The sequence below is a fragment of the Lygodium microphyllum genome, chromosome 16 (assembly GCF_053477565.2).
Source record: "Lygodium microphyllum isolate KBCC chromosome 16, Lygodium_microphyllum_v1.1.10, whole genome shotgun sequence".
Classification (NCBI taxonomy): domain Eukaryota; kingdom Viridiplantae; phylum Streptophyta; class Polypodiopsida; order Schizaeales; family Lygodiaceae; genus Lygodium; species Lygodium microphyllum.
In genome coordinates, this window is record NC_141150.1 from 108,828,106 (window position 1) to 108,900,194 (window position 72,089).

The 72,089-nt window shown below is 42.1% G+C and overlaps 1 protein-coding gene across 1 annotated transcript; it reads right to left on the reverse strand.

Moving 5' to 3' along the window:
* Nucleotides 1-4,190: 4,190 nt before the first annotated feature.
* On the reverse strand, nt 4,191-42,309 carry LOC148023223 (uncharacterized). Its single transcript, XM_087696238.1, has 8 exons — nt 41,415-42,309; nt 41,108-41,270; nt 40,366-40,449; nt 5,813-5,955; nt 4,872-4,970; nt 4,692-4,752; nt 4,521-4,596; nt 4,191-4,444 (listed from the first exon to the last, which is right to left on the reverse strand). Exons 1-8 carry the CDS (start codon nt 42,232-42,234, stop codon nt 4,340-4,342), a joined length of 1,551 nt encoding a protein of 516 aa, XP_087552364.1. The 5' UTR covers nt 42,235-42,309; the 3' UTR covers nt 4,191-4,339.
* Between the last annotated feature and the right edge of the window lie 29,780 nt (nt 42,310-72,089).

Genomic DNA, 72,089 nt, shown 5'->3' on the forward strand with positions numbered 1-72,089 from the left:
CTAGAAGACACACTTAAAGCATCAACAAGTGGCATGTTCAGAATTAGATTTTGACCAAAAAAAAGCATTTGATATCATGAATGTAATACAAACAGTCACATCCTTGTATAGTTTGCATTCTCCCGATCATAGTAATTGACTTTAAAAATAAAACACTAAACATAGCATCAATAGAAGGGTACTCACATTTAGGTTTATTTTCAAATACTTTCTCCAAAAAAATCTATGTTTCCTCATTATTATTTGGTTGCCCTTGAAAGTACCAACACTTCTCCTCAAAAAATTGCCCAAATACTACAAAATCAAAGCTAACTTGTGTAGACAAAAGATTTGCAACAAACATTGAACATCTTTTCTTCAAAACAACTAAAATGCTTAGCTATAGAGTAATTTCATCAACATGGGTACACACATGAAAATGACAACTTCAAAGTCATAAACTAATAGGAAAAGATGTAATGCATGATACTATCATAGAACAAATATTACACTCAAGAATTGGGTTAAAGAAACTTCCAAGCACTATGAAACTTTGTAGATTACAAGGCAAAATTATGAAAAAAATGCATTTTCTATAATTCAATAATTAGGAACACCCACTTTCTTTATCGCATTGTCTACCAATGCAAAGAAACTTTAGGAGCCATTAAATAATGCAATGCAAATACTAAACTCAACAATTAAACAAGAGTCAAATGAAACATTTGCAAAGTACTTAAGAATGCTTTTACTAATGGACCCTACCACAAGTGCTCACTACTATGTTCACAGATTCTAAGCAATTTGAATGGTTAGAAAAACTTAATCTAAGTGAATCTAAGTATATAGAGAGCCTTCAACATATGATTATAGAGAGAACAATTTTCTTAAAAAGAGAAGTGATATGTATACAAACAATTTCAACAAGCAACTACTACTACTATGGGGTGCCTACAATGATATTCAATACCTGCTAAATGTTCATGGTGCTACAAATTATTATATATCATATATGACAAAACAAGATAATAGTACGACAATGTCACTAAAAGAAGCTTTTAACTACTATATCGAAAATAAACAAGATAATAGTACAACAAAATCGCTAAAAGAAGCTTTTAACTACTATATCGAAAATAAACTGTGCAATTGACAAGCTAAAAAGAATTAGTGACACAATACTAAACACTCCACAACAAAGTGCACAAGTTACATATTTGGCATTGTCTTTACCTTTGATATCGTGCAACCACACATTCACATTTATAAATACAATTGATCCTAGCAAGAGAACAATACTATTAAAATGGAAGTTTGCACTACAACTACAAGGCGACAATACAAATATCTTCTTCCTAGACATAATTCAAAATTATATTGAACAAAATTTGTAATTAGAAAAGAAAAACTTAAGAAACTTTCTAAAGATAGAATAATAAGATTCATTAAGTTCGATCGACAAAAAGACCATGACAATCACTTCAAAGAACAATGTTTACTATATCTTCCTTTCATCAATTTAGAACCAAATAATTATAACAATTGGAACTCTTTATTCATAGAAAATAAATACACAGTAAAACAAAATGAACAAATATATATGAAAGAAAATATTTCAACACCAACATCATCAAAAAATACAAACAATACAAGCACGCTGACCTTCCATATTAATGAAAAAGTCATATATAACAAAAGACATGCAACCACATCGAAAACAAGCATCAACAAACACTAGAATATAGAGAATATTTAAAATGGAGTCTAACATTAAGTATTATAAAGCTATAAGCAAACTAAACAATGAACGACACATTGTTTGAGGATGTTATGCTTTAAAAACATGTAAACCTGAATTGCAAGATTCACTTGTTCATAACTAATGGTGCTAGAATAAGTAAGGCATTCCTATTAACACTAATTCAAGGCCTTTTGCATCACTACACTTGTATAGTACAAGAACATATAAAGCTTTCAACAGCACTACTTACAACATATACATGGAAAACTACATTCAATATGGGTGGTACAACACTACACTCCGCATTGCAACTTCCATTTATGATAAATGAAATGAACAATCTAATTGCAAAAAGATTAGATACAATGACATCAACTTCAAGAACCTTTTAACTATTTGTTATTGTAGTGGGAAGTAAAATATTTAAAAATGTAGACACTCAATTGTATTCAATAAAACATGATCACATTAATCCATTTGGCAACATTGACATGCTTTTTTATGGTGACTTATACCAAACAAGTCCTATAAAAGATAGTTAAATTTTTCAAATAAATAAACATGTGTCCCAAATTCTAGGCTATTCATTTTGGCAAAACAATTTAGAATCATTTGAACTCAAACAACTCATGCAACAAACACACAAAAAACTCATACATACTCATAAGAATTTAAGAAATTCACAAGTGAAGACGTTGAATACCTAAATCAAAATTATAATGCACAACCAAAAAACATACTTACAACAACTTTCTTATTCTACACAAATAAACAGCAAGACAAGAATAATAAACACATATTCAACCTTATAAATGAAAAACCCATCATTATACAAAGTAGAGATAGGCAATCAACATTGTGCTCTAAAACTACAAAAATACCAAACGATCCAAAGCTAAGTGAACTACACAAAACTGACTCCTAAAAAAACACATTCATTGAAATTTACACAAAGAACATAAATGTACTTGATGGATTGATAAATGGAACAAATGGTGTTTTCAAAAAATACATTACTAACAAAAATGATATAATAGGAATCTATTTTAACAACCCAAAAACAAGACACTAGATATGAACAACATCACCAACTTGAAACTAAAAACAGCTTAACCCCAATAAAATGAGTTACAAAAGAATTCCAAATACAAAAGAACCACCAAAACATAGTTTCTAATAGTCAATTTTGTATACATGTAGCCATAGCACATATAATACATCAAACACAAGAATTAACACTATCCACAGTAGCATTTGATTCATCAAATATTAAGAAATGCAACTTAGTCTACATGGTCCTTTCTAGAGTATTGAACCTTGAAAACTTACGCATTCTAGAGAGAGAGAGAGAGAGAACTTTGTGTGGTAGCTAGCATACACATTGAGATATGCGTACGCACGCGTGTAGAGAAATGGGAGAGGGAGAACATGTGTATAGTGCACAAGATAACAACATTAATATGCACTTGAAAAGAGAATGCACAACCTTTCACAAGAATAACAATTTATATTTACAAGTGACTTCAATATCAACTACAACAATACGTCACAAAAAAAGAGAGCTTGTCAACATGTTTATAAAATACAATGCAGCACAACTAATATTACAACCAACATCATATTAATCTATCATAGACCATAGATGGACAAATGTACCATCAACACAAATTAGCACAAGCACCACATATGGACAAATGTACCATCTACACAAATTAACACAAGCACTACATTTTCTCATTAGACGGACCACTCATCTACATATGTCCTCGTTAACATTCTTCATTACTAAAATCAAAATTCCAAACATTCCTTTCAACTTACACTTACAAAAAGCATGCAATAACATTTATTCAAAACACAGGCACACCTCTTGATATACTTTATTTTTAGTAAAAGCAATAGCAACGTTACCAAATGCGATGTGTTTTAATTTTACCCCCCCCCCCCCCCCCCCAAAAAAAAAAGAGATAAATACAAATTATTCAATAGTGCACATGTAGTAAGAACCTATGCAGTGATGTAACTCTCCAAAACAACATAATAGTCACTTTGACAAGAGCCTTCGCTACAAAGTACTTTGTTTGACACAGTAGTGTCAAGACTAGGCCACATTCTCTTTTCTACACATTGTACATAAGCCCACTATTTTTCCCAAGCTTGGACAAGGACCAAACACACAATGGACCAATAAACATGGTACACATGGATTTATTTTTTTCTCCTAAGGCAGTGGCAACAGCTTAAAAGCCATTTTTTTCAAAAATAAATTCAACCACACTCATTATGAGATTTAAAAACTTCATCTTTACCAAGAAGTTTGAGAGATTAAAAGTGGAATCAACCTCGTGCAAATGAAGTGGTGCCTCCCTCCAAAAGCCCATAAGCCATAATATTATGATACATCAGGGAATTTCCTCTCTAAAGTAGGGCACCATCATACACAGTTTGACATGGAGTATAAAAGATTGGGATGTGGTATGCCTCCCTATTGGGAAGGCCACCAAGGTTAGGTATCACCCAGGTGCAACCCAATAGAGTAGGGCACCATCATACACCAAGTCTCGCATGGAGTATAAGGTTGGGAGGAGGTATGCCTGCCTATTGGGAAGGCCACGGAGGTTAGGCATCACCTGGGTGCAACCCAATATGTTGGAGCTCGCGCTTTCCAGCTTCATAGTCTGTAATCTCTACATCAAACTTTAACGGCTCTGGAGGAGGGTCACCCTGCAAGGAAGTTCAAAGACATTGACTGCCATTCAACAGAGATAGCACTAAAAGAAGTCATTGCAGAAATCCTTACCAAGGCATAAGCATCATAAAGTAAAACATTGGGATCCAGACGCCACCCAAGAACCCCACCTTTGCTTATAAAACATCTAAATAAATAACACACGAAGACCATTTCTTGTCATGCATTAACCTCATTGGTTAAAAGAAATTCTGGCAAAAGAATGGCCATTCCAAAAGGTACCTGCTGAATCCTGCATCACTTGCAACCTGTGCAGCCCAAGCAGAGCGGTTATTTCCTCTGCCTGAAAAGAAGAACATCAAGCAATGTAAGACAACCTGTGCATATGATCATTCGGCATAGTATCTGGGAGAGCTGCCCCACAGTTAGCTAAGCCATGACCCCAGTTTCAACATTACATACAATACAAGATTATTAAATCTTCTTTGCCAAACTTCGAATGGCCATAGTTCCTCTCATAGTCTGATGGATCCATGACCAACACCTTAGGCCACTCGAACACTGCAGCACAAACAGAATTCACTCTTAGAGAGCATGCTGATATTGTAGTGAATGAGAATTTATCTGCAGAAATGTATGAGTAATCAGTACAAGTGGTAGTAGAACTCTACACTTCCAAAACTGCCCACATATAAATAGCACCCTCTTTGCATAGGTAAGGTAACTTACAAGCTGATATTTATTTCTTGCTGATATCAGCAGTTATAACATACATTCGTTTACAAATTTCCTTCAGATGATTATATCACTGCTAAGTAGTTAGGAATATGAATGTTTTAACTTGGAATCATTAAATTAGAGGCTGGAAAAGTGTTATGGTAATCATCAGGAAAACTGTAATTATACTACATGGATGTGACATAAAAAGCAAGTACTACTCAAGGCAATCAAAATGCTACTCTTACAAAAAGAGCAATTTACCCAAAGGAGTAGAAAGCAAACCCTTAATACTAGATGTTTATATTTAATTCTTAGATTAACCTGTGAAACTAAAGACACGAGATACAAACATTTCACAATACTAGATGCTTGTATTTGAATCTTAGATTAACCTGTGAAACTAAGGATACAGAAGTTTCTGGCAACACCTTGCTAAGAACCAAAACTAGCTTAGCCTGGATTAGTGTACTGGATTAAGTGTAACCCTACCATCCAATCCAGATGATCTAGATATATACCATCTAAAACCTTGTGGGTTTCACTATACGTAAATTCTCCCTATCACCTTCAAGGCCTATTTCAAAAACCCCTTATCTGTGAATTTTCCATGAACAGAACACACCCTTTTTCTATTCAATCTGTGACAGGACAAAAAAGAGGAGAGGGTCATAAAAACTCCCTACCTGGAACATGCACAGAGCCATATATATGACCATACAACGTCCTTTCATCATGCCTTCGAACATCAATGAGGTAAGGTTTTGGAAAACTAACACCATTTGGTGAGTTTTGCTTCTTACTTTGTGTTAAAAATGCCACAGCATCCCTGTGGAGCAGGACAATAATGACGTGAGAAACAATGTAAAATATTTGACAAGTGGATTCTGTAAACAGAAAAATAAGAAAAAAGCATGCAGTCAATCTATGTATGTTGATCTATGTATGTTGCTCCATGTGGTGATTCTGCAAATGTGGTTTGAAACTAAGTTGTCCACCAAGACGAATAGGATGGTCATAGGACTGGCAGTGGAAATCCATGACTACATGAGTAAATCCAAGGCATGTCATGATTCTATGACCAAGGGCCATCCTTTATTTGTTACATAACTTCAAGTACCCACCTGGATGCAGGAATATATGAAAGGGCACTCCCCTCTTCTTAGGGTGGAGGTGCAGCAGTGCAAGCATGGAGACCAGTATTGCAGAAGGTCTACTAGCATTGTGGAAAGCAAGGGATTTCCCCACCAAACATGGTAACAATTTTACCTTGTGGCTCAGTTTCTCCTCGTAAATCTCATTGCTGTCCAGACCTGGCAAGCCAATACATAAAATAAGGGGAACTTCCCCTCTTCTTCAGACCAATGTACAGTAGTGCAGACATGAAGATCCAGGAGTCTACCAGCACTGTGGAATTCAAAAGAGTCTTCCCGCCAAGCTTGATAGCAGGTGTACCTCTTAGTGGCTCTGTTTTTCCTTTTACATCTTATTCCTACTTCACGTTACAAAGTTTGAGAATATTCATACCGTTGAGAATCTCTTACCATCCTCTGAGTAATACATTTACAAGTTAGAGCCAACTCTTGACAATCAAGTGAAGAGGTAAGCTTGGATGACACCAAAATTTTGACCTCTCCCCTGAAGCTCTTAAGCATGGTTGCCTCCGTATGTTGTACGGATGGATCCATATTGTACGGATCGTACAGTATGGAATCGTATGAATCCATGTGTGATTTTGGCACCTTTTGACCACTCATCCTGCGAACGAAAACAAGCTATCCAAAATGATTTCTGCGCATTTTTGTAGGGCAGTGTTTGGTAAAGGGGGACGGTTGTTGGACTTGAGGCTCATTTGCACCCTCTCTCAAGTCTCACTCTCTCCTCAAGGCTCATCCCCTCCCTCTTGTCTCCAAGCATCAACCTCCCATCCCCTCCCTCTTCAAGCATCATCTCCTCTTCCCCCCATCCCCTGCCTCTTCAAGCATCATCTCCCCACCCCATCCCTCTTCAAGCCTCTAAAGCCCTCACTCTCTCCTCTTCCTCCCATCCCCTCCCTCTTCAAGTATCATCATGATCAGAGTGACAAGCCTCGACTCTCTCCTCTCCATCACGCCTCGCCTCAACATCACGACATGTGACAAGCATGAGGCCTTCAACTTGCATGCCATCTATATGGAGAAGGACACAAAGAAGTCCAACTCCCACCATTGGACATGCAAGTATTGTAGAAAGTGCTACACAAGTGGTGCGACTAGGCTTCTTCAACATCTTTCCAAGACAGGGTGGCAAGCTGCCGCATGCAAGGGGATCCCTCAACACATTGCGGATGAGATTCTCGCCAAGATGAGAAAGGGATCCACTAGAGGAGGAAGTGACGCATCAGCGACGGCATCCACACCTATGTCTACTCGTGAGGAAGCCTCGAATGTAGGCGTATCTTCAGCTGATGCAAGTGAGGCCTCCACCATTGGTGGTGCCAGCTCCACATCTGCTTCTAGCTTCGGCATTAACAAAAGGCAAAGATTGGAGGCTCATGCAACACCTAAGAGGCAATCCTCTCTCTCAAAAGCTCTCAGTCATATGCTTGCATCAGTTGCCTTTATTAGAGAAAGGCAATGACAAGCCGATGTTGAGATTGCACGCACGATGATGGAGTACAATCTTGCATTCAATGTCCTAAAGCATGAGCAATGAAGAAAGATGGTGAGACCCATCGCCAATGTGGATCCATGTGAAGAATAGAGCGGTGTTACATACAATGACATGAGGATGAAGAAGATTGATGAAGAGAAGGAGAGGATTGATAGAGCCCTTGATCCTATTCGATCCGCATGGACAAAATACGGTTGCTCCATTCTCACCGTGACAGATGGAGAGACCGTAGGAAACGGGGCATCATCAACACACTCGTTTCATGTCCTCTCAGCACATATTTTTTACAGGCCATAGACGCCGACAAAAGGGGAAGCAAAGCGACTAGCACATTCATCTACCGCCACATTCAACAAGCTATCATTGAGGTATACATTGTCTTTTTAAAGTTGTTGCTTTCATTATTATAATTTTGAATTCATGTCCCCCCAACGCTTTCCTTATCATAATTTTGAATTTGAACCATGTATGATGTGGCTGTAGGTGGGCCAATTGTCAAACGTGGTGCAAGTTGTTACTGACAATGCATCCAATTGTCGACGCATGGGCCATCTGCTTGAGGCCGAGTTTCCTTCAATAGTGTGGACTCCATGTGCAATTCATTGTTTGGACTTGCTCATGGAGGAAATCATGAAGCTCAAATGGGTGAAGAGGATGGTACATAACGCTACATCAGTTGTCACCTTCTTCACGGTAAAGGTGAAGGTGCTTGCAATGTATCACAAGCATAGCATGCTTGAGTTGAAAAAGCCTTCTTCAACTTGCTTTGCTTATATGTGGTTGCTATTGGAGCGCCTTTATGAGGTGCAGTCCACCAATGGTGGTGTCCACTCGATGGAATGAGTGGAATGAGCATGAGACAAAGGGAGTTAAAGCTATGCAACACTTGTGCCTTGATGATCAATTCTGACAAAGAGTCCGTGAAATCGTGATTGCCATGACTCCCTTTTATAGGTTGTTACATATGAGTAATTGTGAGGGGTCTACCATGGGCCTTTTTGTTCACTTCTTTAGAGAAGCATTGGTGGAGGCATAGGCTTGCACGATGATCACAGAGTCATAGCATGCACACATCATTGACATAGCAAAGAAGAGATGGGCATGGATGCATAAGCCCATCCATGGATTTACAGCACTATCACATCCGACCTACAAGTCTCCAACTATCATGGATGATAGAGAGCTGTATTCTGACCAACTTGCATATCTCACTCGTGTAGTCTCCGTGGATGACCACAATACAGTTCTAGAGGAGCTTGGATGCTATGTGAATCAAAGAGAGCATGTGGTTTTTACTTCTCCCACTTGTTGGAGAAGAGAGACACTTGTGAAGCCTCTTTTTTTGTGGCAAAATTTTGAATATGTGCTACAAGCTCTTCAACCCTTGGCCATGAGAGTCCTTGCTCAAGTTTGCTCTTCGGGTGCATGTGAGAGAAATTGGAGTGCCTATTCTCTCATTTATACAAAGATTTGAAATCGTCTTAGCACACAACAATTAGAGCAACTAGTCTTTAAATTTGTTATTTTCAATTTTATACTTAACAATTTAGTATTTATAATCTTATATGCATTGTGTAGGCGAATGTTGATCCATTTAAGTTGACGGACAACACTCTTCATTGTGTGCACCAAAAGGTCGATGAGGAGGAGTAGCATATCTTTGTGCAGCCTATAGAGAGCTCATAGCAGCAGACACTCCTGACACTTGTAGTCAGCGAACTCGTGGGCAAGAAGTTTAACCAGATCAAGGAGTTCAAGTTGTAGCAGTTGCTAGCAAGGGCGTGGTCATTCGACGCCCTTTGAGATCGACCAAGGATGATTTGAGTGGTTTGCAAACATATGTGAGGCAGGGCTCTAATAGCTCTCATCCCATGCCTGCTGATGACACTCCCCCTTGCCTACAATTACGCAATCATTGCCTAGGGAGCCATCATTTGATGATGATAGCAACCTCGTCAATGAAGGATGAGTATGCAAGTGTCTCATCATTCGATATAGAGAAGTCATCTTCAAACTCTCTTGATAAGCGCTCTAATGATGATGATGATGATGATGATGATGATGTATCATTGATGATTATATCCAGATTGGTATATTCCACTCCTGACTCTTGAGTCCGTCGTAACTCGTCCAACTCCTGACTCCTATAACAATTGTATCATGTATGATCATTGATATTATTTTGTAATGATATTACTATAGCCTATTTTCACTTCAAGCATGTGTCTTATCATTTATAGTTTTTTTTAAAATTAAGTTAATATTTTTTTGTACTAATATTATACAGTACCTTATGAAATCATAAGATACCATTTAGTATCGTATTTTATCGTATAGTATCATAGCCTACCTTTCATACCTAACAACCATGACTATTAAGATTGCAAATTCAATGGTCTCTCGTATAAGGTGGATGCCACCAAAGGCAGCAAGAATTTGAATCTATGATCGTGGCGAAGGCAATTGAGAAACATAGAGAAAAAAAAAAAGCAGAAACAAGGAAACTAACACATTAAACACCAAAGATCAATGTACCGCTAGAATGACTAATGTGATGGTACAAAGTTATCTATATGTAGACACAAGTAGGCCGCCATAAAAGACCATAAATGTGAGTGCTATACAAGGATCCGAATGAGAAGTGGGCTGACCATCCAAAGAAAAACAACTAGTTAACTGGTCTTTCCTTTTCATGAGCTTACAAGATTCTATCCTTGTCTATGTACAGACTTCAAACCGTAGCAAAAGTGTCAACAAAGTTAGCCTCTCTCTACCGTCAAAAGACATTGCCCAATGTATCACCCTAGAGAAGAAACTTCGGATGCTCTTAATTGATGATTCCCCTTCTATGCAAAAGCACATCAACCAAATGGAGGGCATGCATGATGAGCTTGCATCCCTAGGTCAAACAATATCTTCAAAGGATATGGCAATGATCCTTCTTACTCATGTACAATCTCCCAAGTATGATGTTTTCTACACCAATCTATTGACCTCCAAAGTTCGAGAGATTGTTCTCTAGGAGGAGTTAACACCGCTTGTTTTGAAGCATGAACAGTGCATTAAGGAAATTGGAGCCAGTGGATCCGGCTCTATGAAGGCTTTTACTGCAGGTTCAAGAGGGGGCAATTGAAAACATCTTTCCTTGAGTAGATGGGTGGTAATTTCCTGATTACAACTTAATTACAACACCAAGCATTTATTACAAAACTAAAAATACAAATTTACCTACTAATCTTTAGACAATGGACATCCAGTTGGCCCCAAAATAGATGCCGCTTTCGATATTTCTTTAGCTTTATTGAAGTAGAAGTTGATTTACAATGGGATTCTCCCAATCACCTTCACAATCCAAACTCCCCTTGCTGTCCAAAGTGACCAGCAATTCTTCATCTGGTTTGCCCCTTGATTTGGCAATCAATTAGCCTTCACCCACTTCGAGAAGAGTGGAAATGCCCCAAATTTGATAGTTGGCTGATTCTTCACCTGATTTCAGCTGAAAATCACCTTCAGCCCAGAATAATTCAGGTCTTGCAGTCTTCAATGTCTGGCATGCTTCCCAAGGCAACTGCTAAACCCTAATTTCTATTGCTGCTATGAATTAGAGTTTACAACAAAGAAAACTGAAATTCCTTAGCCTCCAAGGGACCAAATGCTAAGTTCTTTAAAGCAAGGTTGTGAAATGGCTGGGAAATGAGAGAGAATGCTAAGGAGAGAGAAAATTCAGAATTTATCACGAGAAATTACAAAAAAACCAATCAAATATAGCTATTGCCTTGACCCAACAGCAATAAATGCTATCGTTTGCACCTAGACACCCTAAATCTGCCAACACCTTCAGCCTGGGGTTGTTGCCCAGCTGCCTAAGATCTCATGTAGTTGTTGGCTGATCCAAATCTGCAAACACCTGTTGGTAATGGCTGAAACTCAGCTTGCAATGGTTGCTCCAGCTCCTCACAATGTGTTTCCAGCAAGAATGAATGATCCTCTCTGTCTCTAAACTTTCGTTTTTGCTCTTCCAACCTTCTGCTCATTTTTCCCAGTCTCGCTTTGGAAAATTTAACAAGTGGCAATCTTTTCAAATGAATTTACAGCATTATCCACATTAATATAATACTTATTTTTATTAGATGCCCAAAAAAATAGTCTGACAGTTGACCAACCAATAATTAAATTGGCTAGGCCACTTCATCTCTCAAGTGTCCTTGTGCCATTTTTCACCACCAAATTAGCATTAAGTACCATTAAATGCCAAATCTCTAATGTCACCGACACTTATGGCCAAATAAATGGCTTAGGCCAATAATTGGCACCAAATATCACCTAGTATTTGTGCGACATAATTAACTCTAATCCTTGCCTTTCACATCCATTCACTCTCTCCGATCTCAAGCTCATACATTTGCACTAACCTCAGTTGTACCTCACATGTGCAACATTTACTTAAACATGTGAATGTTAAGTGAAGCTTGAATAAATGCATGTTCTCATGATAGCCCTCCCCCTTAAAATCCTTTAAATCGTCCCCAATTGCACTGACAAATGCATCAAAAGCAAAGTACTACACTAGAATTTTCACAAGGCATCATAGTCAACACAACATTCGCATTGCTGTTCAATCATTCAACATGCCCAACACCTACTAGAAATTACCAACTGAAACCAACCTTCCTTCTTGAAAAGGTTGATAATTCCCTAAAATCTTGGACAATAGACACCCTATTGGCCCCAAAACTAGTGCGCTTTTCAATATTTATTTAAATCCAATTGCCAATGGATTGATTACAAGCTGAGATTCGACAATCTCCTTGGCTGATCCAAAAGCCCTTTGCTAGACCAACAATCAGCAAACAAATCAAGCAATTTGCCCCTTGAATTTTAGTCAGAACTTGCTCTAATTGGACCCTAAAAGGCCAAATGCTGTCCCAAAATTACAATGGATGAGCTGGCATCTGAATTCCCTGATAATTCCACAAATTTCAGGTGCTCAATATAGTGTACGATGCCTTTTTCTGATGGCACAGGTCCCAAGGTGACTGCCAAATCCTAATTTCTCTTGGGAATAAAGGGCCATCGTGCCTTTTATATGTGCACGGGTGTGAACACACCCTTAGCGCATTTATGCTTTCATGTATATCTATCTAAAACCCAAAAAGGTACACTCGTCATTGTACCGAACATCAAGTGTCATGCTTACCCTCCTCTCTACTCTGCACTCTCTCTCTCTCTCTCTCTCTCTCTCTCTCTCTCTCTCTCTCTCTCTCCGTGTGTGTGTGTGTGTGTGCTGTGAGAAAGCATTGCGTGTCTCGATCCTCGCTCTTTGTCATAACAAATTGCTATTAGAGCACGCAAGGAATGCACGCTTCTTGAGACATCAGGCATGAATTGGGTGAGCAGGCGACTGCCAAGGCAACAGTTGTTGTTGGAGAGCATGCAGGCAGGTACAGTGGTTGTGTGCAGGGAGCAACCAGGACGAGGCGACAAGGTAGGATTGCACACAAACGTAACAGGCAGCCGACGGGACCAATCAACAGGCAAGCGTGACCAGCAGGAGTGACGGGCAGGTTTGACGGACTGCGACATGTGACAGCAGGTGAAACAGGATGCGGGCCACGACGCACGACCGGTCGGGATGGGCTAGCGGGTTGTCACAAACCTAATGGGTCAACGGGCCCACGTCAGGTCACACAAATGTTTTTTTCCCTTTGATAAAAAATCAAATCTTCCCTTAATCCTTTCAACCATCACTCACTCTTAGCGGGCGTTCGTGCGTGTAAGCACAGTTCAGGATTTCGGGCAGATTTGTCCAAATTTGGTGCAAGCAAGACACAACACTAATATTTGTCTCAGAAATTGCAGGAATTTGTGATATTTTGCCTCCGACATTTGGGGATTTTCATGTACCTACAAGAATTGGGCTGAAATTTACCCAATTTCTCGACATTGATGCACATTGGACCCTGTGCAATTTGGGGCTGTTGCTATTTGGGCAAAATTTGTGCACCATTTGGTCATTTTATGTACATGTGGGTTTAATTCCATGCAATTTGGACATCTAGCACTTGGAAAATTTTGGGGGTTTTGCTGAAATTGCTCTATTTTGGCAAAATTGGCCTATTCTATGCATGTCAGAGACAGTGCAAACGTATGGTTGATGCTTTGAGCACAAAACTTTGGGGCTTTTGACCATGCGTGTCAAATTTCGTGCCCGTGGGTGCATGTACAACAGAAATAGCAGCTAAAATTTGGGACTTCTCATGTAATATGATGTATTTGTCCTTGGAACAGCTGTAATCAGCTGTGGAGTGCTATAGCACAAGGTTTAGTGATTCTGAAAATTTATTTGCAGGTCTGAAATTTCTGATTGTACGTGGTCGTTTATTGCCCTCGGTCACTTGTGTGATAGTTTGGGCCTGCATTTGCTGAATTTTTTGGTCACATTTGGACTGAAAATCATGGCTGGCAGCAGTAATCTCATGCACATTAAGAAGCTTGAAGGAGCACATAACTTTGCAGTTTGGCAAGAATAGTGCTATAATATCCTGTTGCACAAGAAGCAGGCAAAGCCAATTAAGACCAAAGGGGCAAAGCCCACGGATATGGAACAGGAAGACTGGGATAAGTTAAATGAGCTGCACGCTCAACCATCGAGCTATCGATTGCTAATGCCTTGCTGTTTAACATTGAAGATTTGGATTCTGCCTATGCTATTTGGACTTGACTAGAAGAACTGTATGCCCAGAAGAGAGAGGGTACAGCAATGTCTACTCACTTGAGTGAGCTTAACTCGATTTTCAGCCAGCTAGTTGCCTTGAAGTTCATGATTGATGAAGAATTTAAGGCTACGTTTTTGCTTTGCACTCTGCCAGAGAGTTGGGATACATTCAGGACTCCTATGAGCAATTCTAATTGCGATCCTTTTATATGCTGATGTAGAGAGAGCTCTACTCATGGAAGAAATGAATCGGCAGAACAATGCATCCAATAAGTCTTCAAGTGCTTTGCATACTAGGGGCAGATCACAACAGAAAGGCAAATCTCATAGCAAGGGATGCAATAAAACACGTGGTAAGGATGTTGAATGCCATCACTGTGGCAAGAAGAGTCACTTTAAACGTGACTGCTACAAATGGAAGAAAGAGAAATGAAAGGGCAAGAAGACAGATGATAGCAAGGAAGAGAAAAAAGAGAGTCAACCTAAGAAGAGCAATGTCGAAATTGAAGAAGTGAATGTAATCACTCATGAATGTGACAATGGGAATGACATACTCTTTGTCTCTTCATACTTTAGTACACATGCTTTACTTGCAAATACGAAAAATGGAAGATCTGTAACGGATCTAGAGTGATTGCCAAAGGTTGTAAAAGTGATACCTTGTATCCTCTCCATGTATCTAGTGTGCATGACCATGTTGTTGCCATGACCGAGCAGCCAAGTGTTTCTTTGTGGCATGGCCAGTTGGGACACATGAGTCAAACTAGAATGAAAGTGGTTTCTCGTTTGGGTTACTTGCCTTGTCTTCATTATGCTGATTTTGAGCATTGTGATCATTGTGTTTATGGTAAACAGGCACAGACGTCTCATAAAAAGTCTCTTTCGCTGAAATCTTCTCCTCTAGAGTTAGTACATTCCAATGTATGTCAGATGCCAAGGTTATATTTTGGGGGAAAGAAATACTTTGTCACCTTTGTCGATGATGCTACACAGAAGGTATGGGCTTACCCTATTCGTAGCAAGGACGAAGTGCTTGACAAGTCTCAAAAATTATTGGCATTGGTTGAGAATCAAACTAATAAGATACTTAAGTGTCTTCGCTCTGACAATGGTGGGGAATATGTATCCAAGGCCTTTCAAGCATTTTGTGATAGCAAAGGGATAAAAAGAGAGCTCACTGCCCTTCATAATCCACCCCAAAATGGAGTTGCGGAGCGTATGAATCAGACCATACAAGATACGGTCCGTACAATGCTGTCTCACGCTACTTTACCTCATGGTTTTTGGGCAAAGACTATTATGACAGCCGTACACTTGATTAATCGGGGAGTTCTCCAAGAAGCGTGGTCGGGCAAGCCACCTTCGTATGCACACTTCAAAGTGTTTGGCTGCATGGCTTTTGTGCACATTCGTAAAGAAGAACGCAGCAAACTTGAGCCAAAGTCCTATAAATGTATTTTCCTAGGATATGGTGATGAAGGTGAAATGGGGTATAGATTATAAGATCCCGAGAAAAGGAAAATAGTATGCAGCAACAATGTTATCTTCTAGGAAGATCGCATGCATAAACAGCCAAAAAAGGTTGAGGAGGTCCATAGGGTTATATTCCGAGAAGAAATACCTTTTGGACAGCAAAGAATGCCCGTTGTACAGCAGCAAATACCTGCTGTAAATAAACCTGCAAATGTAGAAAATAACGCTGGAAATGATCAGCCAACCATTGCCCATAATGGTGAGCCACTGGATGTGCAGGAACAGCCAGGACAGAAAGCTGTTAATGCTGATTTGCAGGCTGAAATGCCAAGACAGCAAGCTGAAAATGGAAATTTGCAAGTTCAACACCCAACAAACAATGATCATTGGGTTAGGAGATCGTCTAGGGCTACTAGACAACCTGATAGATTCGTTCTCGCTGCAAACAATGTGGCTGATTATGTCATGTTGAACTGTGGTGAACCGTCTTGCTTCAAGGAAGCAATGGACAAACAGGACAACAAGAAATGGTATAAAGCCATGTTGTCAGAGATGGAATCTCTTGAGAAAAATGGCACTTGGGACTTGGTGTAGTTGCCTAAAGGGTAGAAAACCCTTCCATGCAAATGAGTTTACAAGATGGTCACTTTTGGTTCCTCGCCAAAGTACAAAGCAAGATTGGTTGTGAAGGGGTACAAGCAAGAACATGGAGTTGACTGCGATGAGATCTTCTCTCCTGTAGTCAAGATGACTACATTGAGAACCATTTTGCGCTTGGTTGCAGCTAAAGATATGGAGCTCATACAGATGGATGTAAAGACTACATTCTTACATGGTGATTTGCATGAAGACATATATATGCAACAACCTGAAGGGTTTGTGGCAAAAGGGAAAGAGAAGATGGTATGTAAACTCAAAAGGAGTTTGTATGGGCTGAAACAAGCACCAAGAGAATGTTATCATAAGTTTGATACATTTATGCAGTCTCAAGGTTTCCATAGAAGTCAAGTGGATCACTACTTGTACACCAAGAAGACAGCCTGATTATCTTGGTTTTGTATGTTGATGACATGCTAATTGCTAGCAAGGATACTCATGCCTTGGACTCACCGAAGCAAAGTCTTCATGGCAACTTTGACATGAAGGATCTTGGTGATGCAAATCACATTCTTTGCATGCGAATACTCAGAGAAAGGTCAAAAGGATTACTCTATCTATCTCAGTAGGAGTAAATCTCCAAGGTTTTGCAGCATATCAATATGGAGGGGGGAAAAACAATTGGGGTTCCATTGCCTCCATATGTAAAACTCAGTGCAAAGAACAATCCTACATCGGATGATGAGAAGGCTGAAATGGCCAAGATACCATATGCTTCAGTTGTTGGCAATTTTATGTATGCTATGGTAGCTACACGTCTTGACATTGCCTTTGTAGTGGGGGTGGTTAGCAGATACATGGCAAACCCTGGTAAAAGGCATTGGGAAGCAGTGAAAGGTATTATGAGATACCTCAAAGGCACAAAGGATTTGTGCATCTACTTTGAAAAGCAGAAGGCATCTGTCGTTGGCTTTACGGATGCAGACTATGTTAGTCATGCGGATTGCAAAAAGTCCACTTCTAGATATGTGTTTACCTTCAAAGGAGGAGCAGTCTCTTGGATCTCCAAGCTACAAAAGTGTGTTGCATTGTCTACTACAGAGGCAGAGTATGTGGCTGCCACTGAGGCATGCAAGGAGGCTTTATGGCTTTCACATCTACTGGGAGAGCTTGCATTATGGAGTTACTTGTTCTCCATTGTGATAGTCAGAGTGCTATCATGCTAGCATGAAATCCTGTCTTTCATGCAAAGACGAAGCACATACAAGTGAAGTATCACTTCATTAGAGATGTACTTGACAGCAAGAGCATTGAGCTTGTCAAAGTGTATACAGATGATAATCCTGCAGATCTTCTCACGAAGGATCTTCTCATAGAGCGGTTTGCTCATTGCCAACAAATGATGGGAATTGGATAGGTATATGTATTTCAACTTTATACATACCTAAACTTAGCTCATTATTTTCTCCTCTTAAGGCGCATTGCCTTTAGGTGGAAGGTTATTGGAAATAAAAGGCCATCGTGCCTTTTATATGTACATGGGTGTGAACACACCCTTAGCACATTTGTACTTTCGTATACATCTATCTAAAACCTAAAGAGATACACTCGTCATTGTACCGAACATCAAGTGTTGTGCTCACTCTCCTCTCTACTCTGCACTCTCTCTCTCTCTCTCTCTCTCTCTCTCTCTCTCTCTCTCTCTCTCTGTGCTGTGAGAAAGCATTGCATGTCTCGATCCTCGTGCTCTCTGTCCTAACAATTTCTGCAAAAATTTAGAGTTTACAACAAAATTCCCTCTGCTGTCCACCATATTTAGCTAAGATCTACTCCAAATGGCTCAGATAAGCTGAGATCTGTGAATTGGCTAGAATAGGTGAGAGAATGAGAGAGAGAGAGAGAATTCAGAGTTTCCGCGTGGGAAAACTCCCAAATATGCCTGCAGCTTGCACCAATCAACACTGAATGTTGACACTTGTTGCCTAGAGCTCCCAGGATGTTGTTGCCTACTGCTAAATGCTATCACCTGCTCCAAACGATGGTCTTCCTACTATCACCAACCCCAAAATGGCTCATGTCTGCTGTCCCAACCTCCAATGGCTGTGTTCTCTACAGAAATCAGACCAATAGTCCCTCTCTCTCTCTTTTTTTTTCGTAAAAGGTAATTGTATTAATTACGAAAAAAAATACAAGATTACTTGATTACAAGATACATTACGACAATCCAAGCCATCATGTGAAGAGGTGCTAAGTACTACAAGTTACAATTTCATGGCAAGGATGCGGAGGAAATTGCCATATGCCAAGGACGGAAGTCCTCCGTAGAGAGCAAATCAGAACGATGGAGAAGAGCTAACTGCCAATACAAGAGGCCCTTAAGCCTCACAATATGCCGCTGAACATTATGGGCGGAATCAAACAGAAAAGCATTCCGAATGGTCCAGTTATGCCAACAGCCCCAGTATCGAAGAAAGTGATACATGAGCTTCATATGTGGCTGTGCGGGAGTAGGGTATTTGGGCTGGCCCAAAACCCAATCAAAGGGGCGCAGTGTGATACCAACCACCCTCGCCAAACGGCCGACAAAAATAACCAAACTTTCTTAGCGACGGGGCAAGAAATAAATCGGTGGCGGGCGGATTCCATAGTAGTGGTGCAAAAGAAACAGGTGCCATTGGAGATTCGTCGCTTGGAAAGAGCCGAAGCAAGCGGAAGACCCCCAATCATCACTCTCCAAAGAAAGACTTTGTATTTAAAGGGTGTCTTGTTGACCCAGCCCTCCATCACAGCTGCCCTCCACCATGACGGGATTTACGCAATCCCCATAAAGCATTCGCTTTAGTAACTAGCCATTGATTATCTTTAATCAGAAGATGATACACTTGGTTAGCAGAAGCTTTGCTCAAATGCAGCCGACCTTGTAGGTCCCAATCCTGCCAGGGATGATCCAAAGCAAGAGCAGGAAAGGGTTGTCTGCTCTGGAGCACCGTCAAAAGCTGTTCCCATAAAGGCCTATATCCACGAGGGATCCGGAAAAGCCTCCTAGCAGTACGAAACGATATAGGCACATTGCGACTGGCAAGGGTGGCATCCGCAACTGAAGACAAGCCCAAACGTGCCATCCGGTTGAATTGTGGTCTAAGCTCATGTTTACCTTCCCACGAAAGTAAACGCAAGACTGCCAGTAATTCCAATTGAAAGGAGTTAGTAGCCAAGCGATCCTCCGTTGGGTGCCACTGAGCCTTTTGAAGGACGTGTTTCCAGGAACACACCAAATGAGTAAGCAGCGATGAAGAAGAACTGGAAAACCGCGAATCAGCATTAAGAACGTGCCACCAAGAACTCCGGAGTTGGGTATTGCCATGCCGAAGCCCATGGCCCTCGAGGAAATAACGGGCGATAGCGACCCACGGATGATGATCATCCGAGCACATGGCGCGGAAAAGGGACCAACGGAGTGCCTGCATGTGAGTTTGGGCATCTAAAATAGCTCCGCCACCCATGCATTTGGGGGTGCACGCATGCGACCACGAGATCCAAGAAATACCTGCATGCAATGAGTCCTTCTTCCAGAGCATGAAGCGAATAGACTGAGTGAGAGCATTCAGAGTCGTAGGAGTCCAAGGCAACAATGGCAAGAAATATGTGAGCATTGGCAACATAATTATCTGGGCTACTTTGAGGCGAACATGAAAAGGCCAGGCCTGAGACTTCCAATACATAAACTTGGCCACCATTTTCTGAGAAATCCACTGCAGAAGCTGCTTTGGGGGAACATCAACACCCAAAGGGTATCCAAGATGCCTGACAATGGAACCTCGAGGAACAACCAGACCCTGCCGGTCCAAGGACTGCAAATCCGACTCCGTGCAGCTTAGAATGGCTGATTTGAGCGCATTGATACGAAGGCCTGACGCCTGACCAAAGAGACCCCAAACATCCAATGCTTTTGGAAGGTTATCCTTGTCCGCACGCAAAATCATAAAAGTATCATCCGCCAGGGATTGGCTAATGAAGTGTTGTCCTGTAGGAAGCGACAGTCCGGCCAACTGGGAAGAGGCGGCCATATGTGATAACATGGAAAGAACTGGATGTGTCGCAAGGGCAAAGAATAAAGGGCTCAAAGGGCACCCCTGTCTGACAGAACGGGCAAGGACAAATGGCTCAGTAACACCTCCGTTCAGCATGACTCGCGAAGACGCCGCAGCACTAATGGTGTAGATCAGACGAGACATCCGAGCACCAAAGCCCATAGCAGACATAAGGTCAGCAACGAAGGACCAGTCCAGATAGTCAAAAGCCTTTTCCAGGTCCAGTTGAATCAGTACCACCTCCTGATTAGAATGGCGAGCATAATCAATGGCCAATTGGGCATTCAAAACATTGTGTAGAATATTTCGGCCCTTAATGAAACCATACTGGAGAGGGTGCACAAGGGCAGGGAGATGCTTATGGAGCCGATTCGCCATTACTTTGGAAAAGATTTTGTACATTGAACCCATCAAAGAAATGGGGCGCCACTGTGTAAACTTAGATGGCGAAGGAACCTTTGGAAGCAGTTTAATAAGTCCTTGTTTCCATGAGGGAGGCATGATCCCCGTTTCCCACACCTGCTGAAACAAAGCCTGCAATGGTTTCGCCAGTTGGGTAGCGAAAGCTTCAAAGAACTCATTGGTGAGACCATCCCAACCCGGACTTTTATCTTTGGGCAAGTGTAACAAGACATCCATAACCTCTGCTTCACCAATATCTGACTCCAGAGTAGCTTGCATGTCCTGCGGAAGCTGATTGCGGACCACGTCATAAAAAACCGAACGGGCCTGAGTAATTTGGGCTGAAGGTGGAGAAGCGGAACCGAGAAGGTCACGGAAATAATTCCTGCACATATGCACAATAGTCTGTGGATCCAGGATAAGGTGACCTTGTGCATCCTCGAGTCTGGTCATATTCTCTTGAGCAGGAGAGGCATGGAGAGCTCGAAAGAACTTATGGGTCTGACATGCACTATCTTGCAAAGTCTCTGTCAGATGTTGCAATTTGGCCTGCTGATACGATTTTAACTGGAATTCTTTAATAAGATCGGCCACCCGCATGGCCAGTGCAAGCAGAAATGCATCATCCGGAGTGTCCACCAGCAAGGAGCGAACCAAAAGCAGCAGGTCCTCCGCTGCCTGTCGACGGCGCCGACAAAGAGAGGCATGATAGATCCCATATTGCCGAGCAACCCGCTGCACATTAGAGAGCAATCTTTCAAATGACGCAGTGCCCTGAGAGGAAAAGTCCAAGAAGAATCTGTCAAGCAATTGCTGCATATAGCCCTGAAAAATTGTATGCTTTAAGTAGGACGAGTTGAAACGCAAAGGGAGTCTCTCCAAAAATTGCTTGAAAGGGGCAATGGGTTGTGCAAGCAACTCGAACTGCAGAGGGAAATGGTCCGACAAGACATATTGCTGCAACACTTTTATTTCGAGCATCTCAGGCAGAAAATCATCATTCTGCATGATATATATACGGTCCAACCGCGACCATGTTGTGGCATACTGGGCCGAATGGAAAGTAAAGCCTGGAGAAGACAGGTGTAGCCAGGACCAAAGATCTTGCTTAAGAACAGCAAGAGCCAACCCTTGCCACATACGACTTTTCGGCGCATCCATGACCGAGTGCTCCGATGTAGACTGGGAAGAATCAACACACATATTGAAATCCCCCATGAAGAAGCCCCGTCTGCCAAGTGACAAGGAAGTCTGCAAAGTCTGCCAAAGCTCCCGGCGAGAGAACGAATCATTCGGAGCATAGAGGCCAAGTAACCATAGGATTTCCCCTTCGAATAAGATTTCAACAACCAAAAAGCGGCCATGAACATCATTTTTAATAAGAACAGGCTGATATTTGGCATGTACAATCATGAGCACACCCGAATAATGCATGGCCTGTGTTCCTGCATAGAACAAACGAAAACCATGGCAATCCACAACTTTACCGGCGTCACTGTGACTCTTGTGCTCAACAGCGCACAGGACATCCCACTGATTCTCATACAATGCAATCCACATGGCATGTTGCTTGTGGCGAGAACAAATTCCTCGCACATTCCACGTGGCTATTTTCATGTGTATACAAAACACAATCAGGTATGAGGCACAGCTTGCCTCGATTTGACTTTGTCGGCGAGAATGTCCAGGACTCCCTCATCCAAGAAATCCGCCAACACCGCAAAAGAGTTCTGAGGACCAGATTTAGAAGTAGACGGCATATCTGCTTGCTTGGGGTTGGAACGTGGGTAACGACGGTCCCACGGAGTAATGACGCTGCCTCTGGTATCAAAAGCCAGCTGTGCAGGTGGACCCTTTAGACGATCCGAATACATTTTCCTGGCGGGCTGATGACGCGGAGCTGAAGAAACCATAGCAGGAGCAGAGCGCTCGGAAGACATCATTTCCTTCCTGCGCATATAGGTTCGCATGGAATCTTGTGAGGTAGTTGGCACAGTACTCTCCATGCCAGCACCAATCCTGTTGCCTTTTTTGGCACGTACTTCAACCCAATCAGTGGCACGGGAATCCGGACCCGAAACCTGTTGTTTACCTTTGGCCAGGACTTGGGACGGGTGGATAGTATCCAACGACGGAGCATCACACACCATATCTTCCATGGGCGGAGCAACATGTGCCGCATCTGAAACGTGTTGTTGCTCGAGGCATTCAGCCATAAAGTGCCCCAACTGTCCACAAGAAAAGCAATGGCCTGCAAAATTGCCCCATTTCAAACGAAAATGTAACGGATGCATGCCAGAGCAGTTGAGGCGTAACCACGCAGGCCGTTTCCTTGCAGTATCCCATAACATGCACAAGCGGTTGCGATTCACAGCCCTGAGACTGGGAGGGACCAGAACCGTGCCCACAGCGGCCATAGCATCCTTCAATAGCGGCCAATAAACAGCCGGAAAATTTTCCACTTCTACCCACACAGGGCATTCACGTTGCAGGAGGCGCTGGAAATCTGCCATCGGGCGCCATGGAACCACATGAACCAACCGACGATCAAAAAACAAAGGCAATTTAGACAGGAGAGCAGCACGGTGCGTCTCTGTTTTCAAGAGGACCTCAAAAAAACCTCGGGATCCAACAAAAATCTCTTCCACACATTCCCCTTGTAGCAGACTCTGCAGCCATTGGCAAATATGGGAAAGCAGCGGGATTCGACCAGTGAAGAAGAGTATCACCGCGCGATCATAAAATACCGAAAAGGAGCGTAGGACAGTTTTTGGGTCGACGGTAGCTTCCAGAACATCGTCTGGAGCAGAGTCAGAGAAGGCTTCCTGATTATGTTGAACATATTCACCAAGCAGGGTGTTGGCAAATTCCAACAGATGCTCCCAGTCCACCTCCTGAGAGTCCACAGGATCCGAAGCAACCTGCGCATAGGAACGATCCGGAGTAACACCTATCTCTTCCGGGGTATGCTTGGTACGTTTACCCGCAGGCTGGATGTCAGGACCCGGGGGCAATTCTTCAGTGCACAGAACCATATCCTCCGGTTCCTCAGCATCAGAGTCCGGGCCAAGTGCTGCCACCGTTTGATCTATGAAATCCAGATCCAAACCAGCCATCGTGTATGACGAGCTGTTCTCGAAGAAGGATTGACCGACAGTGCAGATCAGGACCGCTCTCTCTCTCTCCCTCTTTCTCTCTCTCTCGCTGTGTACAAAGCAGGAGGCACGCTATCCTAGACGCTGCCTCTCTGACGATGGTCAGGTTTAGGGTTTTACAGGAGCTGGGCGCCTCTGCACGAAAGGAGGAGCACACGCAGGCAGAGCCTCGAACAGCAGCACAGGTGAAGTTGGCGGGGCGGCTGCAGACGTTTCAGCGGGACAGGCAGTAGACAAGGCAGAACGAAACAGGGCGATGTGCAGGGCTGAGACGTAACAGACGTGGAGCTACGTGACTGAAGGGCGACGGCACGAATCCCCGCGCCCAGGACAGACGACTGACGGGCCAGGGCGAGAGCAGGGACAGGACTGGGCGGCGTGGCGACAGGGCACCGTGACTCGTAGACGAGGGGGCGCGCAGGCGTCGGGGCAGGCAGGCGACTAGGCGTGCAGCGAACGGGCCGCTCAGGCGACAAGCTCGCAGACGACAGGACACGACGGCAGTCAGACGACGACGGGGCGCGACGGGCAGTCAGGTGACGACGCGACGGGCAGTCAGGTGACAGGGCGCGACGGGCAGTCAGGCGTCGGGCAGTCAGACGGTGCGACGGGGCACGCAGGCAACAGGGCACCATCGCTCACGCTCGCTTCTCTCTGCTCCTTCTCTCTCTCTCTCTCTCTCTCTCTCTCTCTCTCTCTCTCTCTCTCTCTCTCTCTCTCTCTCTCTCTCTCTCTCTCTCTCTCTCTCAAAACTAATCCAAATGCCCTCCAATTTTTCCGAGGTCTCCCTATTTTTTCTAGCATTTTTCGGAGAGTTACCAGCATTTATTGTTGGTCGGCCAGCATTTATGGCCCTATAAGTGCAGGTTGGCCAGTTTTTTGGTCTTTTGGCTATTTATAGCCACACCACCCACTTAGCAGATACACATACTCTTCAGCCTTCAATCTTCCATTTGCAAGCACACACTCCGACAATCCATGCTTGGTGCTACCATCGTTATCAACTTGATCTAGCACCCTCACTCACACTTTGGGCCATTGTATCAGCATTCTTCTTCAGTCAGTGCAGTATTCTTCCTTCATCTACTACTTCCTCTCTTTCTCTCTCTCTGATTCTCTTTGTGTTCATGTTTCTCTTCCGTTGCACTCTCACATGGTATCATCACCTAATTGAGGAGATAGTCTCGAGATTTCTTCAAAGAGCAGGTTTTCATTGCGGACGAGCAGCCCAAATTTATTGAATGCAGATTTTCAACCTCTGTTTGCTGCATTCACAGCCTGTACAAGTGGTCCTAGTTTGACATTCCTAGCAGCCAAGTGACTTCTCTAGAAAGCTAGGCAACGCCATCTCGGATCAAGCAACAGCATCTAGACAAACATCAAGCAGCCCTTGTTTCCTGCGTTTTGCTGAAAACACAAATTCCCTGCTGTAGGCGAATGCTTCCTGGCTTAGGCAACCCCCTTCTTTGGGCAAGCGATAGCTCTTTCTTGACAGACGACACATCTACAATTCATAAGCTGACTGCCTTCCATCTCCCGTGCTCTCTCTATCAAAACACAGCTTTTTGGGTAATTGCATGATCAAAGATGTCTTACCAATTCACGAGCTTTGATGACTCAGAGGAGGAGCTTCTTTCTAGATGCTCTTTTGGGCGGAGACACGATTATCACAATGATAGTTGGAAAGAGGAGTCCCCTGTTTGCACCTGTCCCCCTTGTATTCATCTACAGAAGGCTCCGTCCGAAGTGAAGATGTCGTCCTTGATACCTTCGGTACAGATGCATCTCTTACCTTCATTACCTAAAGAAGAAAAACTCAAATGGTTCAAACTATTCGTTGTGGTTGTGTTAGGTGGAGTGCATACTTGACACCTTTGATCTTTGGGCTCTTGTTTTTTATTCTATCCCACATACTAAGGAGAATCCAACAAATGGGACTTCCGTGGATCAAGCAACCTTGTGGGATTGGCTCAACTCTCAAGCCTGATCCTTTCTCTTTATGAGTTTGCAGGATTCTGCCCTTGTGCATGTTCACAGGTTGAAGACCACCGCCGAAGTGTGGAAGAAGCTTGCATCTTTGTATCAACACAAGACGTTTGCCCACAAGATTTCCCTTGAGAAGAAGTCGCAGATGCTCAGTCTTGATGATTCCTCCTCTATGAAGGAGCACATCAAGAAGATGGAGGACATGAGAGGTGAGCTTGCATCTCTTGGTCGGATGATATCCTCTGCAGATATGGCTATGATCCTTTTGACGCAACAGGCATCTCCTCAATTCCATGTCTTCTACACCGACCCATCGAGGATGCGTAAGATACTCTTATTTTGGGGGGGAGGGGGGGTGTGCTTTCACCACTTGTCTTGGAGCATGACAAGCAACTCAGAGAGGTTGGGGCTAGTGGTTTTGGCTCTACCAAGGCATTTACTACAAGTATATGTGGAGGGACGAAGAAGAAGGTGCAAGCCAAGGACAAGAAGCAGGAGGATAAGAAGGATGAGAAGAAGGAGAATAAGCCCAAGTGCCCACACTGCGAAAAGGGCACTCATCCCAAGGAGAAGTGTTGGCAAAACTACCCCCATTCAAAGCCAAAGGAGCAAGATTAGAAGGATACCAAGGCTGCCCCCACGACAACAAAGTCTATCTATGTGCATGTATTTACCGAGGAGGATACTGCTCTTAGTTCTTCCACAAGCCTTGGCTCATTGACGGTGGGGCCTCTTCTCACATGACCTAATACAGACACAATTGGCTTCAAGACCCGAGTGCTAGAGGGGGCACATTGTTGACAACTCTATCATTCTCGTTCGAGGAGTTGGAACTGTTCCTTTATTGCCAGGCAAGCAGTCTTCTTTGGCCAAAGTTCTCTATGTACCAAATTTAGGTTTTAACCTCTTGTCTATTCATGGTCTTACATAGCTTGGTACCCACATGGTCTTTACACAAGATGCGGTGACAATGGTTCAATCATTATGTGTGGCCTTATTTTCTGGAGTACAAGAGCGAGACATACTCCCGTTTCTACGAGTGGAACGTGTTTGTGGAGACATAGACTACTTCCAAAGTCCGTGGCGTACAACTCATGAGCAGATCACGGTGGAGAGTTTACTTCTTACCTTTATTCTCAATTTTGCAAGGATCACCGCATTCAAGTGAAATATACCCATCCGAATACACCTTCAAAGAATGGTATGGTGGAACATGTGACTCGGACCATGCTCGAGATGGCCCAATCGATGTTGAAGCATCAGGGTCTTCCTCATACCCTTTGGGTTAAGACAGTGACTGGTGCGGTTCACATGCACAACTACTCCATGACTTCTACGTTACAAGACATGACTCCCTGATGTAGGCTTTCTTTGGTCAAAAGCCCTCCGTGTCCCACTTCTGCATCTTTGCATGCAATGCATTTGTTCATGTGGACAAGAAGAATAGGAAAATAAAGCTTGACTCAAAGTCCACGAAGCTCATTTTCATGGGCTACAATGCTACCACGAAGGGCTACCGACTCTATGACCCGATGACATGGAAGCTTAAGGTGAGTAGGGATGTGATCTTCGATGAGGTTGTGGCCTCCGAGGATCTTATTAATGGTTCTCTTACAAGTGATTCTTTGTCGTCAATTGGCCCTCACCCACCCTCAATTCCTCTACTTCCTTCTAGGTTGCACCTTAGCACCCCTTCTTCGCCTTCAGCTCCTCCCTCTCCTCCTTTTTCACTCTCTACCCTAGCTTCCCTGCCACCTTTTATGAATGCAATTACTTCTTATTCTTCGTTGCATACTTCCACCACTTCCCTTTGGTGAGGGGGAGTCCCTTCCCCAAATAGGTACATTGCAAGTATCGAAGGCTACTCAATCTCCCTCGCAGCAGGATAAGCTTATTCAGATTCCTCGTTGATATCGACAACTCATGTAGGATTCATGTGTTATTCACTTTCCTGCTTCTCCTACAAATCCACGCAGATCAACTTGCTTATAGGCCTACCGGAATAGTTCACTATGTGTAAACTATGCTCACAAATTCTTCATGACAATGAGCCTACTACAGTTGAGGAGCCTCTTGCACACAATATTTGGTGTCAAGCCAAGTAAGAGGAGCTCAATTCTATCAAGCATAATCAAACTTGGGAGTTGGTTCCATGTCCCCTAAGCGGAAGGTGATAGGTGTAAAGTGGGTCTATGAGACCAAGTATCTTGCAAATGGTTCCGTGAACAAGCACAAAGATAGGCTTGTTGCCAAGGGTTTTGCTCAAAGGGCAAGTTTAGACTATGTTGAGACTTTTGCACCTATGGCTCAAATGTCTAATATTCGGGCTATACTCAGGAGGTTGATCGTACTTTGGAAATTTTGCAACACAAGTTTGATATGACGAATCTTGGGATCCTCCACTTATTCCTTGGATTGAAGATCTATCAAATGGCACAATGCATTTTTATTTCACAACATAGGTACATTACCAAGCTTCTCTAAGAGTTTGGTATGGTCAATTGTCGACCAATTTCTTGCCCCATGGACCTGGGGACCAAGCTTTTGGCAGCCGAAGCTTCCCCTACATATGCCACCCATTCTAGCTATCTTATTGGCTCCCTTATCTAGCTTATTCACACTCGGCCAGACACTTCTTTTGTTGTGAAATTGTTGTCTTCTTTCATGAATACTCCCACTCAGAAGCATTGGAGAGCAACCTTACACGTTCTTCGTTATTTACAAGGAACTTGATCCTACAAGATCATGTGTAGAGAGAGGGTTACTATCTCTGGTTCAAGTGATTCTGACTGGAAAAGTGATGAGGATTCAAGATAGTCCACTACAGGTTATGCCTTCTCCCTTGGATCGGGAGTTATCATCTTATGGACCACCAAGAAGTAGCCTACTATGGCCCTTTATTCTATAGAGGCAAAATATCATGCATTATGTTCTACAACTATGGAGGCGGTTTGCCTTCGCCGCATATTGGTGGAGATTGGCTTTCCTTAGCCTGAACCTATAAAGCTACTTGTGGATAGCCATAGTGCTCTAGCTCTCGCGAAACCCTATATTTGATGCACACATGAAGCATATTGAGGTTCAATATCACTATGTTCAAGAGCGGATGGTGGATTCTGAGTTAGCGGTAGCCTACTATCCCACAGAGGACAACCCAATAGATCTCTTCACGAAGCCTTTGCCCACGGCTTCTATGCTTCATCACATGAGGTTGTTGGCTATTCAAACACTCCCAGAATCTGCAAGAGGGTGTTAGACTGCCTATGTTAGTCATGTCAATCCATCATCTTTTGGTTGTGAGCTCTTGTTAGAGCTCCTATGAGACATAGGAGTTTCGGTAGTTTAGGTACATTTTCTTCAATTGTCTAATGCTTGTGTGCATTCCCAAGCTAGTTTCCGCTTTTCACAGTCTACCTACACCTGTCGGACGTTGTCATTGTCATTTGGGATTTTTTCGGTGCCTCTATTTTTTTTTGGCAATTTTTGGAGAGTGACCAGCATTTATTGCTAATCAGCCAGTATTTATGGCCCCTATAAAGTGCAGATCAGCCAGTTTTTTGGTCTTTTGCCTATTTATAGCCACACCCCCCACATGGTAGATACACACACTCCTCATTCTTTAGTCTTCCATTTGCAAGTGCACACTCTAACACTCTGTGCTTGGTGCTACCATCGTTATCAACTTGATCAATGCCCTTACTAACACTTTGGGCTGCGTGCAGAGACTAATCAATCATCCCCATTGTATCAACATTCTTCTTCAGTCAATGCAATATTCTTCCTCTCTCTCTCTCTCTCTCTCTCTCTCTCTCTCTCTCTCTCCGTGTTTCTCTTCCGTTGCACACACAACTTTGGCAATTTGAACGGGGAATCCATCATCACATATGCTCAGAGGCATTTTTGACAAGATGGTCATGCATGCTATTGTGACGCATTGTTGATAAACACAAAGTGCAATTATGATTCTTCTCTATTTTTAGGTTCGGATACAATCAGCATCGCATCAAGTTCACTCCGAGGCACCTTGGTGGTGGCTTAATCACCCATTGCTTGGGTATCCATGGTCCGATTCTAGAGATCTTTGTTGTATAGACTATGATAAGTCATTATCATTATATCATTGTATGGTATCAAATCACCCATGATCTTAAAGAGGGTGTTACTAGTATAGTCAGCTCATGTATGAGTTTGGGCATGTGGTTTATTGGGTCAAATATTGTAGTGATTTTTAGGCATTGTTCATATGTCATGATTATGGTGATTTTAGCATTTACTACTAGCCAATCAGCATTTAATGTTGACAGATCTAATCACATTTATGGCATATTTTTGCCCTATATATTCAAGCTCCCTCCTCTACAATCATTCACTCATCATTTGTAGATTCCAATGCAAGTCTTGCTAGAAAGAGGGAGGCGGTGCCAATGCCACATAGCCAGTGACTCATTGTTGTATACAATTGCCTCCTATTTGATATATGGATTCCATTTTCCCAACATATATATACATCCTCCCTTTGCAATGTTCTTTTGATTTCCTCAGTTTTCTCTTTTCTCTCATGTTGTGCAATCTATTACAACAGTCTTCTACACTTCCATCGCTACACCCACTTCTAACATTCTTTTACTTAAAGGTAGAGGCAACCCGATGGGACTCCCCTATTGAACCACTTGCTGCCCCTACTCACAACCAAAGTAATTATCTTCTTCTTTTTTGCATACCTGTAGATATCCTCGAGCAAGTGTGACTGATTGCGGAGCACCTCGTTTTGGTGGTCCAACAGAAATCCGAAAAGGTATCGCATGTAAAGCAATACTTGACAATTATCCAAGGTATCGCATGTAGAGCAATGCCAAGGCCTTTGTTTAATGTGAAAAATCTTTGAACTCTTGTGAATATGTAACCAAGCTCTTTTCCCCCACATCTAGCTCAAATAACTTACGGAAATTTTCAATCCGATTATCAATCACAAAACACTTTCAAAAAATGGATTGAAAATCAACCCATGTCTCCAGCTTGGGGCATACCCCTGCCCATCAAGCATACGCCTTTCCATGTAACATGATTTGTATCTATTCAATAGTTGAGTCATCGAACTGATACAAATCAAAATACATGGTCTATTTGACCAGCCATGAATCGATATTTGTCCCATCAGATTCTTTCTTCTCCCCCTTAAAGGGGTCAAGTTGGAGTTGAAGAAGCAACATCCTCACGGCTGCAAGTATAAACAGAAAATGGGGAGTGCATAGCTTGGCCAATTGCCATTTCATGTCCTTAACTTGAGCTTGGAGAATCGCCACTAGCAATGAATCCCCATATGATTTGAAGGAAAAAGATACTTCAATATATTGCCCGTACATGTGTTCGGGTTGGAGTTGAAGAGGCAACATCCTCATGGCTGCAAGTATAAACGGAAAATGGGAAGAGCATAGCTCGACCAATTGCCATTTCATGTCCTTAATTTGAGCTTGGAGAACCGCCACTAGCAACGAATCCCCATAAAATTTGAAGAAAAAAGATGCTTCAATATGCTGCCCGTACATGTGTTCGGGTTCAAGAGAAGCCAAACGGGCATTCTCCATGCGTTGAGGTTCGGTAGGAATGGGTGCATTGAAATGAGATACACCACACAAAGTAATGACGGTGAGAGAGAATATATAAGTTGAGAGAAAATAAGAAGACTGAAAGACCATGCAAGAATGTATGCTGATCAAAATTAAAAGAGACACAACGGAATAAGAAGAATAGGACTACAAACAAAGTGCATTTAATGCAGATTTGTACAAACCCTTTTTTTTCTTTTGGGAAAGCAGGAGGCAACTAATAGGTTAGATTCCAACTTTTAATTAAAGGTTCAATCTATCAAGACGAAAAGAGACAGAGAGCTACTTTTAGGAAATGTGACCTCTTAGAAGAAAAAATGAATATGCAACCTCTCAATCTGGATCAATCAGGGCACCTGAATTGACAAAATTGGTTCTCCACTCTACGTCTCTCACATAGGCAATCTAGAGACATCAAAGCCTCCACATCTCCTACCCATTGACCATAGCAACTAGTTTTGCAGTCATCAAATGAATCGTCCAATTTCAAACACATAGCCAACCTCATGGTCGACTACCCCCCTCTTTCTATCTCTGTTCATTCCATCTCTGCCTCCCCATCCGGGTTGACTAGGCCTCTCCCATCTGCGCAAAGAATCTCTTTTTTTTCGTAACTGCGCAAAGAATCTCTTTTTTTTTTCGTAATGCGCAAAGAATCTCTCTCTCTCTCTCTCTCTCTCTCTCTCTCTCTCTCTCTCTCTCTCTTTTTCGTAAAAGGTAATTATATTAATTACGAAAAAAAATACAAGATTACTGGATTACAAGATACATGATGACACAAAGCCATCATGTGAAGAGGTTTTCTCTTTCTCTCTCTCTCTGTTTTTTCTGATTACAAGATACACGAGGGCCCTAGGCCAACGTGTGGGGAAGCCCCGTAGTAATGTACTGAAAAGGTTACACCAATCATGGCAACGACCCAGAGGCAATTGCCATATGCCACGGATGCAAATCCTCCCGAGGGAGCAAGTCGGAGTGTCGGATGATATCTAGCTGCCAATGCAAGAGCCCTTTAAGCCTGGCAATATGTCGGGGTACATTAGAGGCCGAATCAAAGAGAAAAGCATTGCGCGTGGTCCAAATGTGCCAGCATCCCCAATATCTGAAAAAGTGAAATAAGATCTTCTCATGCAACTGTGGCGGTGCGGGATACTTCGGGCGCACAAAAACCCAGTCGAAAGGAGATAGCGAGGATCCCACCACCGCGCGCCAAATGTGCGACAAGAGTGACCAGATATTCTTGGCGAGCGGGCAAGAGAGAAAACGATGTCGGGCCGATTCCGCCGGTGTGGTACAGAAGAAACAATTGCCATTCGAGATGCGACGCTTGGCAAGGGCCGAGGCCAGAGGAAGACCACCAATCATCACCCGCCAAAGAAAAACCTTGCATTTGAAAGGTGTCTTATTTAGCCAGCCCTCCATCAGCGTTTTCTGCCACCATGACAGCGATTTCCGCAGGTCCCAAACAGTGTTAGCTTTCTCTCCCAGCCATTGGTGATCTTGAACAAGAAGATGATACACCTGATTAGTAGAGGCCTTTTCCAGACTCAGGCGGCCTGCAAGGTCCCAGTCCTGCCAAGGGCGATCCACAGTCAAGGCAGGAAAGGGTTGCCGACCCTGAAGCTTCGACGAAAGCTACTCCCATAAATCACGGTATCCACGCGGGATCTGAAAGAGTCGCCGAGCAGTCCGAAATGATACGAGGACATTGCGAGTGGCAAGGGTAGCATCCGCAACCGACGTCACACCTAACCGGGCCATCCGATTAAATCTTGGTCTGAGTTGATGTTTATCTTCCCATGAAAGGAGTCTCGATACTGCCAACAATTCCAGCTGAAAGGAGTTGGTCTGCAAGCGGTCCCCTACTGGGTGCCAACGGGCCTTTTGGAGCACCACTTTCCAAGAGCCGACCAAGTGCAGTAACAAAGAGGAAGAGGGACTGGAAACACGAGAGTCAGCATTAAGGACATGCCACCAGGAGGCCCGAAGCCGTGTGTTGCCATGGCGGAGCCCGCTGTCCTCAAGAAAATAACGGGCTATGATGGTCCATGGGTGATGATCCACACACATGGCACGAAAAAGGGACCAACGGAGAGCTAACATACGAGTGTGTGCATCCAAAATAGCTCCGCCACCCATGCGCTTAGGGGTACATGCGTGCGACCATGAAATCCAGGAAATGCCGGCCTGCAGTGAATCCTTCTTCCATAGCATGAAACGGATGGGATGGGTGAGGGCCTTCAAAGTAGTAGGCGTCCATGGCAACAAAGGCAGGAAATACGTTAGCATTGGAAGCATGATTGTCTGGGCCACTTTGTGGCGGACATGGAATGGCCACGCTTGCGACTTCCAATACATAAACTTCGCCGCCAATTTTTGTGAAATCCACTCCAGCAGGGCTTTTGGCCGTACATCCACCCCCAATGGGTATCCAAGATCCCTGACAATGGAGCCACGGGAAACCACCTGGCCTTGCCAGCCTAAGGACTGCAAATCAGGCTCCGTACAACTGAGAATGGCTGACTTAAGGGCATTGATGCGAAGCCCAGAGGCCTGACCAAAGAGTGTCCAAACATCTAATGCCCTTCGAATGTTGTCCCTGTCCGCCTGCAAAATCATAAAGGTGTCATCAGCCAAAGATTGGCTAACGAAGTGCTGACCCAACGGAAGAGACAGCCCGGCCAGCTGAGCAGAGGCTGCCATGGAGGATAACATTGAAAGGACCGGGTGAGTCGCCAGGGCAAAGAAGAGAGGGCTCAAAGGACAACCCTGTCTGACCGAGCGTGCAAGGACAAATGGCTCTGTAACTCCACCATTAAGCATAACTCTGGAGGAAGCCTCAGCACTAATGGTGTAGATCAATCGGGACATTCGTGTACCAAAGCCCATAGCCGACATGAGGTCTGCAATGAAAGACCAGTCCACATAATCAAACGCCTTTTCCAAGTCCAATTGGATCAATACCACTTCCTGACCGGAGTGCCGCGCATAGTCAATAGCCATCTGCACATTTAAGATATTATGCAGAATGTTGCGGCCCTTAATGAAACCATATTGGAGAGGATGCACAATAGCTGGAAGGTGCTTGTGGAGCCGATTCGCCAGCACTTTGGAGTAGATTTTATACATGGAGCCCATCAAAGAGATTGGTCTCCAGTGTTGCAACTTTGACGGCGAAGGGACCTTTGGAATTAGTTTGATAAGGCCTTCTTTCCATGAGGAGGGCATGACCCCCCTTTCCCACACCTGCTGAAACATGGCCACCAATGGCTTCACCAACTGCGTGGCCGAGGTCTGAAATAATTCATTAGTGAGACCATCCCAGCCAGGACTTTTATCATTCGGCAGGTGCAACAAAACGTCCATAACCTCTTCCTCGCAAATATCCGTCTCCAAAGCGGCTTGCATATCAACTGGAACCTACTGGCGGACCAGATGATAGAAGACCGAGCGGGCATGCGTAACCTGGCTAGAAGGCGAGGAAGAGGAACCAAGAAGTTCCATAAAATAGTTTCTGCACATAGTGACAATGGTCTGCGGATCCGTGACCATGCGACCTTCCGAATCCTGGAGTCTGGTCATATTTTCGCGAGCCGGAGACGCATGCAAGGCGCGAAAGAACTTATGAGACTGGCAGGCGCTATCTTGCATTGTGTCCGTCAAGTTGAGCAGCTTGGCCTGTTGATAAGATTTCAACTGAAACACTTGAATAAGATGGGCCAACCGCCTCTCCAGAGACAGCAGAAAATCATCATCAGGGGAATCCAGGAGCAAGGAACGGACCAAGGCCAGTAAGTCTTCTGCTGCATGTCGACGTCGGCGGCAAAGCGAGGCATGATGGATCCCATACTGGCGAGCAACCCGCTGCACATTAGAGAGCAGCCGTGCAAATGAAGGCCAGCCCTCAGAGGCGAAGTCCAATAAGAACCTCTCAATCAGCTGCTGCATATAGCCCTGGAAAATTGAATGCTTCAAATAAGAGGAGTTGAAACGTAACGGGAGCCTATCCAGGAATTGCACAAAAGGTGCAATAGAGTGTGCTCGCATCTCAAGCTGGAGGGGGAAATGGTCCGACAACGCATATTGCTGCAAGACCTTCATTTCCAGCATCTCGGGAAGAAAATCATCGCCCTGCATGATATACATTCTGTCCAGTCGCGACCAGGTAGTTGCATATTGTGCGGAATGAAAAGTAAACCCTGAAAAAGAAGGGTGAAGCCACGACCAAAGATCTTGCTTGAGCACGTGCAAAGCAAAGGAACTCCATACCCGGCTTTCCGGCGTATCCATTACCGAATGCCCTGAAGTGGACTGAGAAGAGTCAACACACATATTGAAATCTCCCATCAAGAACCCCCTTCGGCCGAGTGACATGGAGCCCTGCAAAGTGGACCAAAGATCCCGTCGGGATGCGGGATCGTTCGGAGCATAGAGGCCCAACAGCCATAAAATCTCTCCTTCGAATAAGACTTCGATCACCAGAAAGCGGCCCTGCACATCATTTTTAACAAGGACAGGCTGATATTTCTCATGGACAATCATCAGCACGCCCGAATAGTGCGTAGCATGGGTCCCTGCATAAAACTGACGGAATCCATGACAATCCATCACTTTTCCTGCTTCACCGTGACTTTTGTGCTCAACTGCACACAATACATCCCACTGGTTCTCGTGCAAGTCGGTCCACATGGCATGTTGCTTATGGCGAGAGCAAATGCCTCGCACATTCCACGTGGCTATCTTCATGTATCCTCAAAGAAGGAAGTCAGGAACGAGGCACCTGCTGCCTCGATTTGACCTTTTCCGCGAGAGCATCCAGGACACCCTCATCCAGAAAATCAGCCAATACTGCAAAAGAATTCTGGCGACCTGCTTTGGAGGTAGAAGGGAAATCCACTGCCTTGGGAGAGGGGCGGGGATAACGCCGATCCCAGGGTGTAATAACATTTCCCTTGGCATCGAACGCCAGCTTGGCAGGTGGGCCTCTGGGGCCGTCGGTATAGGCTCTCCTTGGAGACTGATTGCGGGGGCCCGACGGGGCCGTAGGACGCGCAGCCTGCTGTGAAGTGGCCATTTCTTTCCGGCGCGTATACGTGCGCACGGAATCCTGGAAAGCGGGAGGCCCAGGATCCACCAGGCCTGTATCCAACTTTTTACCTTTTTTAGGACGTGCCTCAATCCAGTCAGTGCGATGGGAATCCACACTCAGGACCTGTTGTTTGCCTTTATCCATGACATGAGGAGACTGAAGGGCTTCCTGGGGCGTGGCATCAAGCACCATGTCGTCCTTGGGTAGCACAACCTGCGCATCCTCCGAGGACGATTGCTTTTCAGGGCATTCGGCCATGAAATGCCCCAATTTACCACATGAAAAGCAGTGGCCCGCAAAGTTGCCCCATTTTAAGCGAAAATACAAAGGATGCATACCCGAACAATTGAGGCGAAGCCACGCGGGCCGTTTCCTGGCCGTGTCCCATAGCATGCATAAACGGTTGCGGTTCATCGCCCTGAGGCTTGGGGGAACCAGCACTGTTCCCACAACTGCCATCGCATCCTTCAACATGGGCCAATAGACCGCCGGACAGTTTTCCACCTCCACCCACACCGGGCATTCGCGTTGAAGCAGACGCTGGAAGTCGGCCATGGGGCGCCATGGCACAACATGAACCAAGCGGCGATCAAAGAATAGCGGCAACTTGGACAGGAGCTCAGCGCGATGCGTTTCCGATTTCAGTAGGACCTCATAAAACCCGCGAGGTCCAAGGAAGATCTCCTCAACAGACTCCCCTTGCAATAGATGGTGCAGCCACTGGCGAATATGCGAAAGCACTGGGATCCTGCCAGTGAAGAAAAGTATAACTGCACGGTCATAGAACACGGAGAAGGATCGCAAGACTGATTTGGGGTCCACCGTGGCTTCCAGCACATCATCCGTTCCTGCAACAGAAAAAGATTCGGTATTATGCTGGACATAATCGCCGAGCAGAGTATTGGCGAAGTCCAGCAAATGCTCCCAGTCAATGTCCTGCGAATCCACGGGATCAGAGGCCACTTGCGCGTAGGAGCGTTCCGGAGGACTCATTGGCTCATCAGGCGTATGCTTGGAGCGTTTGCCGGCAGGCGGCTGTTCAGAACTCGGCGGCAACTCCTCCGTGCATGGCACCATATCTTCCGGCTCCTCTGCATCGGAATCAGGGCCAAGGGCTGCCACCGTCCGGTCAAGAAAATCCAAATCCAGGCCAGCCATACTGCTGTCTTCACACAGAGGGCGAGCTCTCTGGTTGACAGGAGGTGAGCGATCTCTCTCTCTCTCTCTCTCTCTCTCGTGAGGCAGAGGTGCACGTCTGTCTGCCTCAGTCGTGGCCTGTCCAGAGATAGTGTAGGTGACGCAGAGGGCAGGGCGCAACCCTAACGATGCAGGTTTACGAGCACGATTCACAGGACTGAAGGGCAGCTGCAGGGGCGACGGCGTGCAGGGACCAGCGACAGCAGGGACCTCGAATCGTAGGGCTGACAGGCGATGTCTGCGACCAGGGCCCGCAGGACAGACGGCCCGCGGCAGGGAGGGGCGGTCTGCCTCAGTCGTGGCCTGTCCAGAGATGGTGTAGGTGACGCAGAGGGCAGGGCGCAACCCTAATGATGCAGGTTTACGAGCACGATGCGCAGGATTGAAGGGCAGCGGCAGGGACCACAGCGTGCAGGGACGACGAGGCTCAGGTGTGATGGCGACAGCAGAGACCTCGAAGCGCAGGGCTGACAGGCGATGTCTGTGGCGAGCTAACAGGCAGTTGACAGGCGACGGCGCCCCAGGATGGATGGCGACGGCAAGGACCCCTGCACGCAGGGCTGGCGGGTGACGACGGCGAGTAGAACCTGACGGGTGACGACGGCGACTAGAACCTGCAGGTCAAACGGCCGCAAGGCCAGCAATACATCATCTCTCCACCTCTCTCTCTCTCTTTTTTTCGTAAAACCTCTCTCTCTCTCTCTCTCTCTCTCTCTCTCTCTCTCTCTCTCTCTCTCTCTCTCTCTCTCTCTCTCTCTCTCTCTCTCTACAATCAAACTCTCACCCAGTGATCAATCTCTCTCATCCTAACTTCTTCACAGCCATTCTCTCTCCCCAACATTAAAATTAAAATTCATAATAGTATTTATCACAACACTTAAACATAATATTAATATAAATATTAATAATCACATTAACGTAAACATCATATGTTAAGATTACAATAATAATTTATCTTACATTAGCATTAAAATTAATGGTAGTATTAATGTTAATTTTTAAATCAACAAAAATTATAGTCAATCAAAATAATTATGCTTATCCGGGCTATAGGATTTCGACTTCCAACAGCAGTCTACCATAGCCCTGGAGGGGCAACTCCCCGGACTTTAATCCTCAGAACCATTCAAAATTCTTGCGCACAAGCATCACCCTAACACAAAACCCAAGCACAAGTACTAGACAAGAAACATACCTTGTCACTATATCCACCACCTACAACATGAGCCCCTCGTGCATGCCCCTCCCACTAGCAATGTCCCATACCACCCTAAACGAGATAAAGACATACCTAAAAGGCATGAACCATCACAGTTTCACGAGCAAAAGAGGTTTTATCCACATCATCAAATCTCGCGTCAAATTGCAAGTTGACGCTCTACTACCAATGAAACGTCCCTCTAGGATCCAACCTACACATGAGACACAACACGCGCCATATCCACAGATAAAAGGGACTAGACATCAAACTTACCTCCCAACCATAAAGCCAAATGGGCTCATTCTCAACCTGGGAGCTAGCAGTACACCAGGTTAAGACCACATCCCAAGGGTTGGCGTCCCATACCATCCCGATATACAAATGCATCGCCCAACACGCCAAGAGTCCAAGAGTGGTGATCACACAACAAAGAATGTGCACAATAGGGCCTTGAGTCTTATAAATAGGAGTCAGTTACCCTAACCCCAAAGTGCCCTAGTGTCTTCACACTAAGTCACTTCCTAACCACTGTGACTAATGCTACTAGTGCCCATCCAGATGTCTGGGGATGTAACAAGGACTCTCCTCCATCATCCTATGCTGCCACCGGATCTGGTACCCTCACTGATACCTTGGGCTGCGTGCAAGTACTGATCAGTCCACATTGTATTCCGCTTTCTTTCAAAGTTCTGTGTGGATTTTCTTCTTCTATTCTCTTCTTTCATTGCAGTCTTTCTCTTCCCTTCTCTCTCCATGTTCAGGTTTCCTCTTCCATTGCACACTCTCACAAGATCTAAGACCCGATTAAGCATTTAGCATGTCACATCAAAACCAATGGACTCATGATGCCTACATATGGCATTATCAGGACACACTCAACTAGAAACTTTGCTCAACAAAATGCTTACATCCACACACACACAAACTTAAAATGCAACAAACCAAACCCGTCCCTGAATTTTATGAGCTCATGCTGAGTTACAGTCAAAGAATCTACAGCAAATGCTAAGGCAAAAAAGCAGTGGTAAAATAACTGAAGAATGTAATATCCAGGCTACTTGAAAAGGGCATTTACCTGCTTAACAAGAGAGGCTGAAAATGATTTGCGTCTCCACAAAATAGATGAAAATCAGAGATCCCTCCTGCTAGAACACAGCATCTGCACGCAATATTTAACATCCAATTGATAACATTCCAATCCTTAAATAATTTTCATAATTAAAAACTCAATATAAGCATGACATAGAAGAAATACTGTAAAGAAAATATCAGCTATACAAAAGCAAGACATAAAGATTTACCATAATTATAGTATTAATATTAATTTTCCAACAAGCACCTAGTCTTGCTGGAAACATTTTCTATTTAAAAATATGGGCTGACTGAACCAGCCAAGCAGCCTATGCATAATGCAGCAGGAATAAGAAGAGACAGAGTACTTAAAGAGATGGAATCTAGCAGGCTTTCCAGCATTGCAATCCTCCACTTGTGTTAAAAACAATTAAATCTGATCACTCATGCACATGGAAATAGTAAGGCTTTTAATCTGAAATAACTCCTCTATGTCCCTACTACACAAAGTGATTAATCAGTGGAACATCAATCAGCTTCAGAACTTTAGAAATAAAATAATCCATGAGGAAGTTGATGTGGGAGATACTTAACAATTTGATCAGCACTTCAAATGACAGACTAGGTTGGCTCTCAACCGAGCTTAAGAATAGGTCGACCAAGCTTTGAGTTCTAAACATCGGCACAACATGCAGATTCCAGTAGGTCAAGTGCTTCGCATGGAATGCTTGTAAGTCATCACTTACCCATTGTATCCCAGTTCAGCAGCAGTAATAGCTGCACGTTGGGCTCTACGACCTTTGGTTGAGAGAAAAACAATCAGTTGGCTCCTGCCAAGGCTCTTAATAAATGGGAAGCGGCTTGCTCGTTCAGAATCAGACATTTGAAATACATTTTTTACCTCTGATTCTGCAACCACACGTGAAGAAATACAATGTTTCAGCTTTAATTGGCTTGCGATGATTTATGATCATGCCACGTTATACACATGAGCACAGTAACATGTCACATATTGAATTAATATGATACATTCAAGCTTTTCAAGATGCTAACCTGGCAGATTTACTGCATTCTTCAAGACGAACGGAGTTGCCCGTACAGCTTCTGGAAACCTTACATCTATAAGAATATGGGGCGTGCAATTTGTATCCACCAGTTTCTGCACTGCTAAAGGGCTCAACGTGCTAAAATGAGGCATGTCACAGGGCCGGAATGGCACTGTATTGATGCGTGGAGCCTGCTTCTGACGGCGTTTGGCAAGGACACTGCGCAGCTGCCGAATACCCCATGCAAGGAGGGCAATTTGGAGCAGGACCGTGAGGGAGCCACCAACATTGTGGATTCGAAGGCGGCCTCTGTCCCTCACTGCATTGCCTGATGATGGTGGTGATGATGATGTTGATGATGATGTTGGCATCTTCGTGTCTGATCTTGCAACACTGCTTCTCTTTGGGACAGTTCTTGCAAGCTGCTCCAGCCCCTCTCCTGGCAACTGCAAGGACGCGTCAATGTCTGTGAGGTCGAAGGTGCGAAAATCGCCCAGAGTGAGCCTTTTCTCATCAGTGTCAAAAAAAAGAAGGGGAGTCTTTCTCTCTCTGTTCTTCGAGAACAAATCTGAGTCATTGTCTCCTGTTTCCGTGAAGCCAGGAGGCTTTCGCTGTTCTACGTCTTGTGTCTCGAAAACAAGGGCATCATCCACACTCTGGTGGTCCTCTTTCTGAGAAATGGATGGAGATTCCTGCAACGAGGGATCATTCTGAACGGTGATGGTTTGTATGCCGTTGTCTACTGGTGATGATGACGCCACGCCTGCATCTTCTGCATTTTCTACTCCTCGAGGCGTGGGCACAGCATCATCTTCACTCGCATCCATTGTCTGCCGGGTTATGCTATGAGCTAACCAGTGTCAGTGCTCGCCGAAAAACGAAGTTTTATGTAATGCAAAGGTTTTAAAAGGAACCTCGTAAATTTAAAGAAGAAGGTTAAAAACCTTGAACTTTAGGAAAACTTTTAGTATAAAAATACAAAATCTATCTATTATTTATTTATTTATAATTTTGATTGTGGATTCGGTTATCTCCAAACCTTCACGATGATCCCTAACCTCCAAGCTATCTCGAACCTCCTAAAACTGGTAAGCTATTCTTGGCTATTACAAATTTGAATGTGAGTTCCATGATCCCCGAACCTCCCACCTATCTCAAACGTCCCAAAAGCGGCACCTCCCAAGCAACTTTTGGCTATGTCAAATTTGAATTCAGGGCCAGGGCTTGAGCCTCCCAAAAGTGTCAACTCCGAAGCCACTTTTTGCTATTTCAAATTCGAATTGAGAACTAGAGTAATAAATGACTAGGTGCTCCACACCTAGATTCTCATGGTGCTTTGAGTTGGTGTTCTCCCAGTACGAAGTCTGAAAGCATATTTCGTGTGGTAAGATAGTTCATGGAAGGTTGATAAAAGGAACATAATCTGAACTTCAAAAGCGATGTTGAATGCAGGAAAATGCAATATATGGGAATGTGGTACTTGTTGATATATAAGGAGTAGAAGACCAACATTAACATGATCGAGCCTAAACTATATCTCCAAAAAACCATTATGACTAGTTCTATATGACTGGTTCTCAAAGTTTCTCAAAGACTTTCTTTTTCTTTTTCTTCTCCTCCTCCTCCTCCTCCTCCTCCTCCTCCTCCTCCTCCTCCTCCTCCTCCTCCTCCTCCTCCTCCTCCTCCTCCTCCTCCTCCTCCTCCTCCTCCTCCTCCTCCTCCTCCCCCCCTCTCTCTCTCTCTCTCTCTCTCTCTCTCTCTCTCTCTCTCTCTCTCTCTCTCTCTCTCTCTCTCTCTCTCTCTCTCTCTCTGTGTATATGTGTTTGTGTGCATATGATACATACGTGTATGTGTGTATGTATGTACATGTGTGTTTACTATGTGTGCATCTATTTGTGTGGTCTTGTAAATGTATGTCCTCTCTCTCATTCTCATTATTTTTATTTTCTCTCATTTCTTGTTCTTCCTCCTATCTCTCATCTGTCTTGATCTCATATGTGTGCATGTTGTGTATCCATGTGTGTACATATGTATTTGTGTGTGTGTGTGTGTGTGTGTGTGTGTGTGTGTGTGTGTGTGTGTGTGTGTAGGTGTGTACGTGTTTGTAAGTATATATTTTATAAATGTATACTCCTCAACTCTTTTTCTCTCTCATATACATATTTAGATGTGTGTGTATATTTATTTTATACATGTCTATCCATTTGTATGGTCTCATAAGTATGTGTACTTCCCTCATAATTTTCTCTCCTCTCTTGTCTCTCCTTTATTTCTCTCTCTCTCTCTCTCTCTCTCTCTCTCTCTCTCTCTCTCTCTCTCTCTCTCTCTCTCTCTCTCTCTCTCTCTCTCTCTCTCTCTCTCTCTCTCTCTCTCTCTCTCTCTCTCTCTCTCTCTCTCTCTCTCTCTCTCTCTCTCTCTCTCTCATCCCTAACATGTGTATATGTGTACGCATGTTTATATATGTTTATGCATGGCATGTATATACATGGATGTATTGGTGTGTGGATGTGTAAGTTTGCATGTGTGTGTGTGTGTGTGTGTGTACGCGCGCGCGCGTGTGCGTGTGTGTGTGCGCGCGCACGCGTGTGTGTGTGTGTGATACATGTGTATATATATGCATATATGTGGGTATGTGTTTACACATATATATACACATATACATGCATACGAGTACACATATTATTTATGTGTTTTTACCCAATTCTTCTCCCACCATACCTTTCAATATTCTCACCTACACACTAGCCTCAAAACTACCCTATGCTCTTGACAAAGAGAGTTGTTGCTACCTTTTCTAGAGGCAAGAAGAGAAGATAGGCAGAATTCCTAGTCCTTGTACAAGAAGAGCAATTGCTCCACTATAGCATCCTAGGAGGCCACCTTCTTGGTAGAGATGTTGAAGAGTGCACATTGTAGTGGATGCCCAAGCCCTACACCCATGTGTTGTTGTACTTCTTGCCTTTAAGCCACATGAATGTGGAGGTTGCAATTAATTAGGCAAAAATCCTTGGAAAGAGAACATGATGTCACTACTCATGAAGCAAGAGGAGTTGTAGCATGGCCATAAATATTAACCTTGCAATGTGTGAATGACTAGATGTTGTAGACCTTAGAATGATCTAAATGTGATGTAAATCTACATGTGAGTGTGGAGAAAAAAACTTATTTGGGCAGGTATGGTTTGTAATAAAGTAAAATTTAGCCTTAGCCCTTGTAAAAGACTTTAGATTATTAAGAGTCCTTATAAAAAGACAAAGGCTTGTCATTGTGTAAGAACTTTTGATCATTTCTCAATTTGCACAATCTAGCTCTTGAGGCTTAAACCTCCCACTAGCCATAGAGGGTGAGTACTCTTCGGACACCTTAGCACAAGGTAAGTACCATGCTGCACATTCTTCATTGTACATCTTCTTATTTTCACCTATGGCTTCTTGACATCATATGTTGCTTAAAAATATATGCAATGATCATGGCTTTCATGGATATATTTTTTGGAATATTTAGTAATTACTTTGTAATGTTCATGATGCAATACCTCTGCCCATTGAAAGATAAATTAAATAAAAGATATTTCATTTCTCTTCAATTAGTGTAAAAGTTTTAGGCCTAAAGTAAAATATTAAGTTGAAAAATGGGAAAAGCTTTATATACACGTATTAAACTAGTTCTTGTGTATTCTAGGATATTCCTTCTATCATTAATTCTATTGAACAGCAAGATAAGAAATCCATCTCAAGTAGATCAAACCTCCAGAATTTGATGGGAAGGAAAAGGACATGGAAACCAATGGGGAAGTCTGGATTGAGTCTATGTAAGACTATTTTCAAGCCGCATAAATGAGTACCCCTAACCATGCCATGTTGGCCAAGCCAAAACTAATAAGGGAAGCATGTCTTTGGTGAAAGCAATGGTGCAAAGACATTGGAGTCACAGAAGCTACTACTACATGAGAACTCATAAAAGAAACTCTGCATAGAAGGTATATTCTAGCTTCCTATTACACCTTCATTAGCTAGGGTTGAATGAGCTGGAGGTGTATTACTCTTGATTCGTAACTCTTCAAAAGTATGCTCTGTTGGGGTAAAAGTCCCTTGGGCCTACCCATGTACAGTGACCGCCCATATTCTTTATTCATATATATATATATGAAAGTGCAATAAGGCTGTCATAACATTATTGACAACACCTACATTGTGTGTGCTCTTCTCTCCCCCGCGTCTCCTTCATCCCTTTCAACTGGTATCAGAGCCACTCCTTCGCGAGCTCTTTCCGGCATCTACACGAGGTATGAGAGTTTGCTTCTCACTCAGTTCTCAACCATTCTTTGACATGAACAGCAGGGTTTCATGAAAAGGCAGCCATAGCTTCCATCATTGAAGCTTGTTCTCTTCACCTCTTGCTTGGACTTGCCCTAGGCTTGTGTAGGCCTATTGTAGGCTTTCATTGGGTTCTTGCTTATCCCCTACCCACCTTGATTTGGCCCCTCAAGTACAACAACATGCTCACGTTTTATTTGCGCCTATTTGCAAAATTGACTCAAAAATCACTCTTTTTGTCATATATCGGGCATTCGGAACCCGACTCAAGCAAAGGAAGAGTCTAAGTTGGGGTTTTGCCACGCTGCAGATGCAATGGTGATATTGAATTTGCCAAATTCTGATGACAGAACATTCTACAACAAATTTCAGATCTGAGACAGTATGTATTTGTATGCCTATGGCTTATGTGATGCTTCTACTGATGTCTATTGATACCGGATCTCTTGTGGATGTTATGCCTCTTATGTGAGACACATTTGGAGCTGATTAGCTTAGTCATTGACTATTTTGAACAATCCCAAATGTGTCCAAAATAGGGCATCCACCTATTACTTCAATTTTATGCTTACAGGTCTTGGCATTTGATGCCCGATTATGCCCGATTGGTGCATATACATATGGGAATGTATGCCTATGGTTTGCCTATGGATTTGAGCTTGGATTGAGCACTGATTTGCTCAGTTTACAGAGGTCATATGCTGCTGGAAAATTCAGGGCTAAAGCTATTTAATGATTTGCCAGGTTATACTTATTGCATACGGGGTGCTCCCGGCTACTTGGGTTGATGTATTCACGCATTTGGATGATGCCCAATGGTTCTTCTATGCTCCGAAATTGTTTTGAGCTGAGATTAGAGCTCAATTTTATGGTTCAGTGCCACTTCCTTGCAGCAGACATTTCACTATCATGACATGGTTTATGCTTAGGGTACCCAATGTGGGTTATGATGTCTTGGTGAATGCTTTTGGTTGGTTGTGGATTGTAGTTGTTTGAGCCTCATCTCGACACTCATTTGAGTATCCCCTTGAGCAGTTGGACATTGACTTGGATTTTTCCATTACAACCTTGGATACTATATGGGATTTGATGCTCTGATTATGGATCTTGGCTATTACTTGGATGCACTTACAGGTATTGAGCAATGAAATGTTCCCTTGTTTTGGCAGTTGCCTATTGAGCTGTGATTGCTTGTTTGCATTTGATATGCGGGATACTTACTGATCAATGGATTTGGATAGTGCTTGGGATTTACAATTATGGCCGTCCTGCTTCTCTATTGTATGGCATCTATGCTATTTGGGCTGCTATTGCCCGTATATGTTAGGGAGTAGTTGATCTTTATGGCCACCCGTGTATGCACATGGTCTACTGCTATGTATTTTACAAAGCCTCTTACCTGGATGCTTTTACACAGATATTTGGGCTTTTATTGGAGCTTGATTCTTGCAAGTTTACTTGCCATCAGCCGTTCTTGGCTGGACATGTATGCCAGTACATAGTATGAGACACTGCAAAGTTATGTATACTCCTATGTTTCGGGGATGCTTATGCATTTATGGCTCCGAGGCATGCTTATGCTTTTATGGTTGTGAGATATAGTGGTTGGATATGTCATGCTTTTGTCTACTAGGCTTGTCCATGTGGGAACTTTTACATCCGTGTTTGATGCCTTTGTGTTCTCCCCTTCTGGTTTGGATGAGTCCCCTTTGCAGTATGCTATGACGACTTCCAGCTCTTCTAGTCATGTAGACAATCCTCTTGATGAGCTTGTTCTCTTTGATGAGAGTTCTCCTGATTCTTTGAGCTCCTTGGATGTATTGGACAGCCCTACTCATGCTATTACAGAGCAATTGTCCTCTTCTACACGTTTTACAAGTTCTGTTTGCTTTCATTGTGGAAAGACAGGGCATGTGAAGCGTAAATGCTTCAAGTGGATTCGAGAGCAGAAAAGATTGTGCCGCACTAGACATGAGAGCAGAGTCAGTGATACAGTAGGTGAGACCACTATTGATAGTGGTATGGTGCATGTAGTTACCCATGATGATGCAGCTGAGCCTAGACTCCTGGCATCGTGTTACCCTGCAGATTACTTGCTCAGTGATATGGCCTATACCTTTGATTGGCTTTTAGACAATATGGCATCTTGTCATGTTACTCCGCATAAAGCTTGGTTCTCTTCTTACGGGGAGGTTGATGGATGTATTTCTTTGGGCCTTGAGTAGGATTGTCATGTTATTGGTACAACGGATATACACTTGGCTTTGCCAAATGGGTATTCTCTTATGCTCCGTGATGTGTTGCATATACCTACACTCAGTAAGAGCCTGATCTCTGTTAGTCAGCTGCATGGTGCAAGATATTATGTCTCTCTTAGGGATACTTCATGGAAAATCCATCGTGGTTGCTTGGTATTGGCCAGAGGTGCTAGATATGGCAGTGATTATGTAGTGCATGTCTCTCATGTGGGAGATTCTATAGTTGTAGTTATGCAGATACCACATCCATTGTTATGGCATTGTCGCCTAGGCCATGTATGACATACTGAGATGGATGCTTTATGTGATATGGGCTTATTGCCTGCTCTTCCCCATGCTACTTGCCCTCATTGTACTCATGGTCCATGCAACGCCTCTTTGGCTTATGGCAATCGTATGAGGCATGCCCCTCTAGATCTAGTCCACGTTGCAGTATATGGACCTATGCCTTCCTAGTCACTTGGTGGAGCATCGTATTTTGTGACCTTCATGGATCATGCTACCCACCGTGTTTGGGCTTACCCTTTGGTATGGATTGAGGATGCTGTTATTATGCTTGACATGTTTATGGATTCTACTGGTAGCATGCCTAGATGCTTGCAGATGGATTATGAGAGCTATGCTATCTCTCGCAGCTTATGGATCTCTTGTCAGCAATATGGCATTGATTTCTTATGCCCACGGTATTATGGGATTGCTCATGGCATGTGCCTGACTTTACAGGCAAAGGTTGCTTCTATGCTTACCACAACTAGGTTATCTTATGGCTTTTGGACCGAGGCCCTTATGACGGCAGTCTACTTGGTAAATCGAACGTTGTGTTTCTCTTTGGATGTTATTACTCCGCATGAGGCATGGAGTGGCATGAGACCCTCCTATGATCACTTGAGGATGTTTGGCTGCCAAGCATCTATCAGTATGCCACATGAGCCTATGTCACACAGATGCATACTCCTTGGTTATGGAGATGGTGACTTTACAGCTTACAGGTTTTGGGATTTAGATGCCCAGCAGGTTCTACGTAGCCGTCATGTTGTCTTTCATGAGACGCAGACGTAGACACCTCTCAGGCCTCTTGATGCGCATTCAGTGCGCTTTATGGCTGATTCTACAGCCGTATGTCAGTCTTTCGCTTCGCTGAGGCTGCATACTGTCTTGAAACCCCTTTTGATTTGTGTCCAGGATGCTAGCCCTCTTTTTGTGATTGACTTTGGAGAGTTTGGGTGCTCTCCATTGTCTTGTATGTGCCACACTGATGCTATGCGCTACTCTGATGATGATGATGATGTACAACCTTGCACGCACGAGTTGCACGCATGAGTGGTGCTGGATTGCTTCGTTGTATGGAGCTGTGGGATCACTTGCCTCCTAGATGTCTTGGACTCAGAGATTCCCGACACTTATTGCACAGCTCGCTTTCCGATTGGGCATTGGGTGAGATGTCATGATTCCTCGCCCTATCTCTTTTCTTTTCTTTTGTTTTTTCACTCCTTGGCCCATTGGCCTTTTAGTGGGAGGTTGTTGGGGTAAAAGACCCTTGGGCATGCTCGTGTACATTGACCACCCATATTCTTTATTCATATATATATGAAAGTGCAATAAGGCTGTCATAACATTGTTGACAACTATGGATATTTCTCAATAGGTGGCCAAGTTTTGTCGAGGCCTCCATCTTTCTTTGGATACTCAGCCGAAAGCCATGGACCCCATAAAGCTACATGATGCTTTGATAAGACTAAAGCTACTTAGTCTTCAAGTACAATCAAGGAACACAATATATTAAGGTCGAGGATCACCCAATAGAGGACCTCCTATCTTCGAGCAAGGAAAAAGGCAAGAGCTCATACAACTGGTACCTTTATTCCCATAAATCAAAACAATGGTGCTTAAAGGTATTTCTATTGTAAAAAACTAGGCCACTATAAAAGGTAGTGCCTTAAACTAAACCAATTGCCTCGACTTGGACACTTTTGTGGGAAAAAACAAAGGAGTAAGAGGAAGAAAAAGAGATACTGCAATAGTTATTGTAGGAGAGGAAGAAGAAGAGCCCATGATAGAGACCAAAATAGAAAGAGGGATGATCCACACAGAGTGCATGCGAGAAGTGAGCTTTTCTAGGAAACCTCCATTTCTTGTTCCACATAGTCCACTTATTCCTCCTCTTCTCTTATGCACATATCAAGCACGACTACTACCCCCTACCACCACCATCTCCACCACCATCGCCACCACCACCACTGCCACCTCTATTGCCATCTCCACTACCGCTATCACTACCACCTCCACCACTTCCACCACCACTGTCCCCTCCCATGTTTCTCCCCTCATGTTAATTACCTCAAGTATAGGTCTCTCTCTCTTTCTCTATCTCTCTCTCTCTATATATATATCCTAGTCCCATGTAGCATATATATGCTACATGGGACTAGGATATATATATATATATATATATAAGCAACTTCTCACTTTCTCCCTCTCTTACACTCACCTTCTCTCTCTCTCTCTCTCTCTCTCTCTCTCTAAATTTTGTAAGGGTCATCCATCCACTTTTCACAACCCTCTTATTTTTGCAAGGGTCAAGGGTTTGCATGAGATCCATTGTCTTAAACACTTTTATTTGTTAATATCAGGATGAAGAGAATATCACTTTATTACTCCCACATGCATATATACATTCACGTACCTCACACTTTTATGTGCATAATCTGATATTATATCCTGACATATCACTTCCATTGTGCACACACAAGCAATACTACATTGCACATGTTTTCACTACTTTTAATTGAGCATTATTGTGTGGACTTATTATAAGAGGATAGGGTATCAAATAATTTGTTACACTCATTACAATAATGTGAGATATTTATTGTTTTTCACTTTGTTCAAATAGCTAATATCGGGACAACAATGTTACCTCATTATTACTCAATCCACTGTGCACGTATACATCCACACACATGCATGTTTCTACACTCTACCCTTCCCTAGATATTTTACAAGTGCTTTATTTACACATCTTGTAGCATTGCAATTGAGTGAATGCCCATTCACAATCTCGTTCACTTGCACATTCCTCTCTCTTTCTCCTCTTCCCTCTCATCCTCATTTCATTGCACTTGTAAATAAACACAATAATTTAATAATTCTGAAAGTATATATTCATCATGCATATAAAATATCAAATGAGTTCTATTGTTGGGTAGTGGAATTGGTGATCCCTAACAAAGTCTAGGACTAAACCATGGAAGCACGCTAGCTCAATCAAATAGAAATCCAAAAGGACAGTGTCCATGGGGTTTCCCTCAAATGGGGGTAGGCATATAAAGGCATTGGGTGGGTTCATCTACATCTTCTCCATGCTATCATCCACAAATAGTGACATTGTTGGGCTGAAGTGCAGCCAATCAATGTCATCAAAACATTTCATGAAAAGGGGCTTTGTGGGAATTGCTCTGCACTTGCCTTGTCCATATTGAAATACGAAGGTCAGTGCTTGCCTTGATGACTTCACACATTCACTTCTAACCAATTGGAGTAGCTCACTTAAGTTGTCTTCCTTCATGGAGCTCCATGTAGCAATGTCAAACAATATAGATATTTTCTTCAAAAACCTTGCAAGCCCTGGTCACAAGATCACCCAATACTTGCCCACTTCCATGGGCTTCACTGATAACGATTCCTTCTGCTTTGGCTGCCTATGTAGAAGCACCCCATTCATATCAAACACAATTAATTTTGGGTTGTGGGAGGTAATTGTACATGTGCATGTGGAAGGGTGAGAACCCATGTATTGGTATGACGAAAAATAACACTACATTATAGTCAAATATTGTGCAAGTTTATGTAAACATGTTACCTTTGCTCTTAGATATCTTCCATCTTCAGCAAAGTGATACAGACATGCAATCAGTCTATTGGAATTAAGTGCTACTGATGCAAAGTCACCACATCCCACATTGCAATCTAAAATGGTGTCCCCTTCTTTTGTGTACATTTGCAACAATGAGCTCCAAAAAGCCCTGCCATGTTGCATGCCGCCTACAGTATGTGGTATTCATATAACAAATTGGGAATCTACTAAATGTCTACAAAAAATGCAGTAATTTAACAACACTAGCTCTCATATTGACCTCTCAATGGGGATCTTGATCTATCTCGTACCCACTCATTCATAGAAATGTCATCTTCTGTGAACTCCAGAGGGATGATTCCATTGTAAACGATACTTGAACGCATGTAGGCTAGAATATATATCACATGTATCTGCATTTAAAGCTTGAAATACCAATTTTAGTGATTGCACTCACTAAACAGAGCCAACAAGTGTGATACATAAACAATATCCAGCATTACCATATCATGAATTTAAAACTCTACGCACGAGCCACATCCGATGTGATCTCAAATCCAAGACACTCAGTTCTTCCACCCTTTGCACTGTAAAAAATATTTTTATTGTTACTTTGGTGATGAACAGTAATGATGTGCCTTCACATTATGAGTTTTGTGCAAAAGCAAGCTTACCATCTCGATGCTCTATAATATGTGTGACAATTCAATGTGATGCCTTACTGCTTCTTATTGTTATCATGCATCTCTCTGTAGTGGTGTGTATGGTAACACTCTCAATCACAAGATCTAGAAGAACTTGTTGTATCCTTCTATCCATGCCAATGGCACAGACCTCCTTGGTGGTGCCTTCCATTGCAATATGCTCTTCAATGGTATCAATCAAGGGGCCAACATGGTTTGGTGGTTACGATTCATATTCAAAGAAATATTTTCACTATAGGGACACAAGAGATATCTTGGCTATAGTACTTCAAAACATCAAACCTTTTGGGTGTAGAGAAACCAAATTAATTGGTGATGAGGGCCAATCTTTGCTTGGCCTCTCTTCAATGATGTTAGATGTGCACTTGCTCTTCTCTTTTCTTTTTTCCGTAACCACACTACTAGCATTAGTTTCCTGTGAACCCATAATAATCTCTTTATTAGGAGACAAAGAAGTGCAATAATATACACCTAAAAATGCAACTCATTTTACTTACCATGCCTCTAGATCCTTATCTCTTGTGTTTGTTTTTTACTTGAGTATTTTTTGTACAAACCCTTCTCATTAGAGGAGTATTCATCTTTTGGATAGTCGAGGAAAATAGGGGATCTTTGATATACCTTCTCATTCCACTCTTGCTCTATTTGGTAATCCTCATACATGCATTGATCCTCCTCAGGGTTTGCCCAATCCTCACATTCTCCTAGAAAAGTTTGTATAGCTCCCCTCTCCATCTACCCATACGTGAGCCTGACGTGTAAAGTCACCATTACATTTCTAGAATGGATTGGCAAGATAGCACTGCATACATGCTACTAAATAAGGATATTGTGAACTACATGTACAAAAGCCTCCATGCTGCCAATTTTGTCAACTTATGTGACTCTATATCTTCATCTGGCTTGAAATCATGGAAGACAATGCGAAACATTTGCTCTCTATGTTTTCTCTTTATCTCCTAGGTGTATTGGAAGAACAAATCGTATTCCACTCGAATGTTATAGTAGTCCTCCCATATCGTATTCCACTCGAATGTTATAGCAGTCCTCCCAACTCAAAAGCAATCTTTTTCCGTTGTCTTGCAACATGGCCCAAAAGGTCTCTTGTCTTATCCAACTTTGAAGCAACGCATTTGCATATGCTTGAATCAAAGTCATGTCATTTAATACCAATTCGTTAGACTTATGATGCACATAATTTAGATGAACAAGAATAACCTACATTTAGGCATGCCCATCAAAGTTTGAATTTTCATGTAAGAACTCTCCATGACCTTCAATATCCTTACGTGATCTGCCTTGTTTAGCTTTGAGGATGCCAATGTGTATACTCTCTCCTTATTCAATACACCCTGTGTCTTGGAGCCCCACTCCAAGCATGAGACAATTTTGCATTGACAAAAACATGGTTACTTTGGACCAATGTAGTTTGAGTATATATAAATGGTAGATACAAACAGGTAGCAACTTACTGATACCACTTCTCTCCAAGATTGGGGTTTGTAACTCTTTGCAAACATCGAGTTTTCTTGATTAGCTTTTCATTCACACTATAGTACGCCTTGCCCCACTCGGTTCTAAACTCAGAGGTTGAGAGTTGCGCCCGTTTCTATTCGATTGGTTGCACTACCATATCACTCGTCCTCTTGCACTTGGTAATTAAAGACAATGTCATTGCATTAGGAAAAAATGCATAAGGAAAAACATTGTTAAGTTAGCTTGAAGAACTACCTACCTTCCACATAACATGGGCAAGTGCAATCAATGGTGCCTTGTACCATGCGGGAATGGGTGCCGGCTTTTTGTGCAGTTGCACCCATGCCTTTGCCTTATTAGTTAACTTATAAAAAATAGTGGTGTGGTCAGCCTACCCTAGCATCCTTGCTTCGCAAACAAGGTCTGGATAACCCCATTTTGTGCTAGCCTATGTACGTACATTCTATATTAGGGTCTCATGCATATTTCATCATCCACGTGACCTTTAGTGCACAAAAGTAATCCAAGCATATGAGAATATGGTCCATTGCATACTTGTTTGTATATGAGAAATAACTGACAAAATCTCCCCTTCTGCCACACTTGTCACTTTCACAAGGTGACAATAAACGTGCACATGTTGCCTTGCATTATCTAGAAAGGTTGTTGCAAACAATCAATTATGTTAAGGATGCCATAAACAACAAACACATTGCAAAATATTAAGGTCCTATGGTTTAGGGCCACTCACATGTGCGTATCACATTCATCCATTCTATGAGCCGATGGTTACCATCCCAAACATAAAACTTACAATTTGACAAAAAGACTCAATCAATGCCCTTGATTTCTGCCTCAAAGTCCTCATGCTTCCTCATTTCTAATCATATCATCAACCTCCTTGCATTGGTGCCTTGGAGTCTCTAATGATACGATGAATATAACCATCCCTATAACGTGCCCATTGCTAAAAAATGTCTCTGAGATTTGCTTGTACCTTGATGTGACTTGTCTAATTGTAGGCATGGAAACCAAACGACATAATGGGATTGGTGGCAAAGGGGTGGATGTCCACATTTGAATGAGATGATGAAGTAATAAATGTCTACATCCTGTCTATTCCATTGACCATTACAAAATTGTGTTTTCCTCAACATCAATCTTAGTATTGCCTTTTCCACGGGCCTTCACACCTCTTCGATGTACGATGGTGACAAGACTCCCACTTGTCTAGGGAGTAAGCTCAATGAGGGGAACGTTTGTCGGATTAAACCTTTTGCAATCCTTTCATCGCCCTTGAAAAGGGTGACATGATCTTGTCTTTTGAAATTTGATCTGGCCATGCTACATGGGTTTAGGATTGCCTCTTATTGCAGATATATTGCTTTCTAGATTTCCTGCCATCAAATACCAATTGAGAGAGAGAGAGAGAGAGAGAGAGAGAGAGAGAGAGAGAGAGAGAGAGAGAGAGAGGGGGGAGAGAGAGGGAGGGAGGGGGAGGAAGGGGAGAGAGAGAAAGAGAGAGAGAGGGAGGAAGGTGGGGATAGATTGAGAGTGTGTGTGAGAGTGAGAGAGAGGGAGGGAGGGAGGGAGGGAGGGAGGGAGAGTGAGTGAGAGGTGGAGAGAGAGAGGGGGAAAAAGCCTAGGATAGAAAGGTGAGATATAATATGTGTGACAGGGAGAGAGAGAGAGGTATGGAGAGAGAGAGAGAGAGAGAGAGGGAGAGAGAGAGGGGGGAGAGAGAGAACCATGCCGAGGGTAGGGGATAGAAAACAAAACTTGAATGGCAAGGGGAGGGGGTCCTTTTAAAGATAAAGAAGAGAGAGAGAGAGAGAGAGAGAGAGAGAGAGAGAGAGAGAGAGAGAGAGAGAGAGAGAGAGAGAGAGAGAGAGAGAGAGAGAGAGAGAGAGAGAGAGAGAGAGTCACATACCAAGAGGAGTCATGGGAACAATTCACAATGTGAAAAGGAGGGGGGGATGGGTCCTTTTATAGGTGAAGGAGAGAGAAAATATAAGAAAATGGGAATAAGGACTTAGTATAAAAATAATATTGATATTATGCCATATCACACTGACATTGGTATAAAAGGAGAGGACATGTAATTTTTCACATCTTTTAACACATTAATACAATTACTGTCCTTCTCTCCTATCTTGCTCACAACTTCCATGGCTTCTCTCTCTTTCCTATATTTATCTCTTTATATCTAATCTTTCTCTCTCCTCGTCACTCTCATTCTCTCTCTTCTGTAATCTTCTCTCTCCTCTTTCTCTCTCTCTAGTTTTCTCTCTGACAAGTGGTATCAGAGCATTGGTCTTTGTCCATTTTTCCCTCTATTTTCAGTCCTATTTTCTTCCATCAAAATCAATTTCAGACAAGTATTGTACAAGACAGTGACTAGTGGAGTGCTGTAGATCATCTACAATTAGTAAGAGACTACATCTGGAGATCTCCAAGGTCAGATATGGTGGAGGATGGCTAAAGTGGCAGGTCGTCATAAAATTTTATGCAAAATTGGAGGTAACTAGGGTAAAGGAGAATTAACCGGGCTTAGTTTGGGATTAAACTGTGGTTATTTTTCAAAAGAGGTCTTCCTTTCCTCTTTCTTCAAGCTTTGGTCAAGCTTTCATGGAGTTTGCAGTAGAGATCTTCTCCTAGCCTTCAACCCTTGAGGTTTCACAGGCATTTCATGCTAGAATCTTCCTCTAATCTTCATCCTTAGCAAAGTAGATTACCAATTTGTATCTGCATTGAGCTATGGATTGCAGAGAACAGCCCTGAAAATTGCACCGCAAATTTTGGGCTGATTCCAGGCCTTGATTCTCCTCCTGCTGATCATACTGTAGTTGGTGGCTTTGTCATTGATCATTTGCATACTAAAGCTTCCACAAATTCATGGCAAAAGTGGCATTCTCCTCTTTCCCTATTTCTAAGAAACCCTAGCTATGGCAGCCATGAAAGCTTCAGTCCAAGCTTTCATTTCTCGATAATTTCTTGAAGATTCTTCATCTTTTTAGCCTGTGGGATCATTTCAGTAAGGATTCTTAAACAAATTGCAAGGATTAAGCACGAATGGTCAAAGATTGAAGCTCAAGAGCTTCCATGGAGCCAATATTTTGGGGGAAATAGGTTTAATGATTTTATCTCAAGCATCTGAAGCTTCAAGTTTGTTCTTAAGCATTAAATACACAAGTCTTGAAGATTATTTTGGTAACATTGGACTTTCAGAGGCTTTATCAAGCATATGAAGATTGATCAAGTCATCATCAACCATGTCAAAGGTACTCTTCTTCAATTCTTAATCTCTCTCATTAATCCATTTGCTGAGCTTAATCCATTTGATTGAGAGATTAAAGAATTGAATAATATCCATCAAATTTCAGCCAACCCTTGCTTGAATCAATCCATTCATGTAATGCAATGTTTGCTCTTTGCATATTAGTTCTAATCAGTGAATTAGAGGCTTCAATATGAAATTTCCAGTATAACACTTTAATCCAATTGATTGAATCTATTGATTGATGAATTTGCTCACTCTAATCCATTGATTGGTTGAATTCTTTTACCCAAGCTGAAATATTGTAAAAGGGTAAGTACTAGCAATCATTGAGTCACCGAATTGCATTGGTAAGACCCTTATCCTATCCAGTTTTGCAAAATTCTATACAATTACATCTCATGAAAGGGGCTGAATGAATATTTCAGGAATGCATTTCATGCTAATTGATTAGATTAGAAAGCTACTGCCATGTTGATATACCCATCGAGGAAAAAGGTGGATGCGAGGGGAGATAATGGGACAAAAGAGAGGTGACTCTCCCTCACTATCAAAGATCCCAAAGGGGTGCAACCAACTGACCCAAGGGGAACTTTGCCCACCTCCCGGTGATTCGGAGCCTGTGTAGGGACCTTGTCATGCTATTTTATCCCTCACACAGGTATAGTGAGTGGAGAATTGAAGATTGAAGAGTTTCCAAAGGCTCAAGTATCTTCAGGATCAAAACAGGGTAAAACAGGGATTTTACAGGGCACTATAGGGCATTTACAGGTTGTTACAGGTATACCCTTCATTACTGACATACAGGTGCATGTACTATAGGGTACCCACAAGTCATACTCAGCCTTCTATAGGGTTTGGTAACCATTTGGGGTTACTATTTTACATTATAGGGTCAAAACAGGGCACTTACAGGTTAAAATAGGGTGCAGGTCTGGATAGTTTAGACTCAAAAATTGAGTTGCAAAAATTTTTGTTCTAAATCTATTATAGCGTCCTATAGCTCATCTTGAAGAGGGCATTCTTGGCTTCGATTTGAACTAAAAAATTTTGAAAATCAGAGTTTCCTAGCAAAAGCTATAGCCATTTTTCTGATAGGGGGTACTGCAAGACTGCACTACTATGGCAAGACGACATAAGGGTAAAAATAAGGTCTAGGATGATTATGCTGAGAAAATCAGAGATTCCATGTTGGATAATGCACCTCAAGAGATCCTTGAAGAGCCTCAACAACAAGGGGAAGTTATTATACTCAACAATACCCTGTGCGTACATGAACAAAGACCGAGAGAACGTCATGAGGCCCTATTATCAGGAATGGAGCAAATGGTTTTGTCTACTGATCAAACAAAGTTTTCCATTGAGAAGTTAGTAGATTCAAGGACTCAAACAAAGGCTCCTATTGAAAAGTTGGTGGAATCTAATGCTTAAATTATAGCACAAATCTCCCAATGGATGCAGATGCAAATGGGATCTAAAGAAGCTAAGGAGAAAGCCTATTCAAACAGTGAGCCTTTAGTCCCACTTTAGCCATCTAATCAAAATGGTCATGGTCATGGGATTATTGGAAGAAGAGGTATCCCAAATAGCCAATATGAAGTAGGTGAGATTTCACAAAGGCACAATGACTATTTGGGCAGTTTGAATGGAGTTAACTCTCAAGCTTTTGGGCTGAATACTCAACTTCCTAAGGGTCTTCTACCAACAGCAAGATTGCATAGTGGTTCTCAGCCACCTATTGGGAGATTTCCATCTCAATTTGGGGGTTCAATGCATGATACTCATGATCAGTCTATTTTGGGACAACAACCATTCCATGAAAGAGAGCTAAAGGACAAGATTGTTTCAGCCAAATTTAATGGTCAGTCATCTTCACCATTTGATTTAGAGGAGTGGACCTCTAAGATGGAATCCTACTTTGACATATTCCCTAAAACTGATGACATGAAGATTCATTTTGCTTCTTTGCATTTGCAGGGATTTTCCCATACTTGGTGGATCTATATAAAAAAGGAAAACATACTGGTACAGAATTGGGAAGCTTTCAAGGCACTTATGGCTGAAGTATTTGTCTCCCCTCTTGAAAAATAGAAATTGGCACGGAGATGGTATGGTTTGGAACAAAGAGGCCTAAGTGTAAGAGAGTACACTAACCAATTTCTCAACCTAACCTTGTATATAGAAAGCATCAGTGATGAGGCTAAGCTCCACAAGTACATGTATGGTTTAGAGCCATCTTTATCAGCTGATGTCATGGCACAAAACCCTACTTCCCTCTTTAAGGCTATTGAGCTTGCGGAGCGCTATGGAAGAAAATATAGAAGAGAATCTTCATTTCAACTTGGTTTTGGATAGCCAAGGACTGTTTTTAAACAGGGGCAAGTTGGTAACACTTATGGCAGCAATCATGTGCCAAATGGGAGCTTAAGGGTGCCAACTTATCCACCATTCAATGCTTCTAGACCTCAAACTAATTTCAGGATAGTAAACAATCCTAGAGTTGACTTCAAACAAGGGGACATCAAGCCTAAATCCAATTCAGCCAACATGAATCCTAAATCCATTCCTATGGATCTTTACAAAGAAAGAAAGGAGAAAGGCTTATGTTTCAAGTGTGGGGAAAAGTATACACCCGATCATGCCTCAAAGTGTGTATATAAAAATGTCAAACCCAAGCTTCAAAGTATGTTAGTCTTTGAGGATCTTGAAGATGAGATGGATGAATCTAATGCAATTGCACTCAATGCTGAAACTGAAGTTCTTGAGGAAGAGGTTGGGCAAGAGTATTTCTATGATCCAACTAACTCCTTTCCTTTTGATCCAGGTGGAAGTGTTCCTTTTGATCTAGGTGGGACTTGTAATGACACACTTACTACCACTAGTTGTTCTATTTCCATGGATGCTTGGATAAGATCTAAGAGCCCTAATACACTCTATATAAAGGATAACATTCATGGAAAGGTAGTGTTCATTCTGATAGATAGTGGCAATACCCATAGTTTTGTGAATAAGTCCATCATGGACAAGCTGAATTGTATTCCCACAGATTTACAACAGCCCATTAGAGTTCAAGTGACCAATGATGAAGAAGAAATCAACATACAGATATGCCCACAGGTTTCTTTACAAAACTGGCTGAAAATTTGAAGCAAAAGTAAACCTGATTACTTTGGAAATGGGGCCTATAAACATCGTACTTGGTTGTGATTGGTTAATGACATTAGGTAAGATCACTATGGATTTCTCACAGTTGTATATGGAGTTTATCTTCAATGGATAGCTCATCCATTTACAGGGAATTCCTAGTAGATCAGATTTTCAGCTTATTACTATTTAACAACTCAAAAGGGAGTACAAAAGGTGCTCACAAATATTTATTTTGCATTTGAATAAAGAGATACAAGATCGGCCCAATAATTCAGCAAACCATCTAGCCTTGACAGCTCTTCTTGAGGAGTATAGGAATTTGTTTGAGGTGCCTACTTCATTGCCTCCCAAGAGAGTAGTAGATCACCCCATTGATTTGGAGCCCAACTCAAAGACAATCAATAAGCCACATTATAGATTATCTAAGTGTGAACGAGAGGAATTAGCCAAGAAAATCAAGGAATTTCTTGAGATGGGATTCATTGAACAAAGTTCTTCACCTTATGCATCTCCAGTTCTATTAGTAAAAAAGAAAGATGGATATTTCAGAATGTGCATTGACTACAGGGATCTTAATAAGATCATAGTGAAGAACATGTATCCAATACCCAGGATTGATGATTTGCTTGATGAGCTCAAGGGGGCTTGATTCTTTACGAAGATTGATTTGAGGTCAAGGTATCATCAGATTCGCATGTGAGAGGGTGATGAAGTCAAGACTGCTTTGAGGATTGATCGAGGGCTTTATCATTTCTTAGTGATGCCATTTGGGCTTACAAATGCTCCAGCTACCTTCCAGAGCTTGATGAATAAGATTTTACAGCCTTTCCTCTTTCAGTTTGTCTTGGTGTTCTTTGATGACATTCTGATCTACAGTAAGACTCTACAGGATCACTTGGCACATATGAGGAGGGTTTTTGATGTATTGAGACATCACAGCCTTTTGCTAATGAGAAGAAGTGCTCTTTCATGCAGATTGAAGTGGAATAATTGGGACATATTGTCAGTGAAAAAGGAATACAGGTTGATCCCAAAAAGGTGCAATGTATAAAAGATTGGCCAACACCCACTACTACTACTTCTCTTAGAGGATTCCTTGGTTTATCTTCATTCTATTGCCGATTCATCAAGCACTATGCGGCCATTGCAGCTCCTTTGACTGATAGGTTGAAGAAGGAGGCTTTGTTTTGGGATGCTCTTGTAGATAGTAGCTTCAACTAGTTAAAGGGACTCCTTACCTCTGCTCCTATCTTAGTATGCCCAGACTTCTCCAAAGAATTTGCCATATAGTGTGATACTAGTGGTCGTGGCATTGGGGCTATTTTGTTACAGGAGCATGGAGTGATTGCCTTTTAGAGCCGTAAGCTTACAGATAAAGAAATGGCCATGAATGTTTATGACCATGAGATGTTGGCTATCTTGCATGCAATTAAGAAGCGGCACCATTACTTGTATGGCAGCCAATTCAGAGTACACAGTGATCACAGGGTTTTTAAGTATTTCCTTACTCAATCCAATCTTACTCCTAAGCAGCGTCGGTGGGTAACTACACTACAAAATTATGATTTTGACATCACTCATACGAGGGGCAAAGACAATATAATGGCTGATTCTCTTTCTCGTATATGGGCTTGCAAAGTTTCAGCTATGACTGAATTGCATAATAATTGGATTGAAGAACTACAGGAGGCTTATCTTTTGGATGAGGAATTTAGCCATATTTTTTAGAAATTACAGCAAGGTCTTATGGAAGAAAACTCGCATTATCAGTTCAAAAATGGCCTTATTTGGTTGAAAGGCAAGATTGTCATTCCTTCTGCCTCTTCTTTTATATGGAAAATTATGGAGGAATTACATTCTTTGCCTTTAGCTGGACATTTAGGAGTTTTCAAGACCTATGACAGGATCAGTAAAAGTTTCTATTGGAAAGGACTGTGGAAAGATGTTAAAAACTTTGTCATGAAGTGTATGACTTGTTAGCAGAATAAGGACATCACCCATAAGCCAGGAGGTTTGTTACAGCCATTACCTATTTCTACAAGTAAATGAACTCATATTACTATGGATTTCATTACTGGCTTGCCTACTACCAAGAAGGGATGGAATAGTATATATGTCCTGGTAGATAGACTCACCAAGGCAGCCCATTTTATTCCAACCAAGATTCAGTTTACTGCCTCTCAAGTGGCCAGTCAGTTTATGGAGCAGATTTTTAGACTACATGGATTACCACAGGTGATTGTTTATGATAGAGACTCAAAGTTTATGAGTAACTTTTGGTAGGTAGTATTTACATCTATGGACACTAAATTGGCTCCATCTACGGCCTATCATCCACAAACTAATGGACAGATGGAAAGAGTCAATAAATGGTTGGAGACTTATCTTTGCCATTTCTCCTATGATGTCCAAACTTCATGGGATTCTTGGTTACACTTGGCTGAGTTTGCTTATAACAATTCTACCCATGCTAGTATTGGAATTTCACCCTTTGAGGCTTTACAAGGTGCCCTTATCCACAGTCATCTTTAATGAAAGGATCAATCCTCATGGGAAGGAAGAGTTAGAAAGAATGCAAACCCTTCTTCAGCAATGCAAGATGAATCTTAGGAAAGCTCAAGACCAAATGAAGATATATACTGATGAGAAGAGGTGGCCTTTAGAGTTCCAAGAAGGAGAGTTGGTCTTACTGAAGGTGCCCAAGTCTAGGTACTCTACATTAAAAGATGGATCTAGTAATAAGCTTGCTCACAGGTTTTATGGCCCTTATCGGATCCTTAAGCGTATTGGAGACTTGGCATATAGATTAGAGCTTCCCTCTTCCACAAAGATTCATAATGTCTTCCATGTTAGTAAGCTCAATACTTTTTATGGTGATCCAATGGATATAGTTGATGAGCTGCCACCTATTGATGAAGAAGGTCTTATTCAGTACATCCCAAAGGCTGTTATAGGTCAGCGTGAGAAGAAGATTTGATCTCGTTCTATCGTGGAATATTTGATCAAATGGAGAGATTTACCGCCCGAGGAAGCTTCTTGGAGGCCTGATTCTATATTGGATGAGTTTTCTTTCTTAAGGGATACATTGGTGGTTGAAGCCTATTGATTATGGAGCTAGTGATGATGTAGACAGGATTAGGACATCACGTTGTTTTAGAATATTTTTTATCATACCTAATTTTCAAAATTAAGCTATCTACATGGGCTTAAAGTACTCTTCAAGAGCTCTGTTTTGATATATGGCACGCCTCATTTGGACACTTCTACTAGAAGTTACGGAAGATTTGGTCCAACAGGGTCTGTTTACACAGCAAGCTGTCTACTTCATTTTGAGATTATCTGTTGAAGATTTTATGGCTCCATATACTTTTGAAGTATTCCAGATCATGTATATAGCTAAGGCCTACTCTTTGTTTTCAATTTTAGTCCATATGTTGGTCATTTTTCATTCAATTTCTCATTTGTAAAGCTATAAAAAAACAGAGTAGTACTCTGCTCCATCCATCCTTTTCTAGTCTTTCAAGTTTGTTTTTGAGAACAAAAACTTTTGGGAAGGGATGGATTGTAAGAAGCTGGGAATAAGGACTTAGTGTAAAAATAATATTGATATTATGTCATGTCACATTGACATTGGTATAAAAGGAGAGGACATGTAATTTTTCACATCTTTTGACACATTGATACAATTACTGTCCTTCTCTCCTATCTTGCTCACAACTTCCATGGCTTCTCTCTCTTTCTTGTCTTTCTCTCTCCAAATCTAGTCTTTCTCTCTCCTTGTCACTCTCTTTCTCCCTCTTTTGTAGTATTCTCTCTCCTCTTTCTCTCTCTGACAGAAAATGGGGGGGAGAGAGAAAGAGTGATGAGAGAGGGGAGAAGAGAGAGAGCATGTGATATGTGTAATTTTTTCTCACCAAAAAGAAGTTGTCAACAGCCCCTTATTGTATGCAAATTTTTTTTGCTGACATTCTCGGTGAAAGTAAATTTTTGCCCAATCGAATTTGTTGGTTTTTTTTTCCCAATAAGGGGCTGCCAGCAATCCCCTTTTGGCAAAAAAACAAATCATAGTTTCAAAAATAGACAGCATGGGGAGAAGGGAGAGCAATAGAGTGTAGGTTTTTTTTTCGCCCAAAAAGGGGTTTCTAGTGACCCCATCTCATAAAAAAAAAGAGTCCACAAGTTTGAGAATAGAGAGCATGGGGGAAAGAGAGAGTAATAGAGTGATGAGAGAGGGGATGAGAGAGGAAGAGCACACAATATTTTTTCATCCAGGAAGAGACTGTTAGTGACATCTTCTCAACGAGAAAAAATACTACATATTGCATGCTCTCTCTCTCTCTCTCTCTCTCTCTCTCTCTCTCTCTCTCTCTCTTCCCCTCTCCCATCACTCTATTGCTCTCTCATTTTCCCATGCATTCCTGGACATGTGGGTTTTTTTCCCATCGAGAAGGGGTCGTCGGCAACCCCTTCTTGGGAGAAAAAAAACACACACTCTGTTACTCTCTCTTCTTCCCATGTTGTCTATTCTTGGAACTGTGGTTTGTTTTTTCACTAAGAAAGGGTCGTCGGCAACCCCTTCTTAGGCGAAAAAAAAACCCACACTTTGTTGCTCTCTCTTCTTTCCATGTTGTCTATTCTTGAACTATGGTTTGTTTTTTCATAAAAAACGGGCCGCTACTAGCCCCTTATTAGGCAAAAAAAACCCACAAATTTAGTTGGGCGAAAATTTACTCTCGCCAGGAATGGGTTGCCAAATTTTTTTTTCATTTGATAAGGGGATGCTGGCAATCCCTTTCTAGCGAGAAAAAATTACACATCGCATGTTCTCTCTCTGCCCCCCTTTCTCATCACTCTTTCTCTCTCTCCTCCCCTTTTCTCAACTAATTAACTAATAATTACTTAATCAACTTTATATATCTATATATATATAAAACCAATTAAGTTATCAAATAATTAACTACTTGAACATATATTAGTTATTTTAATTAATACTTAATAGTCATGAATTATTTGTTACTAATTATTAGTTATTAATTACTAATTTTAATTATGAACTAATCATTAATTATTAACTACTTTTTAACTAACTATAAACTAGTAAATTAATTAATAATTACTAATTATTAACTATTTTAAAACTAATTGTAAACTATTGTCAATGAATTACTAACAAAAATTATAACTAACTATTAAATAACTAACTAAATAAATTAATTAGGTAATTGAATTTTCTCAACTCATTAAAAAAATATACTTAATAAATTAGAAATATAATTAAATTAATTAACCAATAAAACTATTAAATATTAATATAATTTTGACTAATTAAATTACTAGTAAACTAAGTAGCTTTGCAATTACTAACTAACAAGTAAATTTAATTAACTAATATAGCAAGGAGTGGATTTTGGGGGGTGAGGGGAGAGGCATTTTGGCCTTGCAAGGGGATGCCGGCGCCCCCTTCTTGTGGGGGGAGAGGGCAAGAAGTGGGTTTGGTGGGGGGGGGGGGGGGGGAGGGAGGGGGGGGGGAGGGTGGAATAGGGAGTGGGTTTTTGGAGGGGAGGAAGGGGACATAAGAAGTGGGTTTTGTGGGGGTGGAGGGCGTTTTGGCCCCAAAAGGGGGCGTTGGCGCCCTCTTGTTTTTTTTGTGGGGGGGGGGGGGGGAGGGGGAGGCACCCATACCTGAGCTCACACCCACAACGCATCGCGCTCGTCCCAGCCCCACTTGCCCACGCTGCATCTGCCACAATCTGCCCACCCCCGCTCGTCTCGTGTCCCCGGCGTCTCTCTCTCTCTCTCTCTCTCTCTCCACATATATATCCATATATACATCTATATCTATATCTATATATACAAAGCAAAAAACACTTTTACTTTTTTTAAATGAATTCATTAATTAACTAATTGATTATTTAATCAATTAATTAGTTAAATAACTAAAAAAGTAAGTAAAAAGTTCTTTAAATTTACTAGTTAATCAATAACTTTTTAAAAGTGATTATTTATTAACTAATTAAGTAACTAGTTTACCAATCAATTAATAATTAATTTATAATTAATGAACTTATTAATAATAAATTATCTAATTAACCAATTAACTAACTAACTAATTAACCAATAAATTAATAACCAATTAACTAATTAAAGACTAATGAACTAATTAACCAATTAAGTAATTAATGATTAATTAACTCATATAATTATTTATTTGTTAATTAGTTAATCAATTATTTATTTATTAATTATAAATTACTTAAATTAAAATCAATTAAAATACTTTTTAACAACCAATAAATATATTTAATTCAAGTAATGATGATTGATTTTAATTTTATGTATTTATTTAATTAAATTATTTTAAATAATTTTATCACATAATTATTTAGTAATTAGTACTATTTATTACTCAATTGATTAATATTAATCTATTAATTAAATTATTAATGATTTCTTTTATTAGCATAAAAATTAATTAACATATATATAAATCAAGTAATATTTACTAAGATGGTGTCAATTAGTTTATTGATTAGTTAATTAGTGTGTTGATCAAATTATATCAATTAGATTATTAATTAATTTGTTAATTGATATTAGTTAGCTCGATTATTAGTTTATGTATATCAACTTGTTTATTAATTAATCAATTATTATAGGGATTAATTAGTATGAAGCAAACCATTGGTATATTGATATTACTTAACTTGTCTATTAATTTATATATTAGTACTAATCATTTCATATAGATCAATGTGTTAGTATAGTAATACTAATTAATAAGTTAATATGACAATACATTAATATGATAGTTGTATGGGATTTTTTTTGGAGGGAATGAAGAGAGATTAATACTAATTAATTAATTAATAACACATTCCAAAATACCATTAAAAAGCCATGCATATGAACATCAATATTCTATGCATGCATGTTCAAACATATAGTCCGTGCAGCACATGTTGAGAGCAATCATGGAATGGAATCTCATCTTCTCAAGTTAAAGCAATGTTGTGCATACAGATTTTTCCATGGTAGCCTATTTCTTGGGCATGCCGTTGACAATGATAGTAGGTGCTTTATATTCAAAATGTCAACGATTAGGCAAGCCTCAGGGGTTGACTTAGTGAACCGTATGCGAAGGAATGGCATTGGGGACCTACACAATAGCTATATATGCTTTGAGCACATGCATCACATTAATGATTGGACCACCATGGCAGCACATGTGTATGGTCTAAGGTAGTTTCTCTTACACAATTCTACTGTCACAACACGAACTTAACTAACATAGTTCTCCTTACTCTTCCATTCCTATCTTGTGTTTCTATAGTGTACAAGAGGATGACTTTGGCAATATGTGAGATGAAGGAAGAGGATACAAATGCACAAGCTCTTTTTTGGACAAATATGAATGAAGTGATGGAGAAGTGTGGACATTGAAGAGCTGATTTTCGAGGATACATGGCAAACAAGGCAGCCACCAAACTGGAGGGCTATCCGCACAGTATTCAATGGTAATCCAGACAAGGTAATGCAAGGAAGGGAGAGATCTTGCTTATTTCATTGGGAACAAAGTCTCCCGATACACACATCACAGTATGTGCACAATAGTTTCCAAGATGAGCATAAGTGCTTGTGCCACATGTGGAGGTGTGCAACCACGGAAGATGATACAATAATGCAATATTGATTCATTCAGGCTTGGTGAGCCTCAGGGAAAGTTGCAGATTGCAATATACCAGCAATGGATTGTTGGTTTAGTTGGTGGCATATTAGATATCCACGTTGGAGGTGACACTTTGTTCGGGTAAGACTAGTTTGTAAAAGTAGGATGAGATGTGTGGTGCATTTGTTTTCTCATGCTCTGTACCTTCTTGTGTTGTACTTTTGTCCAAGTGGTGGAGGACATTGCTCATATGCCAACCACGAACCTAGTCGAGCCAATGCATGCAAGTTGGTTGGTAGGGGAGGGATTCGAGGGATCTATTAGCTTGTATGATATATGTGTTATTGATTTGGCCAATGCTCTACTACAAAGCACAAAACGACATGCATTCATTGGTGAAAAGTTCCATGGTGTAGGACCTAGTGCAAATAAGCTTTTGAGTTGACTACAACAAGGAATTAGCCCCATACATTGAGCAACGGCAAGGTTGAGGAGGTGACAGGAGGAACTGAATTGCATCAAAATCCTGATTTTCGAGGGGACAATGTGACTATAGCAAGAAAACGCAAGGTTGATGGGAAAGTGGGGTCTGAGAAAGCCAATGCCTCTCACATGCTTGAGTATGTGATCGAAAACATACCTAGAAGAAAGGGTACAAGAAAACTAAACTTTAAGGACCCTTTGCCTTTCAACCAATCAAGGGCAATATTACCAAATTATTCGGAGGAAATGGTGGTGGAGACAGTCCTTCATCACATCGTTTAAGCTATAAGAAGGTTTCCAGCTCGCAATTGTGTACAATGTCAATGATGGTTGGGAGCTAGAGAGGAAAAATGCAAAAAACCTATTAAAAATATGACACATGGGGTGCTTGCATCTTCATTTTGGGGCATCATGGAGTAGTCTAGCTCAAGATTAGCAATCAATATGGAATACGACGCCAGTTCATGTGGTTTGGAAATGATAGTGTGGACCATACATGGAGCATTTGTTATTCCATTCATCACACACCGCCCAAGGTTCCACAAGTATGGCCAGTGGCATGAGGCACAAATTCGACCACAGAAGAAATCCACATGTTGGAGAGTGGTGGGTTTGTGTTACAAAAGGTGGCACAAGAGGTGGATGCTAACGAGGGCTCGCGTAGATATCGAAGAGATGTTTCATAGGATGAAGGGAAAAGGATAGACCCAACATTGGCTCTAGATGCAACTGTGAAGGGCCACAAAGTGGTGAAGCCCTTAGCACATGAGGTTTTCAAACTAGAGACACCTAACTCAAGTGTTAGGCAGAAGTGTTATGATGTGCACATTGCAAAGAATCCAACATGTAATTGCCAGGATTTCATGGACTATGTCACAGAAGGAAAAGCGTATTTGGCATGCAAGCACCTATACTATGTGTACCTCTAAGTGTTTGAAATGGATGCAAATGCCAACATGTTTATACACCAACCCACACTCACTGAAGAAAACTTGCACATTGTATTTGGAAGCAAGAGAACTTTTCCAACACCACCTATATTGTGACAACCAATGCAATGCCAATGCTACCTCTCTTAACACAACTGCATTTTATTTTGACGAGAAAGTACTGCTATACAATCTAGTAAGATGGCTTGTGTCGAAATTTTAACAAGCCTTTTGTGACCTTGTCTCTCTTAATTTGTCAAGCAAAAGCACTTTTTCCAAAGTTAACACAATATAAATGTACATTTGGATTGCTTGTATGAATTGTCTTGTATCAAATTTATTGGGGAGAGGGGAGGAAGGGAGAGAGGGGGGAGGGGAGGGGAGGGGAGGGAGTTATTAATCCATTGCATTTGGATTGCTTGTGTGAATTTTCTTGTATCAAATTTATTGGGAAGAGGGGAGGAAGGGAGAGAGGGGGGAGGGGAGGGAGTTATTAATCCATTGCAATTAAAGTTCTAAAAACACAGAGTGACCGCCCAAGCATTCACATTATGAGAGAGAGAGAGAGAGAGAGAGAGAGAGAGAGAGAGAGAGAGAGAGAGAGAGAGAGAGAGAGAGAGAGAGAGAGAGAGAGAGAGAGAGAGAGAGAGAGAGAGAGAGAGAGAGGTGGACCGCGGTGTTCCATTCCGGGGTGATCGCATGAATGAATCCATGTTATGTGCTAGAGAGAAAGAAATCGTTTACACAAGATGGAGTGCTATTTGATCGAGTGTGCTAGAAAGAGAAAAAGAGAATATACACGTAGAGAGAGAAACTGAGAAACTAAGAATGATAGGCAAGAGAGAGAAAGAGAGGTACACAGAGTGAAGGTAGCGGTGGCAATCGGGAGGTGGTGGGGGTAATGGTAGTGGTGGTGGAGGTGGTAACAGTGGCGGCGACAGAGATGGTGGCAGTGGTGATGGGGGTAGCCATGGTGGTGGTAGCAGCAGTAGCGGCAACAACAACAATGGTGGTGGTGGTGGAGGTCCAAAAAATCTAGGGGTGGAATAAGTGGACTATGTGAAACAAGAAATGGAGGTTGTCTAGAAGATTCCCCCCACACCCCTCCCTAGAATGGTATTGCTAAATGCATGAGCATGATAGTTTTGGAGAGAGTCTACAGTATGCTTAGCGAGACTAGCTTACCCTAGTACTTTTGAATTGAGATAGTTACTATACTGCTATACACTAGATTAACAAGTCCCCTTGCACTACTATTGATTGCTAGGTTACAGAGGAGATATGGATTGGAAAACCTCCATCATATGCTTATTTGCATGTCTTTGGTTGTGAGGCATTCCACAATGTTCCCAAGGACAAGTGTAATAAGTTGGATTGTAAGTCTATGAAATGTATCTTTCTTGGTTATGGGGATGCAAGTGAGATGGACTATCACCTATGGGATCCATAGGCTTCCAAGGCTATTCACAACCATGATGTCATTTTCCATGAGGAAAAGATGCATAAGAAACTTGAGGATGTGGTTTAATTATGCAGGGTGATCTTTCAAGAGGAGCCTTCAACTCCCGTACAACTAGCTAGTAGACAACCTGCATATCAAGCTAATGCTCAAGTGGTTGAGGCTCCGCCTACTGTGTAGGATCAATCAGTCTGCACTTTGAGATGCTCTACTAGAGCTAGACATCCGCCTGAGTACTTTTTGCCTTCCATAAATTATGATGTGGTGATAAATGTAGGTGAGCCTCTCTCTTATGATGAGACCATGCACAGAGATGATGGTCACTCATGGGACATGGCTATACAGTTGGAGTTTGACTTCTTACAGACTAACCATACGTGGGATTTGGCTCCTTTGCTTAGTGGCAAGAAGGGACTACCATGAAAGTGGGTATACAAGTTGAAAAGTATTCATGGATGCCCCAAACCCACTTATAAGGTTAGATTGGTAGCTAATGGTTTCAAGCAAGAATATGGTGTTGACTTCAATGAAGTATTTTTTCTTGTGGTCAAAATGATGACCCTACTCTTGCTACTAGCATTGGTTACTTAGCTAAATCTAGAATTTTATCAGATGGATGTAAATACAACTTTTTTACTTGGGGACTTGCATGATGAGATATATATGTAGTACCCTAAGGGCTTTGAAGAAAAAGGCAGGGAACACCTAGTGTGCAAGTTGAGAAAGAGCCTTTATGGCCTTAAGCAAGCATCTAGGGAATGGTACCATAAGTTTGATGTTTTTATGCATTCACAGGGTTATAGCTGTAGTGCTATGGATCCGTGTTCATACATAGACAAGGCTCATGATGGCAACCTTATGATTTTTGTACTCTATCTTGATGATATTCTTATTGCTGGGAGAGCTTATGATGAGTTGGATGCCTTGAAAACTTAGCTCAAGAAGAGCTTTGAGATGAAGGACATGGGATAGGCCTTGCGTATTCGTGGGATGCACATCATACACGATCGCTCTAAGAGGCTTCTTTATCTATCACAAAAGGAGTATATATAGAAAGCCCTTGAGGAGTTTCATAGGTAGGATGGTAAGCTTGTTGGCTATCCTCTAACTTCTC

Bases quoted from the DNA above. Each gene is read 5' to 3' on its own strand.
- LOC148023223 (XM_087696238.1), bottom strand. From the start codon at position 42,234: ATGGATGCGAGTGAAGATGATGCTGTGCCCACGCCTCGAGGAGTAGAA. The intron at 40,450-41,107 runs GTAAGTGATGAC...TATTGCGTGCAG, and splicing joins GCTGAACTGGGATACAATGG to ATGCTGTGTTCTAGCAGGAG. The intron at 5,956-40,365 runs GTAAATGCCCTT...CCTGCTCCACAG, and splicing joins CAGCCTCTCTTGTTAAGCAG to GGATGCTGTGGCATTTTTAA.